This window comes from Sodiomyces alkalinus (assembly GCF_003711515.1).
Source record: "Sodiomyces alkalinus F11 unplaced genomic scaffold SODALscaffold_2, whole genome shotgun sequence".
Lineage (NCBI taxonomy): Eukaryota > Fungi > Ascomycota > Sordariomycetes > Glomerellales > Plectosphaerellaceae > Sodiomyces > Sodiomyces alkalinus.
Window position 1 is genome coordinate 3,854,926 of NW_021167080.1, and position 65,165 is coordinate 3,920,090.

Consider the following 65,165-nt stretch of genomic DNA (forward strand, 5'->3'; position numbering starts at 1 on the left):
AAACTAATCGGCTTCCCCCTTTTCCGATACCTTAAACCTTATTTTAATTCTTTCGATAATCCTAAAGCCGTTTATAGCACTATCTCTATAAAATAATATAAGAATATTATCTACAAAAAAGATAACGAATACGTCTTAAGCCTTAGTATAGAATAGGCACGGTTCTTCCTTACTAGCTTTTATCCCTAAGTCTATTAGGGTAGCCGCGACGGTCTAGAACTATAGTCTAGGCGAGTCGCGTAGTCTATATAGTACTTTATCGAGCTTTAAGTATTTATCGGGCTACTTAAATCTATTGGGAAGTTTATATATAACGGGCGTTCCTGTTTTACTCCTTTAAGCGTTAATAAAGGCGTTAATAATATTAAGTTACTTAATCTCTAGATTAAACTAAGTAGCTAAGGCTATAGTAAGACGAAAAGATTATATAGCGAGCGTTACTATATAGGTTCCCTTAATTATTAAGCTCTCCTATAGGTCCCCTCGAATATATAAGCGTGCCTTATATTATTCGAGATATCCGTCTTAGTCGAACTTATAGGTGAAAACCCACTTTAACGGAAAAGACTTTAACTTCGCCTCTAAGCGCTTAATTTCCCTCTATATACACTTCTTAATTAGCTTATTCACCTTTTTCTACGCGGCTTCCTTAAACTGTTTATATATAGAGTGGTTAGTAAGCTCCCGCTAATACCTTAGTATAGCCTTTAGGTAGTCGCAATAAACCCTGTCGTCGATTAAGGACTTTAGTAACATTATAGTCTCTTTCTTAGTATTTAAATAGGTATTTATTTTAGTATCGGCTACTCCGAGGATTATTAAATTAAAGGTTAGAAGCCCTTTTAGCCCGTCCTAGCACTCTTTTTATTAATTAGATAAGAAAAAGGTATAAGTTAAAGGTATATCTAGCTCTGCTTAATATATCCGTGGATTAATCCGAATAGTCTTTCCTTAAGTACAGCGATTAGTAATTCTTATGCTAGCGCGCGTTATTTCTTTTACTAGTATGTTTTTTTTCCTTTAATAGGCGGTCACCTTAGGAGTTAGTCGGATAGGTGGTCTGGATCCAGATGCTATAGTACGGTTAGTATTATAGTGCGGATTAGAGGTAGCTAATCCCTATACCATCGCCTACGTACTCCTTTCTATAGTTAAAATCGTCGAAGTATCCGTATTAAGCTCTAGTATATATAATCCTAGCGTGTTAGTTACGGTATCTTCTTAGGTGGCCGCTCCGTTATCTTATTAGTTAGAAGAATTATTAATTAAGAGTTCCTCCGAAGATTACGGCTTTACGCTTATAACCTAAAGATTCCTACTCTAAGGATTAGGTGTTACGCGTGGGGTTTAAAGTCCTGTTATAGGCAGTTCGGGTATACTAGGTGCGTCTATATCTAATAGTAGCGAAGAAGCGTTTATTTATACCTTTACTACTCTTACCCCCGAGTTTAAACCCGTGGACTATACTTATTCTCTAGAAGGTATGCTATTAATTAATCTACCTAGAGGGTAGGCCTATAGGATAAAGTCGTTATCTTTATCTTCTTATATTTTATAAGTTATAAGCTAGTTCCTCGCCTCGGGCTCCGGGATCTATTCTGCTTTTTTAAGCTATGGTTTATAAAATAGGTGCTTATTAAACTGTATATTACGCGTTATCATAATCTTTTAAAGCTAGGAAATCTATACTTAATAGATATTATAGGTAACGTAACCTATAAGATACCTAATATATCCCTTTAGTTAAACCTTATATAGTTTCTTATTCCTCCTAGTCTCCTTATCCCTTACTATTAGATAGGCGCGGTAGCCGTAGGTATAGATACTACTCTAATTAGGGCGTAGGTTGGCTATATACTCTCTTATTAGAATCGGCGTATTCTTTCTAAACTATAAGTCGAGGATTTCTACTAGGGATTTCTATCCGTGTCGTTATAAGGGACTTATATTATATAATAACACTACCGATTTAGTGTTCTCGAGCTATTTATCTAGTGGAATTCCTGCTCTGTTAAGTATAGCATTAGACTTTATAATAATTAATTAACCGGCTTTTTCGCTCCCTCCGTTTGGTTTATAGGTGTATAGCGGTGTAATTTCTATCTCGATCCCTTAACTGCTCGCCTATAGCTAGGTTATTAAATCCCCTATTAGGTTAACGATCCAGGGCTTATTATTACTGCGTATCTTATAGATATATAATATAAACTGCCGATTAACCTATTATTCGAAGGCTTATAGCGTATTATAAACCGTAACGCTGTTTTTTAAAGCTAAAGGCAGTACGTAGATCTAGCCGCTATATTCGTCCTTTATTATAAGAAGATATCGTATACTGTTATAGCTTTTAGGTAGCTCTTAAAGATCCTAATAAATACATTAAAACGGTTATAGGGAGCGGTGTTCTAATGTGTGTCGAGATATAACTTAATATGCCTAGGTTTTAGAGTATATCTTATAGTCTATCTGCTTAGTTCCCTTAATTAATATATTCCTAGCGTTACGAACTAATACTCGTAGAGCGCTTAGTCTAAGATAGCCTGCTCTTAAGTGCTATAACTATTCTTCGTCGACTCGTGGATATAGAGGGTCGCGGGAAGGTCGGTAATATCGGTAAGCTCTTATTAGTCGATTAACTGCTATAACTAGTATATATTAATAGTTGTAATTAATCGAAATAATACTATATAGTATCGGTTAGAATAACGAATAAGAAGAAGAAGATAAAATTAGCTTATACTAAAGGATAGTTATATTAAAGCATCGAAGCAGCTTTAATAAGACTATACTCTTCTCCGCCGTTCTAAAGTGTAATAAGTAGTTATATCCCGAATACTAGATTCTAACCTTATATAATAGAGCTTCTGATATAATATTCGTGTAAAATCCCTTTATAATAACTATATCATTAAGCTCTAAGTTAGCTTTCGAAGCACCTAAAGGTCTATTAAGGATTCCTTTAAGAAGCCGTTTACCTTTATTAATAATCGGAAAGTCGGTTATACCGGATTCGATAGATCCCTTTATAGAAATAAAGAAACCTAGAATAAGCAGGTCGATTAAGTTAATAAGGTAAGTTACGCCGTAATTATTAAAAAGAGTACTTTATAAAAGCGGGTAAGGGCCTAGTCGGAGTATAGCGTAAATCCTAAAGACCTTTTCTATAGTATAGATAAGGGCGGGATCCAGGATAGTTATAATAACCTTCCTAGGATACCTATCTCCCTTACTGCTACCGCTCTCCAAGCTTTCCTATCCCTTTTTCGATAGTTTTTCGCGTAAGCTTTTCCACTTTAGGAGCTTAATCTCCTTCCGTATCTCCTTATATTACTTATTATTAATATAGGTATTAGATCTCTGCTTATATTTTCCGGTTAAAGCGTACTCTAGCTTATTATAGTGCTCCGGCTTCTAAGTATATTCGCGTTAATAGAGGTAATTAGTGCTTTTCTTTTTAGGCTTTTTTCCGCCTTTATTATTATCTAAGCGGTCTCCTAGGGTCGTGTAAACGCCGTAGCATATTCTGTCCGTAGTTAGAGTGTTTATAATAGCGTTAAACTCGTGGCCGTATATTAGAAAATCGGAAATCTTATCGCCGCGGACCTTTTTTATTATTAGCTTTTAGAGCTTAGTTTCTACCTAAATAGACATAAACTTCTATCTAACTACTATAAGGAAATTCCGAATAATAATAGGTCCTTTAATCTCGGCTACTTTTTACTAATATACGCGTCTAATAAGGGTATTCTACTCCATATACTATATAGCTATTTTAGTATTAGCTTGATAAGTATCATATAGATACTTTTCGTATACTTATCTTACCTTTTCCTTTATATAAATACTGCTTAGAGCGAAGCTACTCTTAAGTTCTTTTATTATATAGCGTAACGTAAAGTGTTTATTTTATTTTTCCTTATCGTAGCTAGGATATTTTTTAATAGCCTTTTCGATAGCCTATTAATAGGTAGAGGTCTTTATAGTAGTTTTAAGTAGTTAATTAGCCTTATCGAGCGCCTTAATAAGGTGACCGAGCTTTTAATTCTAGGCTATAGTCTACTAATTCTCAATTTCGGCAAGGCGTATAAGCTCCTACGTTAAGGGTATAATAGTATCATCGCCCTCACCTTAGGAATACTATTCGCGTAGTTAATCTAGGGATTTAGGTATAATATACTTAGGACGGTTATCTAGCTAATCCTTTTAGCTAGGATCGAGTAGTGCCTAGACTTTTATCCCTTACGTATACGACTAGATATAGAAGATTTAATTAGCCTATTACCCTGTAGATTTAAGGCGCGGGATACTAAGCGCTTTAGCCGTGATCTTAAGCTTATTCGATATAGTATCGAGTAAGGGTTTAGCAAATAAAGGTTATTATTAGGAGAGAGAGCGTAGGAGGGCTCTATAATACTATAGAAGTATATAAAAATAAACGTAGATAATAGATTAATAGGAAGTTACTAGTTACTATTATTACCCGAGCTTATAACTATTAAATTAACAGGAGCGTGCTTATAGGGAGCGTTAATTTAGAAATATATAATTATATTATATATAAAAGAGAAAGAAAAAGGGGTGGGTGTATATATCCTAAATATATCTGCCACCTTCTAAGCGAGGATAGTGGGGCACCTCTAACCAATAGGAGAGCACCATACCGGGGCTCACGTGATAGAATACAACATACAGTGCTGAATGCTGCAGCCATGACTTACATACTGTATATGAACATGATCACGTGAGCTTCGACACGGTTCCCGAGAGTAGAGGTACAGGTCGCCGGGGATGTCGTGTGCATGCCGTGGAAACCCAAACTTAAGAACCGGAGTATCCGCGAGTCAAAAGGGCCGAGAAAAATATCGACTACATGTCATTTTCCATTTGCCATATGCTGTAGACTATGGGCGCTCTGGGAGGTTTGTCTGTTTTCTTTACACCACAGGGCATTAATGCCTGTTGGCTTCCTCTATAATGTAATTATCGTGTGTACCAGCTCGTGAGTACATGCCATTAGGAGGAAGGTGATTATTGGTGGCTACTGGCCTCTACCTTAGCACAGTGTAGATACGACAAGCGCTTAGTGAGAATGGAGCGTAGCCAGTGTAAGGTGAGAAGTGACTGGAGGAAAAAGGAGACAACAAACGGGGTCCCTGTACTTCATACTTTGTAGAAGAAGCCGTTGAAGGAATGAGTAAGAAAGGCACGAATAGCAGGGGGGGAGGGAGGAGGACGCGCTTTAAAAGTTTCCTCCATGTTGGTCCCGCCCCAACGCAACGGCCAGGTCCTGGTCCCATCTGGATCCCACTCTGAACTTGACGTTGTCCTTAAACGTGCATCTTATTTGTGCTCTGAACCTTACTCTCTCTCTTTTCCCATCTGTATCTCTTTATCGTACCGTTTGCCCTAGTCGTCCTCCCATACTCTAAAGTTTTTCTTGACGACCCAGGTTGCTTTTAATCTGGCGCGTACTGTACGTGGAATCACTACACACTGTATTAGTATGTATTCGTACGTACTTCTCTTATACAGTCAAACCCCTTTTGGTCCTGTTTCCTGTGGCCCGTGCTCGGCCACCCTGTCGCCGCCCATCTCGATTGAACGGGCCACCTCTCTCCACTCTCCACCTCAACGTAACAACTACACTGTACATGTAGTACGACTGACTTTTTTCCCTTTCGCATCGATTCAGTCGTCGTCACTTCAGCTAAATTCTATTACCTATTCATTCGGCCTACCTCCCCCAGCTGTTCCGCGACATCCCTGCGATTCTGATCCATCTCGCACCTATAACAGCCGATTAGAATCGATTGACGACTCCTTTTTTTCCTTTTTTTCCCCCATTTGCTTCCCTGTCGATCCCCTCGAACTTCGACTGGTCGGAGGAGATAGCCGACGTCGACGCCGACGCCGACGCGTGCACAACTCTGCCCGTCTCTCTCCTTCCGTCTTTCCCTCGTCCCTCCTGCTCCTCGTCGCTCCGCTGCCTCGGCTTTTTCGACTATCGCCTTCCCTTACGTCGTCTATAGGAGACCTTGCCTGCACAAGTTCGACAACTCGTCTCGCAGCGTCAGGCCTTACGTCACCCAACCACCACGTTTCCTGATGACTGCCGTGGCCAATCCTCCCTCGTTTCCACAGCTCAACCGGTCGGCATGGAACGTCAGTAGCGGTCAGGACCTCAACTCGATGAACTCTGAAGACGTCCGAGGCATGTTTATGCCCCGGAAGCAGATGCAGCGCACCAACTCGTCTTCTTCCATATCTTCTACTTCGTCTGCTTCTTCTACCGCCACCGTCTCGACGAATAATTCAGCTCACTCCAATGGAACCCCCTCCTCAGCGAACTCGGACGTGAGTACCTGGTCCAACGCCGCCGCCAGGAAGCGTCCCCCGCTCAAAAGCCCTTGGCCCTCGGGCAAGTCTGACGTTCCTCCTCCCGAGCTTGGTCGCATGCCCCCCGGTCGCTCTCCCGCCAACGGCATCAACGGTGTCAACCACAACATCAATATGAATGGCATTGCCAACGGCAGTATCAACGGCGGTCCGATGCCCCCTGTCCAGGGCCAGCCGTCGATCATGTCCCAACAACAAATGAGCGGTCGCCCCATCGCCGAGCCCATGCCCGCTGGGCAACCTGTTCTCTACCTACTATCGCTGAACGGCACCTTCGAGCGCAAAACTATATCCGTCCCCTTTTACCCGGAGAGTCTGCGCATCGGCCGTCAAACAAACCAGAAGACGGTTCCTACACCTGCCAACGGATTTTTCGACAGTAAGGTGTTGTCAAGGCAGCACGCCGAGATCTGGGCGGATCGCATGGGCAAGATCTATATTCGGGACGTCAAGTCATCCAACGGCACCTTTGTGAACGGTAGTCGCTTATCCCAGGAGAATCGCGAATCCGAGCCGCATGAGTTGCAGAGCGGTGACCACCTGGAGCTCGGTATTGATATCGTTAACGAAGATCAGAAGACCGTTGTCCATCACAAAGTCGCTGCCAAGGTGGAGCATGCCGGCTTCATGAACGCCTCAAGCAGTATCCTAGACTTGAACTTTGGTGATCTGGATCCGGCCAACGGTACCGCCATGCTGGGTCCCCCACCGACCGGGCTGGCTCTTCGTGGCAGGCAAGGAAGTAATGCCACTCTGGCAGCCAACGGGCGTGGCTTGTCCGCTGCCGGCGTCCCTGGCTCGCAAATGGTCGGGGGCGCGGGTCGCGGAACATTCCAGTTAGCCTCTGTCACTTCCGACCATATTATCAAAAGACTCCAGGTTAGGCCTTCCTTCCTCGCCCACATTTATACTTCTATTCTGCCCTTCTTTCTTCGTTCCCTGTACGTCAAATTCATGCAACTGATGACACTGACACTGCCCTTTGCAGACCGAGATGCGAAATGCGAAGCTGCAATCCCAAGATCTGGGGCGGACCGGGCAGTTTATCGGTGCGTTACTGTCTAAGCACGACGTTAAGGATCTCGAGAAACCCGAAGCCCCCGAACCCCCTAAACCTCTTGTCAACGGCAACCCCATGTCGTTCCGCTCCGATCCCAAGGCCAGATTCTCCGATCCGCCGGCACCCCCGCCGCAACAGCCTCTGCCCGAGAAACCCGATGTACCTCCGCTGAAGCGAGCAACAACGGAACGACCCAAGTCGCAAACGAGTGGATCGCCCGTTCGGGCAGACAACATGAGTCAGATTTTACAGCTCACTGAAGCTCTGAGCACCACCAGGAGAGAACTCGACTCCCAGACCGCGCGCATGAGAGATTTGGAAGAGATGCTTCAGAAAGAACGCGAAGCGAGGGAACTCGCTGAAGACCTAGCAAGGAGACTCGAAGACACAGCTATCAGCAAGGTCGTGGACGGAGCGCCAGAGGCTGACGGCACGGACGGTCTCCTCCGGGAAGCTGCGTTTGAACCGCCTTGCGAGGCGCCCGAGTCTGTCGACGTTGAGATGATCGATGCCGATAGTGTTACGGTTACGGAAGAGGCTCCACCGCAAGTGGAAAGCGTGGAAAATGTTGCCTCGCAGTTCCAGGCCAAGATCGATGCCATGGTCTTGGAGATTTCCGACCTTCGGCAGCAGATGGAGGCATGGAAAGCACGATGCGAGACGGCCGAGGCGGAGAGGAATACGGACCGACAGTCGCTAGCCGACATGGTTCTCAAGATCCGGAAAGACGAGGAAGCGAGACAAGCTGCCGCGGAGGTGAAAGCCCGGTCACGCTCGTCCGCCGCCCGCCGTGGTGGCAACCGCAGTCGGAGTCGGAGTCTCGGCAGAAGTCCCAGTCCCAGAAAGAGCGTCGAAGAAAGCCGCACGACAGCTGGCGACCATGCGTCCTCGGAGGTCGAGGATGCCCAGAAACAAGATGAGGTCCCGGAAGACCCGTCAGACAAGCCCACCCTGTCTCGAGCCAACACCATCACTCCGAATTCGGTACTTGCGCCTGCACTTTCTCAACGACAAGTACTCATAGAAGGGATACCTTATGCCTCGATGCTGGGCGTTGTCTTACTCGGCGTCGGCCTAATGGCGTACATTAATGGTTGGGAAGCGCCTCGACCTCGTCAATAACCGGATACAGACCAGGGCTACCCTTCGCTCCCATTCGACTGCGGACTCGCACTTTTTTTTCCCTTTTAGCATAATTGAAGCGCTTTACATGATTCTTACGAAACGCACCAACGAGCGACAGCCATTCCTGTCCCAACCAACGACACGTCGACTTTTCATTTGTATTGATATATTTTCTTGCTCTGTACAACCCGGCTGACACGAGCATTTGGCATCGACTTTTACTTTTTCTTGTTCTTGGAGGATCGATAACCAGGCAGCGAACGGGAGAATCGGCGACCACCGGCATTTTCTTTTCTTTTTTTTTCTTTTTCTTCTTTTTTTTTTTTTTTCTTTTTCCCCCTTTGACAAGCTCTGAATATGGGTTCTCTGGTTACGTAATGGGAACGGGTGGGAATGTCCAGGGGGAGGGAGTCCTACACCGAGGGAGGAAATGGCTTAACAGTCTCGAGAACGTCAAGCCAAGTCACAGAGTCGTTTCGATTCCAGGAGCCGGGAAAAGCATGATCCCGCGCCGGAATCTTGCAGTTATCTTCCTATCTACTTTATCCTGGCTACCCTACCTACATACGCCCTCTCTTGCAGCTTGGTGCCCGCATGGATGCTGGGCCATGACATGAAGGATGGAGACTGGGGATGACATGGATATTATCTCGGTCTGCAGTGAATAGAAATACACGTTGTATTAAAGGGCAACGAACGGGATTCGCCATTCGCTTCTACGCGGGATGTCTGCTTCGTATGTACATGCTGCTCTGTTCCAAGGCGAGCAATGTGACTGAAGGTGACAGGTGTCCCATGAAATCCCTGCATTTACAATTTACAGCAAGCTAGGAAGTGGTTGGCGAAGGGCCTGCTTCCAACGATCACTGCGACCTGTGGTGTTTTTCCCATCTTCTTTTGATTTAATTTCATTTGTTTTAAAATAAAGGATTATGAATATTCATACATCGAGTTGGGCACTTGAACAAGTCAATCGGGTTGAAGATGACTAGCCTGTATATCTTTTTCGTTTTTTTTTTTCTCTTTCTCTTTTTCTTTTTCTTTTCTTTTTCTTCTTTTTTTCTTCCCTCCTTCTTCCTCCAGAACCTCTAGAGTCCAGTGGATGAGATCATTACGATCACGAGGAAATTACTTGAGTTCATACAACAAACAGATCAAATGTGTCCAGTAACAACGAGTCATCAAGACAGCATTTTTATTTACGATGAACAGGCTGGTCACTCCTTTCCAGAGTAGTCTAAACTCATCACGCACTTCTTCATCAACTCTTTCCTCGGCGTCATTGTCCGGGAACCTAGAACGCTCTTTTCTCAGCAGGATCCGAAGTGAAAGAAATGTGCCACTTGCCACTGGCGTGGAGGAAACGATGAACGCATCTAATATTCAGACAGGGAATAGGGACATTGCTGAAGACAATGCCGAAGACGATACTGAAGACATGATTCCCAGATATAACGGAACACAAACATCTCTTTGCATTATCACGACCATCCACCATCAACACACGGGAACATGGACCACTCCAGTTACCCACCCTTCTCGGTTGCACGAAGCCGACTTTCATGGTACGCTACGGAGCTACAGACAATATTGGGACATGGTGAGACGAAGCGTAAAAGACCACCAACCCAAAACTCTCAGCGAAATTATATTCCCACCACCCAAGATGTTGTTCATATCTTGTTTACATGTCTGGTACTAGTCCAAGGAACGGATTTTTTCTTTTTTTTTTTCGCTCCCTAATCTCCTACAGTCCCCTTACTGCGTCATTCTGACAGAGCGTTGCTCAAAGGTCAAGGATGGACGCGTTGCAACCGGGAAGACGAGGTCGAGGCGCCGCGGCTAGGAGACATGGTTCAGTAGACTGGGTGGGAGTCTATAAACCGGGGCCTCGGTGTTCTGGCCTCGATGGGGGGACTTGCGATGGAAGTGAGACTCAGAGCTTAACGCTTGACCTTCTCCGAGAGGGAACAGCCATCGACCCGTCTTATCGTGCTCGCGGGGACGAAGGAGGAGGAGAAAGATAAACATGCACCACTCAAAACGGGGAAGACCGACAACCAAGAGACCACCATCACGCACTTTCCATAAGGTACTGAAAGAAGTGGCAAAGATCATAGATCATTGACTGCCGAGGCACAGATATATCATATGACAGGGACTCCTGTCGAGATTACGGAAGGTGCAGACAAGACGAATAAAGCCACGGACGTCAATATATGACTACTTCCATATCATCCTTGAGCTCATGGGACGCCACGAAGTAAACAAGTAAACATGATTGATGATGTACTTAGAGTGCTTCTACTCATCTGCCGAGATGTCGTGTACATCGAGGTGATTCCAATGGCTTGAGATATGCCCTACTTCATTCAAGATAGTATCGAGATAGACTTGAAGTGTTTTCGTGAGCATCAGAAACGGATTGGGGTTAGCGACGACGTTAGTCGTCTCTGGCGTACAAAGTATGGAGTACTTCGTAAGCACTTGGTACGTGAGGCGGTTTTGGCTGTGGGGCAGGTCGCGCTATGGTATCAGCTACAACCGTAGCAGACCACTTTCTCCATACAGAAACTCACAATATCGCACTTTCCATGCTGAGCCAGGCTAATAACCGGAATGGCTGTTATTTTTTGTTTGTGGCTTGATTATGGCTACTAATACGTAACGGATATGCTGGGACGAATATGAGATGCGTTGGATAGAACGCAAGGTACCTATGGGGGGCGTTATTTTGAACTCCCCCATGACGCAGATCAGCGGGAACGTGCATTAGCTCCCGTCTTTAGCCAGACGACCCCCCTTTGGCGACACAGTCCGCAAGGCATATCACGAGTCCATGTCATTATCCTTTCATTGCCTTCGTAAAGTTTGCCAACTAAACTCTTCTGCTTTAGGGGTCCAATCCAATCGATTTTCTCTTTGTTTGGTTTTTTCTTCTTCTTCTTTTTGGCAAAAGCGGGAACCGGGAAGTGACTTGCTGTTTCCCAATCGGTGTCACGTCAAGCTTCAAACATCGTAAGCAGGCAAAGACCTAATGTTGTTCCAAAAGGCCGGCCAGAGACATGTCAACACAAGCTAAAAGGATGCCACCAGGCCAGACACAGAATATGGGCTTTTCATACAACTGACCTCGTACTGTGCCTCTTCCGCCGTTCATGTGTGGGAGCATCCCACGAATCATGATCTTCATACAAAAGCCTCAAACATAATAGTTGGTAGACTAGGCCAGAGGATCAGACTCTGTTCGAGATATCAGGTCCATAATGTTAAGTTTCTACCATAGAAGGAATGATATGCCAGACCTATCGAGGTCGTGCCGAGACCTCAATCTCACGTCGAGGAGACTCGCCACCATCAGAGTCAAAACCGAAGCCACGGATATCCCAACCCAGTTTCCAAGGACTAATAAATACCGAGTTCACATCGCAACTTCCCTATCTATCTATCTACTGCTAAGAAGCATTATACAACCTGCCACATACGCCATCACGCGGTAACGGCTTGCGTATTGCGGCTTGCCCTTGAAAGCAAGTCGTCAGGAATCATGTAATTCATATCGACTATCCCGCCTTTTCAGTAGTCAATGACAGAGGTGGCATAATTGAAGGACATTACTGATTACTACTACACGTATATACTTCAGCACTGCGTCATGTCAAGAGGATGCAGACGCCCTACAAGTTTCAACGCCCTGGCGACAATAGATATAAAGCTTCTTTGATCGTCTTCTGGGTTGCCAAGAGAGTTCTCACCCCGAGGACCATCCGGGTTTGCTTTATTGCCATGTATGGCCTAAGCAGACACCTCCACAACCTAAGATCTATTATACTAAGATCCATACTTCTAACTTTCGAATTGACTTCTGTACTCGTACTGCCCACAAGGGTCCGCGAGATTGCGAGTCCCTATAACCTTAATCGTCCATGTTGTCAAGGTGATGAGAGCAGGTTCGTCCGGAGGAGACAAGGAAACAATCTGGATATCATGTCTAAAAGACTCAGTCTCTCGGCCCAAGTGCTTCGCACTTCTCCTTTTCTTTTCTCCTCTTCATTGTTTTTCGTTCTTGCTCGCAGAGATTATATCAAAAGCACAGCTATTTTCGATCAACAGCATCTTCATAGCAATGGACTCGTCTAAAGCTATGTCGTGTAAGTACTCATTTCCCATTTTTGTCGTTTTTGTCCCTGTCTTGCAGCTGTCCTGCCCCTCGTCCTTGTCGTCGTCGTCGTTCTCGTCGTCGTCGTTGCCCTCGTCCATCATCGCCAGAATTTCCTTCAGTCTCCTCTTACCCCTGGCTTGCATCAAGACACTATATCCTTCTACTCTTCCATTTTCCATCATTACTTCCCAAGCTTCCCTGGCACCTTGTTCATGATTCCCTCCCGGTCATCCTCTACACGTCTCTACTCGGGATCATGACAGCCATCACAACGTTTTGTTTGGCTATCATCAAGCGATGTTATCCCTTACCGAAACACTCTCTTATCATACCCATTGCATTCTCTTTTTTCGAGCTCATTTCACATTGCCCTGTCACTCTTCATTATTGAAAACATGTCCCGGTCGTTTTGTTTTCTCTTATTGCCTTATTCTCCTCACGTTAGCACGACCTTACCCAACCCACGGTAGTTTTGCCTATCATGCCTTTCCCACCATCCTTTTCATATTACCCCGTTCCCGGTCGTCCTTTTCCCGTCGTCCTTTTGCCGTCGTAGCTCTTCCATCATGCCCATCCATACATTGACCTATTCCTGACATGGCCTCTTCCCACGGATTCCGGTTCGCAGCGAACCCTAGCCGCGGTGGCTTCACAGAAGGACCGTCTTGCTCTGCGCCAGCAAGCGGCCATCGAGAAGCACTACGCCCGGTTGGGCAAGGCTCAACCAACCTCATCGTCGTCTCGCCCTCGGGTGGGACGTAAAACTCCGACAACGACTCGCACCCTCCCGCCTGGCGCAACGCGTCGCGCAAGGGACGACAAGAAGCCGGTTAGAGAGCCGCCCTCTGCGGATCCGAAACCTTCTTCCTCGGCGAAGTGCTTGAAGCACCAGCCAAAGGAGGTCGGTGAAGCTGGAAAGACCACCAAGCTCTCGGCGCCATCTTCACGCCCGGTCAAGTCTTCGACCACTTCCAAGTCGCCGGTTACCACCGACAAGGAAGCCTCCGCCAGCAAGCGGTCGACAGACAAGGCGTCGAAGGACAATCACCGCCGCCACCACAACCAGCCGCCCCCCCGTCGTCCTCAGCCTCCTCCTGCGCCGCCGCGCATCGTCGTCTCCGACTGGGATCGCGAGCAGGGTAATACTACCCCGCCGCCCGATTACAGTCTGTGGGACCAGGAGGGCGAGATCGAAGTGAACGGCCATCTCACCGCCTGGTTCGCGACTCTCTCGATGGAAGAGAGACCCGGCCGGCGGATGTTCACACCCACGGCGACGCCGGCCTCGTCCGTTTGCGAAATGGACTTCAACAACTCCGGCTCGGCATCTTCCTCGGACCGTGCTCACGGCGCCCAGACGGCCACCGGTACCTCGCCATCATCCTCTTCTCCGGAAGAGGCACCGAGGACTGGCCTTCGTGGGTGGAGGCCTTGGCCGACCCAGATTCCGGTGCCCGTTTTCGTCAAAGGGCTCGGCAGCCGATATACCGGTCGTGAACACCGGTTTTCCCTCGTCAAGTGGGTCTGGTTCGATTGAGGAGCATATCCGAGATGTCACCGTTCCTCCTCTTAGAAGTCCTCCATGAGGCACCCTCCGCATGTCATCCTTTTCCTCTTAGAAGTCCTCCATGAGGCACCTCCGCATGTCATCCTTTTCCTCTTAGAAGTCCTCAATGAGGCACCGAAGCGTCCTCCCCCAAGGAGGCCCCGAGCAAAAGTCCTCCAGATCGACTGGCAGGCGTCAAGAAAAGTCCTTCACCGATGCGAGGCCCCGAAATTCAAGTCCTCTAGACCGACTAGGGGCGTCAAGGAAAAAGTCCTCCACCGACGCGAGGCCCCGAGCAAAAGTCCTCTCGGCCGACTAGAGGCGTCAAGGAAAGTCCTCCACCGATGCGAGGCCTCGAGCGGAAGTCCTCCAGATCGACTGGCAGGCGTCAAGGAAAGCCCTCTACCGAAGCAGGCCCTCGGGACGTCAAGGCAAGCCCTCTACCGAAGAGGCCATTTCGGGAAAAGTCCTCTAGACCGACTAGAGGCGTCAAGGAAAGCCCTCCTTCGTCGATCGAAAGGAGGCCCTCGGGATTCGGAAAGACCTCCCGTGTACAAATCGGGAGGCAACTTTAACTTGGAAGTCCTCTTCGGAGGCACCGTAACCAGCAGCAATTCGACGTGGTTCGCGTCCCCTTTTCCTCTTCCCATTTCTCTCTCTCTGTCTTCACCTTCACAGACTGACATGTTCTTCCAGTCGACTAGCCGGTTTACCCGAGTCAGGACCTGGGCCAGCAGGTTCCCTAGATGCAAGGCACCCGTGCAGATCGACACTTTCGTTTGCTCCGTCGTCGTCCGATCCTTTCTGCTGCTGCAGGTGGTCTCGTTGGTTTTCTGGGAAAACACCTAAAAAAAATTGAAAATGGGAAATTCACAAAAAAACTTGAAAATTAAAAAAAGAAAAGAAAAAAGGGCGGAAAATTGGAAATTACAAAAAAAATGCTTTTCTGCGTTGGCTTTTCTGTATATCTTTATCTCGGAGTTTGGATTTTGCGGTCTGTTGTTTGGAGTTTGGGTCTGTTCTTTTTCTGCATATTTCTTTTCTTTTCTTTTTTGGGAGGTGGGAGGGTTTCTGTATTTCTTATGTGTTTGGTCTTTTGTTCTTGGTTTTCTTTCTCTTTTTCTTCCTCGGGCTTTCGGGTCGGGTCGGGTTCTTGTTCTTGTTTTTGTTCTTGTCTTGTTCGTGGGGTCGTCTTGTAATCGCAGGGCGAGAAGGCGACGGGCCGGGATCGGATGACGACGGGGCCTTTCCCTGAGGGCCGCTATTTATCAGGAGATGCGGAGGAGATGGGCAGTGCTTCTGATGATCCCGATCATGAGCGCTCAGAGGCAGTTCGGAGACTGTATCGAAACGGTAGGTTATGGTTTTTTGCTGACGTTTTATAGGGCGCTCGTCTTGGGGTTGGCCTTCTCGTGGCGACAGGTGTCTGTACCTTGTTTATCAAGGGAAGCCAACAAACCCCCCGATTTTTTCTTCTTTTTTTTCTTTTTCTTTTTCGTGTTGTAAGGCCCATTGGGTGGAGAGTGTCTGGAGAGAGTGAGTTTGGAGGAGAATAGGAAGGAAGATGGGCTTTAATATCGTGCAAGGGATATGCTGGGTTTTTGTAGCCTCATCTTGTCCACGCATGCGACAATCCGAAAGTGGATGGCCTAGTTTGGCCCCGAGTTGTTTGTGGGTGCAAGCCAGGCATTGAATTCAGTTGAAAGCTGCCTTTAGTCAATGCAAACATTTGTATATAAAAAAGAAATCTTCTCCAGAAACCCCAACAAGGCACACCGGGAAATGACTATTAGTAAGAGTTTCTTTTATTTAATGCTTTTCTTCAATAGTCAGTCCGTTTGTATATGCGGACGCCAACACAACACAGCCTTGGTATCACACCATGCCTTGACGGAAAGAACTAAACCCCTTTGTCCGATCAGAAGAAATAACAGAATCCGATGCGTTGATACCCCCACCGCTCATGAAGAAAGCCCTTGGTCCTATGCCACCTTTTCGTGCCTGCAATGTAATACCGAAAAGACTAGAGAGAAGGAAAACGATAAAAGGAAAAAATAAAGAAAACAAAAGGAGAAAATAGCATCATCAAGGGGGGGACCCCCAGACCATACCCCTTGAACATCGATTGCCGTCTCGTCTCCCTAACTTGGAGGAACATGACGCGCCTCGCAATGAAGAGATGCATGATGAAATGACCAATGCCGTCCGTCAAGTCCAGTGCCTGGGCGACTGTGAAAAGAGCTGGTAGCTGGTGTCTATACCTTGACATCTGTCTCAAGCCGGAAAGGGAGTTTGCTGCTTTTGATGAGATCCCTTGAATGCATCTGCCATCCTGTTCCGTTCCGCTGGTCTTGACATTTTCTTTCCAGAGAGCGCAGAAAAAAAGAAAAAGGGGCGTCCAGCCAGAAGCCAGTTCTCGAATGAGGTCGCCTGTTCGCCTGTAAATGATCTCAAAGGAACCCGCGTGAATGCTTCCGATACCATCAAGCCCCCCCTTCACGACATCCTCATCATCCTCATAATCATACAAGGCCCCACACGACAAACATTGCTGCTGCGTGCAGATGAGGCCTAACTCCCACCTCCATCCCCATTTCTCCTACCTCGAGCTCGACTGGGGAAAAACATAAACAAGCTTCTGTCCAAACATCCATGAACATCTTCTAGGAGTTGTGTCCTCCAACTTTTACAACCCTAGCAGCTATCCAAGAACACCCTCCATGCCATTTCCCTGAATGTTTAGGACAGGAATGATGCGTCAAGCAACCCGCAGAAGCCATGGCCGTAGCACTAAAGAAGAACACGCCCCGAGACATAGGGAAGTAATAAAAAATAAAAGGAAAAAAAGGAAAAGGAAAAGACGTGTCGATCATGCTGGGCTCAACCGCCCTTTCGGTCTGCTTCGTGTCGCGGAGGTTGTTCGCTTGGTAGGAATCCGGCTGCTCCGTTCCTGCCATCACCACCACCTTTTCTGCGGCCCTTCGTCGCCTTTTGCCACACGCCTTCGGCGTTAAAGCTCTCGCTTTTGGCTCCACGAACGTGTCCATTTTCCCTTGAAGCGTTTGTCTTGGGACGAGATCCCGGCCCCTGAGGGGGAGTGTGAGGATGCTGGGACGTGTGACCCGCTTGCGAGTGTGCCGTACCCGTGTTCCCCCCTCCCGCTTTTGCGTGACGCGAGTGTGATGATGGCTGGGCCTGCAGAGTCTGAGCTGCCCTGTGGTCTTTTGCAGCCGACTCACTGCCATGTCCACGAGGATGCTCCGGCCCTGCATATTCGGTCTGCGTGTCCACATTCGGGCAATACGAGCTGCCTGCCAGCTTATCGTTCTTGACCGAAGACTCCCCACCTCTTCTTACAGCGGTGGGGGAGGGAGACCTCGCCTCGTTGATGGGAGACAGGTGTGCCGACTCCGTGCCTGAGAAATGCCCGGCCACTCGGTTATCTCGGATCGCAAGGTCGAGAGGCGCTATCACTCCGTTCTGCGGTTGCCTAGACAGAGCTCTCTGCCGAGCCATGGCCGACTGCCCAGCATAAGCCCAGTCAGACTGGAACAGACTCTGGTTGGCTAGATACGGGTCCATACTCATCAAGGCAATCCGGTCTCTGAACGAAGCCTCCTCCATCGCCGGAGGCAACGCGGCCGCCGGCCGCATCGATGGAGACACTTGCGCGCCTGCTGCCGCCATGTTCGTACTCCCGTTGACAATGACTGGCACAGAGGGCTGCGCCGGGGTCGGTTCCACTGTCGATGCCGTTGTCTGGTTTTCCATTGGTCCGGAGCGAGTCGCGTGAGCGGCCTGTTCTTCGGGGTGCGGGGAGCTGTCGGCGACGGGGAAACTGGCCTCCTCCGAGAGCCCCGAGGGCTGCGGCGCTTGGGGTGGGAGAGAACTTGTTCGCAACGTGGATGAACCGGTACCGTTCACCACCAGCGGCCTCGCTGCCGTCCGAGAGCTGCTCACCGGGAACGGAGACGGGGTGGCCGGACTTGACGAGTTGCCGATAGAGAAAGATCGAGAGTGACCGAGTGGTGAGGGCGAGCGGGATGCCTTTCGGATGCGCCGATCCAACAGCGCCTGGGGCAGTTGCTCTGTCGACAGCCGACGCCGTTGTCCCTGGCCAGACTGCGTGAGATCACCAAAGGCAATACCATTGGAAGCAACTTGTGCCCTTTTTTCGGGGCTCGCAATCTCCGGCGTGTAATAGCCCACATATGGGCCCTCTTCAGACGCTGGGGAATCGCTCGACGGCTGCGCCGGGCCGGCATCGTAGTCGACATCTTCAGGCATGAAGCTGGGGATGGAGACACCGTTCATATATCTAGGGCCCATAGTCCCGTTGGTCGAAGGAGCCGATCCGGAGAAGGGCTGGCCGTGCTGGCCTGCTGATATGGTCCGTGACGCAGGCTGAGACTGCGATCTAAGCGAGCTCCCTGCTACCGACGTGCCCGACTCCGCGGATACACCCGATCTCTGCATGCTCCGACGATATTCCGGGACTGCCGCGGATGCCGTAGTAGCTGGGGACGACGGGTAGGTGTAACCAGATGTGGGGAAGAACGGGTATGCGAAGGGGTATATGCTGTACCAATCGGGCCCGGCCAACGGAGCGCTAAGAGGCGTGCCGTTCTCAAGCGAATTGGTCCTCGATCGCCCAGACGCACCTTGCTGCTGTGTCTGCGGTTGTGCCTGTGGCGGTGGCTGCTGCTGCTGCTGCTGCTTCTGCTGCGGTTGTTGCGATGAGGAACTGGCCTGCATCCGTTGCTGTTGCTGGGCCTGCAGCTGAGCCGTCATTTGTGCTTGGATCTGCTGGATTACCTGCGACTGATTATAGAGCTGTAGCCCGATGGTACCGTCCTGCTGTTGAGCCTGCTGCTGCTGCTGCTGCTGCTGCTGTGACTGGGCTATCATGGCGGCGCTCATGATGGTATACGGGAACGGAGCAGCGGAGGGCGGCTGTTGGGCGTACCAAGCCAGATCCTGCGGTGTCAGTGTAACCGGCGGCAAGTACATCGAGTTCGTATCGTACGCAACGCTCGAGGACGCGCGCCTGTTCAAGCTCCCGTTCCGGTAGGTGTTGGAATGACGTCCGCGGTTGCTCCCGCGGCCCCCTCGTCCCGACTGTTGTTGAGACGAGCTGCGAATCATGACGGGCCGTGGTGCGTTCGGTGGCCGTATGAAGGGTGGTGGGGGTTCTTCTTTCGGGAAGACATATTGCTCGCAGCATTCCGCCAGTTTTGCCTCCGAGATGAGGTCGAAAGCCCTCCGGAGCTCGAGGTGAAGTCCCCGAAAGGAGTACTCATCTGCGGTATTACCAAGATTCCGTCCGGTATTGAAGGGTTCTTCAATGCACAGATTGTGCATCCATTTCTTCTCCGCCCTGGGCAGAATCCGGCCTAGCCGCACCGACAGAACGTACTTGTCGTAGTCGAACTCGTGGGCATAGTACCGGAAGAACTGAAATAAGAGTTCGCCCAGCGTGGAGGTATTCTGGCCAGTGCATTCCTTCAATTTTTCAACGTCATCGGCAAAAGAGCTCTCTGTTCCCTCCTTGTTTCGAAGTCGCTTGTCTTTGACTTGGTGAAGCGCCGGAACGACGGGTGGGTCTCGTAGCTGCAGGAAGGCGATGATCAAGCAGATCCAGGTATACGAGCTCAAGGTGCTACCGAAAGCTGTTGAGGTTGGAGACATTTGGATCAGCATCAGGCTTGTTTAAAATTTCCCCCACCATCAGTGTGCACAAAGGCGACTTACCGGCGTCATTGAGGATCCGTTTTCTTGTCCAGTACTTGATGATCATTGCCAACGGCCGCACCCGAGGATCGATTTCGACATAGGTTCGCACCATGCGGGTGTTCTCGAGGGCCAGAGTGTTATTGACGTTCATATCGCAGGCGAGGCCCAACTCTGGATCCCAGATCTTGACGATGGGAACCTTTGCCGCCGAAATACAGACGACCTTTTTCATCCCCTCTGCAAGGATACAAGAAGAAAGTCAGCGCTAAGTTCGTCCAAAAACATCGGATGAAGGGCTATATTAGGGAGGGTGTGCTGACTCCTATGAAGCAGTTCGGCAATTATACAAACTCCTTCCAAGACTTTCCATGGCGTCGTGATGCAGATATCCACTGTGGCGGTAAAAGAAAGAAAATGTCAGCCTCTCCAACTCTTTGTTTTTTGGGGGGGAGGGTCATGGCATAAAGAGTGAACAGAATGGGAGACGAACCATCCGAGTCGTCGGAACACAAGAGATTTCCCGACGAACCGAAAAGGTGGACGCGAATTTCATTCCCAGGCCATTCGTCGTTGAAGATCTTCTCCAGCTTAGCAACAAGTTTCCGCCGGTTCTCCTCAACCCGTGGGGTCGGGAGTAACCTGTCATAGAGCTCGCGCATATCTGTGGTCAGTTTCCTCTCGTCATCTTCCGACAGCTTGGCCTTGATCTTCTCCGGATCCACCCTCTCCACCATGCCAGTCCCTATATTGTAGGGCATCCGCCTCCTAAAATTGCCCTGCGCCGTTTCGAACTGGCATCCCGATGTTGGCAGGGGCCGCAACGACGGCAGCGCACTGTTCGTCTCCGAGTAGGCAGATCGAGGCGAATGGTTGTTGTGATTGGTCGGCGACGGCTCTCTCGACCCGTAGGTGAAATTTCTAGCGCGCTGAGGAGGGGTAGACGGTACCGAGCTGGAGTGAGGCTGGGGGGCCTGCTTGCGGCCACCGCGCGGCCGGGAGGGTAGCTGATGTGGTACCTCCCCTTGGTGCTGGTGGTTCTGGTGAGAATGGGCTTGTTTCTGCGAAGGCATCTTGGACGGCGAATTTTCTTTGCCTGCTATGACAGCTCGGTCGCCTTTTTCCTTGGTATTCGTAACCTTATTCCCATGGCCTTTCTCGACGCCCTTGATGGTGTTGTTGTTATTGTTGTGGTGCTCTTTATTTGTCACCTTGGAGGAGGCCCGTGGTCGGGACGACGGCGGATTGTGAGAGGAGGTCGCGAGGGCAGCGGAAGGGGAAAGCGGGTATGATTGCTGCAATCCGCCTCCTCGCCCAGGGGAAATCAAATTGGTGTAGTGGAGAAGTTGCGCTTGGTAAAGGGATGCTTGCTGCGGAAACAAGAAGGGCCAGAAGTCAACGTGGGTTGAAGCCGGGCTACTGACAGCGTCGGGAAACGCTGCAGAGGAGTTCGGGAGGGGAATCGACCACGACGAAGCCGGGTGCGCCGTCGACGCTGTCGTCAGGGGGTTTGTCGGTGTGGCGATGGCAGGGGAGGTCTTTGGCGAAGACTGAGCCCAAGGGCCTGGTGCGTGATAATTATGTGCCTGGTCTGCCGTGGTCCCTTGGCTTGCCATGGAGCGACCCTAGCTCAGCTTATGAGCGGGCCCAAGCTCGACGCCGGTGAAGAGGCAAATTGTCTATTGTAAGAGGAGAGGTTTCGGATGCAGCGAAGGCCGATGGGAAGACTTTCGAGATCGGCCAAGTCGTCCTGAACCGCAGCAAGTGCCTCGTCGAGGACGAAAGGCAGATGAGACAGAAACGACAGAGCCGAAAATGAGGATATTTACGAACCGTAAAGTCGCCACTTCTCAACCGTAATGACAGACGAGGTCGTCGAATGGTATGAAGCTGATTTTATCTTCTCGTGCGAAGTGCCACCACACCCGCGAAGAGCAAGCGAGATAGAGCCGAGTAGGCTAGGCTTGAGTCAGGCCGTCGACGGAACAGCTAAAGCGAGAGGGCCTCGATGGTCAAGATGGGGGAGCCTCGATTGGCTTGGGGTTGTCTTTCGTGGCAGCAGATATCCGTCCAGCGAATTCGGTCGATGAAGGGGTGTACGTTTTTTCTCTATAGGTGTCTTGGTCGGTCGACGGCGAGTTGAATGTTGCGGAAAAGAGAAGCGGCGGGACGGTCGGTTGTAGAGCGGAAAGGGGAGGCAAGTGGAGAAAGGGTTAGATCGGAGGACATTGGCCCCCCGGGAGGGACTAGACTGGAACAGGGGGGAGGGCCACGAAGATGTGGACCGTGGACCGTGACCGCGAAATCTATGACGACCGGGGTTGAATTGAGAGGAACGGATCTCGACGTGGCTTCGGACGCCAGACGACGCAAACGAAACGAGCGTCGGGGTTCGCTGACAACAGGATTGTAGAGAATACCAGTGATGTTGATGTGTATGCAAATCCAGGAGTAAGGAGGAGGAGTTTCAAGCCAAAGCGCGCGGCTTCACCCAGTCAACAACTCCAGCGACAGTAGTCGAGACAAGGACAGACTCAAGCAGAGAGGCAGTGGCAGCCGCACAAAAATTACGGGTATAGCATATGCGCGCTTGTGATAGGCAGGGGAAAGAAGAAGGAAGTGATAGAAGAAAAAAAGAGTGGGTGGAGACGTGTAAGGGAGTACAGTTGTATACCAGACAACGAAGGGAAAGAAGGGGGGAGCAGATTATGCCAAGTATATAAAGGCTAAGGCAGTTGCTATACGCAGATAGAAGGAAAGAGAGACAAGAGCGGTTCAAGGGCAAGTGTTGAATGGTGGGAGGGGATCGTCAAGAATGCTAAATAGGCAAGATCGTGATGTTCGTGCAGGCAAAATGCAGGTGAATGCGTGTGTTAAGGCACACAATGGTCCACAGTTTTGTTAGAACAAGTGAGAGGGAACAGAAAGATTATAGACAGGGAACAAAATGTATCGGGGTATGTCTCCTTTTCGGTTCCCAAGTTTGGCTCTCGAGATGAGTGCAGCGATCTAGTTCGTGGTGGTTAAAGGCTTCGTAGGTAGAAAAGAAGATGATGGAAGAAAGAAAAAAAAAAAAAGGCACCCACGAAGCAATAAGGTACAAGGTACGAAGTACACGAGGTGCTACTAACCGTTTCCTGGTTATTGGAGGGACAGGAACGATGGAGAATGGTGGATGGTGGGATAGAATAGGGAGGTACTAATGGACAATGGGGGCTAACCTGTGTGTAGGTACCTTATGTTTTGTGGTGTGGATGATGTTTCTGCGTGTAGGTTGTACGGAGTACTTTGTACTCCCATATATGTGGGCAAATGTGTGGTCATGACAGCACAACACGGAGTCTTTTCATACCTTCCTTAAGGTACCTTACCTAAGGTAGGCAGTAGGTAATATGTATGTCATACCACCTCAGTAAGTACTCCGTGACTAAACATACCTAAGTAAAGGACCTGAATTGAGCAAAATGCTCGTCTAATTACCCCTGTAGGTTATTAGGAATAGACTAATTAGCACCCGGACTAATAGGTAGATAAGTGGTTTAGGCCCTGTTCGATATCGCTTATAATCTAGCGGAAAGCTACTAAGATATAAGGGAAATATATAAAAATACTAAGCTAATAATAAAAGAACCCCTTTCATATAGTATTTTTAGTATAACTGAATGTTTTATATATTCCTCTATTATACAAGTTTTATACTAAGCAGGGGTGTCTCTTAGTATTTTTTATCTATAAGACTCTACCTAGTATTCTACGGAATTAGATTAATATTCTCCTAAGGAATATTTTACTTATTATATAAAAGGTTATATTAAGGGCATAGGCTAGCGTTAAAATAGCGTCTTAGCTACGTTTATATATTTTATAAAAACTTTAGTAGTTTTCCGCTAGCTTATAAGCGATATCGAACAGGCCTTATTAGCCGGAGGGGGAAAGGGTCTATTCACCAAGCATAAAAATAGCCAGACATCTTGAAGACATAGACCCTTGCCCTTGGATCAAACATCGCTTTATTTCGGTACAAAGTCAAGGCACTCTGACATGGCACAGAACCATGGAATCATTTGCTCAGGACTACCTTATATAATTAGGTACTCCGCGTCCGTACTTTGGGTATCTACCACCCGTAGTAGTGCTTACATAAGGCAGCCAAATCGGCCTGCCCGTTTTGTTCCCGCAGCATCCTCCATCCCGCCATCCAACCACATCCACATCTATCAAAATCAAACAGCCACGTATACGAAGTACACCTCTTACAAGATTAGAAACGTTAGCGCGTATACAACGCAATATGACTGGCTAGGGATAACAGGAGACCACTGCGAGCGTGAGTACTTCCAGAGACATATAAACTCTTAGTATTTCCAAGTCCCTATATCTACACCAAACGCTATTCTCGCCACCATCACTATATCACTTCACCGCTATCACCACCATCACCACTATCACCACCATAATCGCTATCACCGCTATCACCGCTATCACTAACCTATATCTTCGTAATATATCTCAGTAACCCGATACAGGCCAGCAGAAATCGTATAAATCAAAGCTCTAAGGTCTCCTAGTAATAGCCTCCCTCTCTAAGCAGCGTGCGTAGCTCCCCCTACTAATGCACTCGAAAGGTGGTAATAGCTTCAATTACCAGGTACCTGCGTCCTGATCGTCATAGGCCTTTGTACCTGCCTATACAAAATAGGTGGGAAAATACAGATCGGAGTACAATCTAATAAGCGATCGAGATAGGGAGCAAAGTCTCGAGCTAACGCTTCTAACCTGGCAGAGGTATACTTACATACGAAAATTACCTCCCGGTCCTCCACAATATCCCTCCTACATAAGACGGGACGAGGACCCCTTTTTTCGGAATCGTAAGCACCGGGTGGAACTACATATGCGAAAGCAAAAATAACGGAAAACAAGAGGGTGGGGGAAAAAAGACGCCATAACTCTACTTTTCGTATAGTAAAAAGCGTGGTTTTGCTTTTTACCCAGTGTATTAAGGCCTTTTGGTGCTGCATCTCAATGACGAAGACTACCTTAATTAGCAGTGCGCCACTTTGATTCATCCGCCAATAAGGTAAGGTACCTGAGTTATGAACTACCTTAAGGTACCGTTACGATTGTTTCAGTCGATACTCCGTAGTTAATCCGTACTGAGTACCCCATACAAGATCCAGTTACGAGGCACCCGTGGCATTGTAATTAGTACCTAGGTAATTAAGGTAAGGTACTCGATACACTCTTCATGAGGTACCTAGGACAGAGTATCGAGAAATTTCCGTGATCATGAAGGACATTACCTTAGTACCTTACCTTATTAATGGACTGGTGTGTGGACCTCAGAAGTCCCAACGTGATTTGCCTCACCCCAGCACCACCACTCTTCCTTCAACTTCCCATCTCCATTTATTAGGCAGGTCCATCCCGAAACAGGCTGAAATGCCTCGTTCGAGGTAGCCCGGCGGCTACTGTTTAATTACTTACTCGATACACGTACTTTCCTTCTTCCTATTCATCCTACTTTCCCCGCCCCCGGGTTCTTGGCTTCTCGAAGTCGACTCCCAAGTGCCAGGGGTCTTGCCTTGCCGACGTCAAGTCCATGTCGACATCCTAAAAGGACATGGACGACATGCACGTACCCGATGCGACTCGACTTGAATAATCAAGCATCACCTTGGGAGTTTGAATTCCAAGTCATCAAGGGTGCTTTCACCGAGTAGTCCCGGAATTTCCCCAGCCATCTCCCTCATGGTCCTCCCATGATGTTTGCTTCGGCTCTCTACTCTCATATATGCTTCCCTTGCTTCTCTCTTTTCGGGTATCAGCTCCGAGCACATGCTAGACCACTGGTGTCCTGACTGGCAAGCCACCTCAGTTTACAATAGGGCCACCATTCTTGTCAATGGGATCGTCCCCCATTATGAGGCCGATCCGGCTTGCCCAGTACTTCGTACGAAGTAGTTTTCACCGAGCTTGTCGTCTGAGGTTAAGACGCAGGCGAATGGCCTCCCAACCGCAAAGGGAATGGACAAATGCAAGGGGGCTGGTCTTAGTGTTGATCAACCGCCGCAAACCCTTTCTCAACTCCGTTCGACTCGAGAAACCCGTTTGTCTTACTTGGTAAGAAAGGTGGCAGTAGCTAACAGGCAGTTCGACGCAAGTCCGATACTACTCCGTACCTACCGGCATACCTAAGGTAGGTAGCGAAGCGTTGCCGGCAAGTCAAAACCGGCCTCCGCGTCTGCCGGCAAGTCTGCCAGCCCGACCTCCGAGGCAGGATAGATCGGAGGAGTGGCGTACAGAAAGCGGATCCGCGGGGCTGGAATGGGATCGACGAGGCCTTCCCGCCCTTCAGCAGCCCCCGTCTCCCGCTCCAACCTTAACTTAACACTAGGAATCCCGCCACGAACCTCCGCCTTTAGCAATGCAAAGCACCCAAAACAGATCGATCAGAACAAGCAACAGAGCGGGAGGCCGCGCATTTGAGGCTTCACGATCTCACTTGATATTGGGACCGGTGGAACTCTTCAACGACGCACATTACGAGGCTGGGCAGCGTACGCTGTCAGCAGAAATACGTTTAATCGAGGCTATTGGCGCCCCTGAGTCTCACTTCGGCCGTCGGAACCAACGTATCTTCGATTTTCTTTGGGAAGCGATCTCATTGCTATGCTCTGCAGTGCCATTGTGCTTTAATTATGTAGGCGCTGTTGTGTCGACGGGATTTTCTTCCCATGCACCAACCAGGAGTGACGGAGACAGGTCGTCCGCGCCGTTCCGCAATGTCGGGCCAGTGCGCCGCGCCATCGTCCGTCCGTTCCTGTGTTCGATTCCAATACGAAGATTCGTACAGAGTATGTACGGAGTAATTACCCCAGGTCGGCTTCACCCATATCGCCAATGACACCTTCCCCGACGTTCATCTCATCTCACGCACAGGAACTTGCCCCGTCGCCAATGTACATGTAATTATATTCAAAGGCTTCTTCCAGGCTGTTCGGGCGTTGGCCCTCTGGTGGAAGAACGACCCCCGTCGAAGTTCCAACGCCAATGAACGTGTCGACGACGAGACATTACAGAGTACTGAACCAAGTAGCCCGCCCAACCCTCTGGACAAGAGCAAGGCTGTTAATTATCAACCAGTCGTACGGGTACCACTAGGTTGAACCTCGGAGGCCACAGCATCAAATGGAGTATCAGACCGCATTCGCCAAAATTCACGGTATGTACCAACACAACCCACCCTGGGGACTCAGCCAATCGGGTATCAAACGTTGTGATCCCATCCCATCCCCCGCGAGGATGGCTCCGCGCCGCTTTTAGGGGGACCCGTCCCCCCTAAAAGCGCCATGTCTTCGCCCATCATGATGACTGTTTGTGCCAGGGCTCCATGTGATGACCTGTTTGCCGTCTTGGTTCGTTCCTCGCAGTGTAATTGGACAACGTGCGACGTTCGTTAGGCCCAGGAATGGGCTTACATCGTATTTCATTGCGTCTAGGAACTCGGTCCGTCTGTAGTGGAACAGGAGAACCGGACCATCCTCGTTTCTTTCCCCCTTTGCATGGTGTGCACGTTGGCGGGCAATGATCAAGAAAGTGCAGGACAGCGGACAGGGACGGTGTGTTCGTGGCGTCAGGGGTTCGGGGGCTTCCAAGGCGTTCAGTTCGATAAAGGGATGACAAAGATGTTTACTAAAAGCCATCGCAGAAGATGAGACTTGGCAGCGAAGCGGCTTTGCCAGCGGGATGGTGTCAATATTGCACGTGAAGCTGGCCCGATTTTACTTGGAGTTCTTTGTCGTCTTCGTCCTTTTCTTCACTTGTAGCAGGGCAGATAGGTGCATCAAAGCCTGGCGATAGGACCGCGAAAGAGTCCCCGTCCTAGCCCAAGAATCATCCCCAATAAGCGACCCATCCCGTGACATGGAATAAAACAGGTAGGCCAGTTCCAGCTTCGGCCCAAAAAGACTCCCTTCCTCCGCTGACTAGCGTGATCTATGAACCCGAGTACTGGGAAACCAGATCAACCTAGAACCTGGAAGCTCGCTTCGAGAAGCATTCAAAGGAAGAGGGGGCAGGGATGTGTGATGGTGTGAGGATGGTGAGGGACAGTGGCCCAGCTGACCGAAGCTAGGAGTTAGAAGCTAGGAGTTAGGAGCTTGGAGCTAGAAGCCAGCAAGGCGACCGGCCAGCTAGTCCGAGACATTGCATGCATCCTGGTCCAAAGATGGAGACGAAGGAGCAGGGAAAAAGAAACGAGGAACGAGGGTAAATTCAAACAGCCTCACAGTACCAACCCCAACAGGTTAGGTGATTCGACTACCTGCAGAGAGTAGCTGGCAGGAAGTCGTCGTTCTTGTTAGTGTTGTTGTCATCAACTCCCAACCCGACTTCACCAAACGCAAATCTAGAAAGAAATCCAGCAATGTTTCGGATGCGTCGCGAAAGACTAAGAGTAAGAGATGAGAAGGGCGTTATTATTACCAGATCGAGTGCAAGGAGCCCAAACCAAACCACATGGCGAGTGAAGGGCCGGAGATTCTCCAAGAGACAACCCCATCTACTAAAACCCCAAGACCATACAAGCTCCCCCCGAGGACGCGCATTACATTCCATGAAAGACAAGAAATAGAAAAGAATTATCGCCCAACAAAGAAAAAAAGACCAACCCCTCGCGCCGATGACCCCTCCCCACCATTGTTTTTTGTAGATTTATTTCGCATCCATGTCCCGAAAACACCACCTTGCGCACAATGGGCGATGCTTCGTCATGTAAACCGTTGGTCTCCGTTGCAAACCCCGTCCCCAACCTGATCTGATAACAAGAAAGCGAAAGGGGGGGGGGGAGGGCGAGAAAGAAGCAAGAAAACCCCTCAAGAACCTGACACCAAGCAAACCCGTTTCGTGCAAACTTGGCGTGAGAGCTGGCTGTCCTTCGGAGGCATGTTAGCTTTCCACGCCAGAGGCTCCGGTTTCCTCTGCTCCCCACGCCCCTCGCCCTTTTGTTTTTTCCTTTCCCAACAAACGGCCGGCCCGGTGACCAACAAACAAAGAGAGCAACATCGCCAAGCTGACCCCAGAAACCCCAGTCCAGTCCATTCAACACGAGCCCAGAAGATGGTGGTATCCTGAATCGCAACCGTTGACACAACAGAACCCCACGCCTTCCACCCCAAAGAAAAAGCCCCATTTTTTGAGCGAGATGCATCCGTTCCTTTCCCCCCGATGAGAGACATGTTCCGACTCCAAAGCTTGCAGAATGCGATTCCCTTCCGTCGTAAGAAAAAGAAAAAAAAAAGAAAGGAAAAAGTAACACCTTCGCCCCGATACCCGAGCAGAACCTCGGGGGTTTTTTTTCTTCAAACTTTCCCTCGGTATCCATATATATCGGAGGTGTCTGCAACCGCGACCAAGGAAATGCCATGTGACAACAAAAGACCCCAGACCGCCGGTATCACGCCAATGGTTGACAATACCCTTCCTTTCCCTGTCGTACGCCAGATCCAGAACTTGGACGACAGCTCATCAGTACCCCATGCGCCTTTCCCTCTCTTTACGCGATGAAACAGAACGCGGGTACAAGCCCGGATGCATCAGTATTAACACCCCGTAGCAGCTCGATATCCGTTACTGTCGTTTTTCTTCTTTCATATCAATTCTTTCCGAGCTAACCCCACACACTGGCGGAGGTTGCGCTGCTCAAGCCCGATGCCTGAGGGCCCCAGACATCATTACCGCGGCCCCAGCCGCCAGGTGACGCCAGCGGGGTGGTAGACCTCTTGGAGGCTCCCGAGGAAGCCGCTCCAGGCGTACCAGAAGGCCGGGTGCCAATCGGGGCAACGGTGGCGTTATGCTGCGGGGCTTTGGAGCCGGCCGGCACGTCTTGCCTAGGGGGGGACCCGCTGGGCGAGGAGGAGCTGGAGGTGCGAGCCGCGGCCTGGCTGACCGCCGATTCAAAAGCCGTTTTGTTGGCAGCGTTCGGCTGAGGACTGGACGTGCTGCCGGTCCGGGATCCCTGTTCCATGCCTGAGCCGGGCATAGAGCCAGTCACGGTCTCAGGCCCAGAAACGGACGCGTTGGCGTCCTGATGAGCCGGGGCGGGGCCACCGCGGTGATCCTGGTTCATGGGGGACTGGTTGCGCAGGTTGGCGGCGTCGTTGGGGGGAGGCAGGCCGCTGCGGAAAGGACCAGACCCTTCGAAGGCCATCGGCGAAGCCCCACGAAGGCTAGAGGGGCCGCTACGGGCGAGGGAACCAGTGCGGACAATGCCGGTTTCATCGACATAACCTCCCTTCTCGGCAAACAGGCCCTCTCCGTACAACGCGCTGCGTTGACGGGCAATAAGTTCACGGGTCTCCTCTTCGGACATATGCTTGTTCCCGTAGTTCATGTCGGAAAGGACAGCTACACGAAGAGGAGAGTTAGCATGTCTGTCCCATGTCAAGTTGAAGAAGCAACTGCGAGATTACGAAGACAGGGGGGTGGAATCAAATCCCCCGTGGAAGAAAAGGGGGGGAAAACATATTGTCGACAGCCGCCGATACCGGTAGGGAAGAGGTCAATCCTGCTCCCCAAGGGATTCAATCAAAATCCCTCGGCCACAATTATCTATTTTTTTTTGGGTTGGGCGATTTGCCATCTGAATGCGTTGTGCGCATGCACTATACAGTTGAGGGAGGCCTACTTCTTTGATACTGCTGCTCCGTGTGGAGGTTGCGCAGCTCTCGCTCCCTTTGAGCCGCCATCCTCCTCTTGGCCTGCATCATCTGCTCTGCCTCGCTGGAGCCGCGGGAGGGCTGGTGACGTTGAGAAGCGTAGAAGTTTTGAAGGTTCGCGTTGGGATGGGCGCGGGGGTCTTCGAACTGGTTGATCGAGTGCGGTCGGGAACCGGGGCCGACGGGCATACGACCGTCTGTACGGGGAGCAAAACACCCTGTCAGCTGGTGCAATTTTTTTCCGCGGAACTGCCCGCTCTACGCGGGGGTCGACTTACTATAGTCCAGCGACTTCCTGCCGGGGCCGGGGCCGGGGCCCATTCGGGGCCCGGGCGAAGAGTACTCACGCCGAGGGGGAAGTCCAAAAGACTTGCCGCTCTTGGCTAGGGTTTCATAGGCACGGTCAACCTCTGTAGGTCTAGCAGTTAGTGTCCGAGCCACATCTACGGTATGTTTGTCAGCTGTTTGTTTGTGTCTAGCGCCGCGCGACTGGGCCGACGCGGCAAAGGGGTCGCACTCCGGCTCGCAAAGCGCAAATGCGCGGTCCAAATTCAATCCAACATACCCTCGAACTGATAAAAGAAGGCGAAGTCATCCTGGGGGGTCGGTCCGCTAGATCCTGTTCGAGGCAACGGCAAGGTCAGTGCTTTGCCCCCGAGGAATATATGTTTCTGTCTCGCCCAGACTGCCGCCATCGATTATGGGCCCGACTCACCACCGCGCACAGGTGTCTGGTGATCCCAGTTGTTTTGTCCCGGGGTAGGGCTGGACCACTGTGCGTTGTTCTCGTAATAGGACATTATTGAATGCTGTCAAATCGATGTGCAGGGTTTTCAAGAGACGGTTCGGTTCGCGTCAGGACGATGACTGAGAGCGTCGGGTGAGATTCGAGGTTTTAAAGGTTCCTCTAGAGAAGCGAGTCAGCGAGGAGAGGTTCGGTGGACGGTGGATGGCCCAGAACAAGAGAGCGGTGCAAAGGCGGAAGGAAGTTTGGCTCGAAGAAGTCGAGAAGAGCGTCCCGCGCCTGCATATCGGACGCGATACGACCGGGATTGCCGTGAAGCTCGAGATGTTGAGAATTGAGGATAATAACGCACCGGAAGTCGACAAGAACTTTGTTCGAATTCAACTGGCTTTCTTTCTTTTTTTTTTCTTTCTTTTTTTCGAGTAAAGGTCACGACGGGGTATCACAAAGCGTCGCGTGTCGTGACCTAAGACGTGGAATATGCGGACCAAGGGGACCAGTCGTAAATGGAAACAGACGAGTGGTGCGCTGAAAATCCGGTCAACCTGCACCAAGCTGTTGCCCTGTAGCCGATCTGACGAGCCGCCTCTTTTCAACTAGTCGCAGGCTACTTTCAACTTCTCTCCTTGCTCGACAGTGAGAGATCGGGAGATTCCAACGCAGATTCGGAAGAGAAGCGGGTACGGTAATAGGAGATGGTAGGAAGGGAGGGGGGAGAAAAAGGGGGGATACGGAAAAAGGAGGGCGAAGAGGCAATGGCAGGCCGGAGACGTGGTGTTTGTTCGGGCCGGGAGCAAGGCGACGAGATTGGGGGGAACGTGGAAGATTAAGGCCAGAAGGGAAAAAAAAAAAAAAAAAAAAAACCGGAGGCACCCAGCGGGAAAGGAGAAGGGGGGAACGGCGCGGATACTGGGTCGCCTAGGGGGCCCCCCAGGTGTCTTGGTAGCGACAAGGGGGTGTGTATCCAGGTGAAGGAAGAAGTGGAGGGTGACTTCCTCCTTCGCCTTCGAGGTATGGGCACTGTACTTGGTACATGGGACAGTGTTGGAGAAACTCGGCAAACACATCAGGGCCAAGACCCTTCTTAACCAGACAACGATGTACCCGGGAAGTCACGACGAAAGCACTTCGAGATGGGACGAGACTGAAGAGGACCGAGGACTCTGTTAAGGTAATTATTAGGTAGGTAAAGCTTTATATTCCAGGTTCGTATATGATGCCCTCGAATAAGGCACGGAGAGTTCGACCCGAGTACGATGAGAGTGCGATGTATGTATGACCATACACGTCCTAATAATAAATGACCCAACAGAGGAAAAAAAGATGGTGAGGTACCTTATGTACAATCTACATATAAAACCGAATGAAGTGGAGAAACAAGCTGGTTGGATATTTCAATTTGTTACCTTACAGAAGTCGTGGGGGTTAAAATAAGGGAAGGAAAAATGACGATGTGCTGCTCGTTCAGATGACCAAGCCTTTCAGACTGGACGGTCCTATCCGTAGATTACTACTCGATAGGGCTTGAATATAAGGAGCGATTTGTCTTTGAGCGATGTCCATGATGACTCTCCCCAAGGTAGTCGACAACGCCAGGTGTCTGAGTCGTTCGCACCAGACGGGCCGTGCGCTTCACCTCGCGAGTTCCTACGTTTTGGGGGACGAGGCAAAAGGGGGAGAAACATGGTATTCCGATGTCGTGTTTTATGAAGATGTAACCAATTTGGATGGGTCAGAAGGGGGGAATCTGCCAAAAAAAAAAAATTCTCTCCCTCACATATCGCCTCTGAGGCATCAAAATCGGGTATATGTACTCGTGCGTCCCAAAGGTACGACATCAGCTGCTTGGGTCGCGAATGACGGTGGTATCAAGGACATGGAACGGGACCATTCGGAGGTATGGACAGTACGAAGAAGATAATATGGTGGGGAAGAGATGTGATGGTGTTCTCTTCTCTGTCCGTATTCGTCGGCTGAAAGGACTTGGAGGGGGGGGGGGGGGGGGGGGGGGGGGGGGGGGGGGGGGGGGGGGGAGCGGCGATTAATGTGTGAGACGATGAGAGATGCTTCATGTGTGTCACCTTGTCCTTTTCACGTACCGGTACCTACCTTAGGTACTCATATGGCAAAGTACTGGACGTGATACAAAAGGGACAAAAACGGACGGAAACACGTACAGAAGAAGTCGAGGAGAGCTCGCGGAATTGGACAAACGTTCAACGGAGACGATGGTAAAGTTGACAACCGCTCAACGGGGACGGGAAGGCCAACTAATAAGGTAGCTGTTTATTAACGATCTTGGGGCTTGATGTAATGATGTAACGGGCCGCCACAATGGCTTGTCCAAAAGTGGGTGTAATCGAGCCCGGGAAACGGGATGGTCTACAAAGGTATAATAAAGGAGTACGAAGTACGGCTATCCGTTGTTTCTCGAACAGTAAAGTAATTTGACACGACCAGGAAGCTTTACCACGCATCGCCAGCAGCAACAGTAGGTACTCGGGACTCCGTCGTACGTCGTGCTGCGAGGTCTCTAATATAGGTAGGTACCGAGCGGTATACATGCATAACGAACTACTTCGGACGTACCTACTTCATACCTACAATGTACATACAGTCACGTAGCGGAACCCATCAGGGCGGGTACTGCCTATTTACAACGTAGTGTAGAATCATTTCGTAGAAGTCGGCCTGGTAGACCCTTTCCGGGAATAGGGCGAATTTCTCGAAGGGAGATGAGATTGGACTAAAGTCGTGGGTTCAAGGCACCTTAGCGGGGCGGCCAGAGTCCCACGCGCCAGATAAAATTGAGATGCGTATCCGCACTGTGTCCTAGGTAACGTCTTAGGCCTTTCACCGTATTTTTATAGACAACGCCCTTATTCCGGACCAGCAGGCTTTCTTCCACCTCTTCCGCTGCCGCCCCAAATGCTCTAGCAAGAGGCCAAGGACAGAAACTATGCATAACCTGCTTAAAACGCTCGAAGCACGTGTCCGGAGATATCGGGAATATTCGACTAAGTGGGGGGCACCGTTGAATTACATAGTAAAGGACTTCCTCGTGCTATCCTTGTTCTCCTTACTCCCGTCCTCCCCCGTGGTCTCCACTCAGGAAGTCGCCAAGAAGAGAGCGCGGTGATAGCTCCTTTTCTAGCCCGCGCCGCACAGTGCGCGCTTTGATACCTGGTCGCACTAACGCTTGATCAGACACTAGCAAAGTACAGTAAACGGGGCTCTCGACACAGTATACCTTACAGTTTAAGATTCATCCCGGGTACTTCGTATATACAACGTAAGTCAATTTCCTGTCGCCAGCAATCTCAACAATTATCTCCGGCCCCTTTTCACCCGAAAGATACCCCTTGCCTACGAAATAACCACTGCCTATCCGTACTTCGTCCAAGATTACGTCCAAGATTCATGTCATCACCAGCAGGCTTCGAGAAGGTATGGAGACAAGATCGTTTATGCCTCCGAAAGAGACAAAGGTCAACCGTTTAACCGTCCGTCAACGCTGTCTGTGGATGAACCCCTTCTTTAAGCTCGGACGACTTCACTTCCCCACTCTTGTCCCAGTTGAACATGGACACAATGGGTATTGTACCTTTACCCTACCTACCTTATTTCAGTGCAGTCAGTGTACCTAGTGTACGTGTTGTACGAAGTACTTCGACCATTGCACCCTGAGCATGTTGTTACGAAGTACAAATACGCTTATTAGCTAAGGTATTGTATTCCGTATTCCGCACCATGTGATGGGGAAATATCCCGACAGGATTAGCAAGCTCGGGCACCCGAGGACGAACCGAATCGCCTGACGCCAAGCCAGGTATCCAGTTTATTGCCCTCCGGACATTAATCACGAAGTACCTTACCCTACCTTAACTTATTTATGGTACGAGGAGCGATACTTTATCAGGTAACCCAAATATTATATCGAGCAACCACCCAACCCGACGTTTCATGGCTTATTTCCTCAATGAAGTGACTGAGCGCATCGAGTATGGAGCACCACGAAGTAGGTAGCTACGGGAGTTCTTCCTGTCGTCGCCACCGGGACTAACTGCCTTGTGGCGTCCCGTGGCCCAAGTTGCTGGCGCCACCTCCCATTCGGTGACTGGTCGACGCATTTATTTCGACTTGACTTGCCCCCAATCCCACACATCAACAAAGCCTCTTGACATCACATCGCCTCCTTACCTCCAGCAGTGTCCTAAACAGGCAGCCCGGTAACGCAACAAATACCAGCAGGGCAGCTCTTATGCCACTGAAGCTGCGTAGCACTCACACAACTCACACACCTGCCGAGTTGGCGCCTAGCTCTCACTGGTCACGCCGAAGACCTGACATGGGGAGATGACGCTGTGTGGCGCGCTGCACATGCGCCTGAGGCCTGAGGCGGTGGTTTATAGGTACGTTGTAAGATACTTTCTGCTCCAAATCCAATGTTGGGAACCTGGAAGTAATTTAATTACATCTCGAGATGTGCTGGTTACCTTTCTTTTGCTTACCCCGGATAATTTTCGACTCTATTCCAGGTTGTTTTCTGCCTTGTCATGTCGCGCAGAACAACCCCCACTACCTAGTACCTAGACCTAGGTATGGACGGACGAATATGGAAGTACTTTTTGTTTCAACCTGTACGTACGAGCCGCAGAACACTGTGCCATGGAGTTACACACAGCGATGGTGCATAAGTACGCTGTAGAAACGTCCAAAAACACAGAGTACCTACCTAGGTAATAAGGTGCCTAGGTACGTAAGGTAGGTACCTACAGTACATCTCGTACTCGTACATAAGGTATCTAGGTACTACTGGACACGCGAATACGGACAGTTAGAAGAACGTCCCAAATCCTTAGCTTTAAGCAGTCGATCGAAGCTAACATATCAAAGACTCTATTCTCTATGGTTCCCTATTAGTCCGTGTTGCGATGTTGTCCTGTCACGCATGGTTCGGCGTTGTCGGGTAGTCGAATATATCCTCACAACAGCTAGAAAAGGAAATGTCATTGTCCTGACATCTTGAGAAGTAGAAAATGGCCCGCGTCGGACACATCCAAAGATACCGATTGTCCTTTTCTCCCAACCTTCACGACATCACCTAGACAACCAATCCCGCCACCTTCCACCTTCCACCCCCCTCTCCCACCCTACACTGCGATGGAGACCACAGGCCAAAGCCCAACAGCACTTGAAAAGCCTCCTGTCATCCAGCCGAGAGCCTCAAACCCTTCCACGACGTCCACAACATGACCCCCGTCGGGTAAAAAAAACAAACCGACAAGCAGTTCTTCCCCGTCAGGGTCTCCCTCCGACTTGCCCCCCCCCCCCCGGCTATTGCTGCCGTTACTGCTGCTGCGCCACAGCAGGCACGCTCCCCCCCTCAAGATCCTCCTCCGCGAGAGCCTGCTGCTTACGAGCAGCCTGGATAGCCTTAAGCTTCGCGGTGCCAAACCCAGCCACGCCGGCCTCCTGGTTCTCGCCCAGCCACGGCTTCTTCGACTCGCCCAGCACGCCGCCGGCGAGGAAATAGACGGCAAGGCCCAGCAGGATGAGGACGAAGGCGACCGGGTAGAGGAAGTGCACGGCGTAGCCGAACACATGGATCCCGATCACGACGCCCCAGAAATTGGCCGTCAGGAGCGAGATGTTGTAGAACGCCGCCGACGCGAGCCGCAGCACCAGCGGCACCACCGAGTAGAACAGGCTGAGGCACAGCGTGAAGCCGACGAGGTAGCCCACCACGGGCCCCGTCCAGACGGCCTGCTGGATCGACGCGCGGTCGAAGATGGCCGCCTGCACCGCGAGGATGCAGCTGCCCCACAGCGCCATGAACGAGAGCACCTCCGGCACGGGCCGCTTCGACACGAGGAACTCCTCGAACGTGTTGGTCAGCCCGTAGCAGGTGGCACCCAGGAGCGCGAAGAGGTCGCCCCGGAGCCGGTCGGCCGCCGCGTTCCCGCTGGCCCCCGTGATGTGGTCCGACGCGATCAGGAGGCCCATGCCGCCGCAGCAGACCAGGATGCCGACGATCTGGAAGGGCCGGTAGCGCACGCGGAGCAGGAGGAACGAGAGGATCACCACCACCACGATGGCCCAGAAGTTGATGAGCTGCGCCGAGAGGATGTTGGTGTACCGGTAGGCCAGCACGGTGAAGTAGTTGCCCTGCACGTCGAGGAAGGAGAGGATGAAGTACTTCCACCCGTCGCGGACGAGGGCGCGCACCCACGCGCGGGGGCCGAGCCGGTACAGCGCGATGGGCCACCAGATGATTAGGAGGAGGATGTAGGTGAAGATGCTCTGGAAGGCCGGGATGTTGGTCCCGTTCTCGGCCAGGAAGGAGGAGAAGGTGTTGGTGGAGGTGATGCAGAGGGCGAGGACCTGGCCCAGCACCAGGACGATGTAGAAGTCCACGGTGGTGAAGTAGGACCACCAGTTGGCCTTCTTCACCTCCAGCGCCTGGAAACCCCGGTTCACAAGCTCCGACTCCGATGACGACTGCTGCTGCTGCTGCGTTTCCCCTGGCTCGGTGGGTTGATCTCGGTTCCGGTCCTGCTCCTGCTCCTGGCCTGGCCTATTCTCGGAGATCACGGAGCCCCGGCGGCCCTGCGTGTTTGTCGGGTCCGAGTCCGAGTCGCCGTCCGGGACGAGGGCCGGATGAACAAGAGTGGTGGTCGCGTCCTCGGCAAGGCTCTTGGAGTCGCCCAAGGGAGGAGCCGCGTCATGGCTGATGTCGTTATTCGGTTTGACGGTCATGTTTTAGGTTCCGTTGTCTCGGAGTTGTCGAACTGTGACCTCGAGTGAGACGATTGTTACCGTCCGTTCTAGTCGTATAACTGCCTTATGTTTCTATCCTTGATCCGAGGAAACTTGAAGAATCCCTCATACAATAGACAGTCCCGACAATCAACTGGCAGTGGGTAAGTTAGCCATGAAGCTCCCCAAGGGAGCACATCTATCCATACCCTTAATGATCTGCGTGAAACCAACGTATTCTCTGTAAGAGGGCGCTTCTGACGTCTCTATTTCCACTTTGACAATGCTTGAAAGTTCCAAATTCGAAAAGCACCGCCGCAGAGAAGAAATAAGAAATGCGTAAAATAAAAAGCTTTAAAAATAGGTGAAGTAAGTCTTTCTTCCGTCCCCCCAGAAAGCAAGCGCAAAGACTTGAAAGTCGCTTGCCGGTCGTCCTTATCCCCCGCGACGCAGGCGCATGGATCTATGCGCCCGCGAGTATGTAGAAGTGCAGATGCCTCCAAGGATGCAACGCGACATAGACAAGGCGCTATGCGGCGCAAGCTATCGTGAGATGGTCAAGTTGAGAGAAGCGTCCGAGCAAAAGCTTGCGCGAAAGAGCGACCCGCTGAGTCGAGAGCTAACAGGCTGGTGATTTTGCTGTCGAAGAACCGGTTCAAGTTGAGATGTATCCTAGGCGACTGACTGACGATGACGCCCAAAAGACGTGAGAGAAAGAATATTGACGGATAGCAGTAAACCGAGATTAGAGGAGTTGTAGGTCGAAAGGCTCGGCAGGTGAGAGAGGGGGAAAAGCGAAAAGCGAAAAAAGGTCGTCTCCAAAATCTCGGTCGTGGCGTGGGGGTTACGAAGCATTAGCGCGTCTTCCCAGTGGGCTACAGCGGGCGAGGAACCCCTGGAAACAGTCCCAAAGCCGGCGGATCCCGACACGCTAAGAACCAGTTTATATAAGGTACTGTATCCGTAATCCCTTATGCAGATCTCTAGCGCCAACCAGCCAATAATAACCGGTGTTTGTTCTCGTCACAATCATGCCCGCTGCGGAAACTCGCTGTACACGTAAATTCATCCTTTCTCCGCTAAAACCCAATCAACCGCCTCCGCCTTATACTACTACGGGTATCTTGGTATCAAGTATCCCCCATGTATCCCCCATCTATGTGTACATACGTGTGTGTGCAGACGCTATTAATATTGCCTGTCCTCATATTCCAAGTCATGCTGAGACCAGTGGTAACGATGCCTCTCCGAATCAAAGGGGGACAACTAATCAAAAAGAAGGCACAAATAAGAAACAGAACACTGAAGCCCCTGGCTTCGTTGCGACGCCATCGTAGTCTCATATAAAGCCCGCTCGGAACTCATCAGGCATTCCTGTGGGCGCCCGAAGCCCGTGGTGAGGTGGCAGAGCTTGTTGCACTGGCGAGCCCGCATCCTTGCGCCTTGCCTCTCGCCCATAAGGCGGTGTCCGCGCCCGCTCCGTCAGGTATCCATCTTCCGACCATTGAGGTGGCGCAGCCCAATGGCTCTTCCCACTCCCACCGGGGAACCCCCCGAGCCCTGGGCTCGCAAAAGGAGTCCCGGCAAAGAGGCCGGGTGACCCGGGCACGCTGCCGCTAGGAGTGCCTGTGCCCGTCCCCGTGCCCGTGCCTGTACCCGTGCCCGTGCCTGTGCCGCTGCCCCCCACGCCTCCCGCGCCAGCGACGTCGGCCCCGGCAGCGCCGACGCCATTTTCGGGAAGGGGCCAGTTTGGAGTCGACCGGCCCGGACTCGCTTTCGCAACCGCTGGGGCCCGGCCAGTGTCGGCAGCCAGAGGTGTCGGGGCCCGCCGGGGGGAAGAGAAGACATTTCGATCATCCCAAACCGGGAAATGGTACGGTGGCCCTTGATGGGACGGCGACGGCTGTTCCTCAGACGCATGCGGTCGTGGCGGCGCCGAAGGAGGCACTGTATTGAGCCGTGGTGGTGGCGGCGCGCGTCGCTTGCCCGGCGACAACCCACGACTGCGCTCTCCGAATCCGCGCTCCCCGTCCGATGGCGGCGCGGCACCGATAGTGGGTCGCCGACGGCCCTGCATATTAAAGTCTTGAGGCCCTTTGGAAGGGTGGCTCGGGTCAATGTTGGGATGCGGTTCAGGGGCGGCACGTGCCAGAGGCGGCGGATTGACATCCACCGCCGAGACAGCAGACACGTCGTCAGAGACACCTTCGGAAAATTCGGCAGGTCGTCGAGGACGCCAGTCGGCACCTGGCGTCGGGGTTCCCCCGCGCGGCGGGTTATGGTATGCCTCTGTCAACGACGGTGGCGTCGGACTCGGCGAAGGTACCAAGGGGGAACCACGGTGTGGTCGGCTGTCGAGGAGTGCCGGGGACGGCCTTCGCGTCGCGGGTGATCCGTGCATGGGACCACGAACCCCGTGAGGTGGGGATGATATTGACGGTGATCCCGCGGACCTTTCAGGTCGCATATCCCGACTCTCCAGAGCTGGGGCGTGACCAGGTGACCCCGGAGGTACATAAGCGCGGAATTCGCGATTCTTCGCCGTCGTTGTAGGACTTGGCAATCCCTGGGGTACATATGGACGGAACTCGTGGCGGTTGTCAAGCGCTGGCGGTGGCGGACGGCGAGCATTTCTAAGTGGAGGACTTCCATTGCTACTTGGGTTTGCCCACTGCTGCGTACCCCCGCCGTGGTGGCTGCCGGGTTTTTTAACATCCAACGATAAACTTCGTCTGCGCGGGGCGTTCAATGTGAGCGTGTCACGTTTCGCGGCAACGTTCTGGATAACAGCTCCGCCCGCCCCCTCCCACTCCTCACTTGTTCGGGGTGCGGAGCCGGTCGGTGACGGCAACGACGACGTCGGCGCCTTAGATGTAGTTCCGCGAAGTGGCTGGTTTGCACCTGCCGTGAAATGTGTTGGTCCGCTCGCTGGCTTGGCGTCCATGTCGAACCTCATCGTGGATCCCATCGGCGGCCTATCTACCGGCACATTATCCATGGATAATGGGGGAGAAGGATAGGCGGCCACCGGCTCCCGAGAGTCGTTTTGCTCGCTTCGTCGGGCAAGCTGAGGGTTCTCCTCGTCGTATGACGCTGGATGTGAATCCTGGTCCGGTTTGCGTGGCCTCAGAGGTTCGGGCACCAGAGGATCCATGTCGGGCACATGTGGCTGAGTCGCCTCCAGTTGCTGAGAAGCAGTGCCGAGTGGCTTGAGGTCGAACTTGAACTGGCTCAGCGGACTAGCGGGGACTTGGGGAGGCGCCGGATCCAGACGCAACGGTGTCGGTGCGGGTCTGGCGCCGGTGGCGGTCGACGGCCGAGACGGAGCTGGAGTGTAACCGCGGCAGAAGTGGACGTCTAATGGATTCACCCACTGTTTCCTTGACGAGCTAGAACCAGCCGACCCGGGCCTATCCATATCGGGGGCGCCAGGTATGCGGGTGAGATGAGGCGGCTGCAGGGGACCCGACGTGCTGTTGTTCCAGCGAGAGTGCATATTATTGTCCGAGGCAAAATGTCTCAAGTTTCTCAAAGATGCGTTGCCGAGGCTGGGCTGCGTGGCGTGCAGTATGAGAGCAGGACCGGCAGTGAGGTCAACCATGCTGGTGCTGGAGGACGCGGCTGGATTCATGTAAGGGGCCCGGGGGCGAGCGGAGCGAAGAGAGGCGGCTGTATCGGGGCGAGGGATGGAGAAAGGGTCGTCGAGGAGGTTGTGCTTGTTGAGAGTCGTCCCAAAGTACAAGCTGTCATTGCGGGTGTTCTGTTCGTTCTTCTTCCCCTGCGTGGGGTTTTCTCCGGCCGCGGCGGCTTTCCTGTGTGGACAAAGCCGCAAGGTCAGTTGGTGATCACGAGTTACGGAAGAGGAGCCTGCGGCGAGAATGCGAAGGGCAGATCAGGAGGCCATACTTCTTCTTATCACCCCCTAGCTTCAAGCCAAAAAAGGACACCATAGCGGCAGAATTTGGCCGGGGAATTCGGCACGGGTTTGATTTCGAATGCGATGCGCATAAACCCCGTGGTGAAGCTCAGTTACGCCGGGCGGGCTCACGAAGGGCGAAGGAAGATGCCTCTTCCTGGGGCGAATGCGAAAGTGAAGAGCCGATCCGACCTCTCCTGACAAGAAGCAGAGGTATCGGGCCGCGTGTGGAGAACGCTGTGGAGATACGGCAGAACTCGCGTGAGAGGTAGACAGAGACAAAGACCGATAGACAGTCCAACAAGAGAAGAGAAGACGGGACCAGCACAGGGGCTTTTCAGGCCGCGAGGCCCATGTCTCTGTCTCTCGTGTATCGCGTGGGTGGTCGATTCTTCTGAGTGTCGGTCGAGTCGTCCGGGGGAGGGCGGAAGAAAAAGAAGAAGCTAGAAAGGAAAGAAAAGAAGGAAAAGACGAGAAAAAAATAGAATGAAAAATAGAAGGAAAAAAGCTTGAGCAAGACCAAGTAAGAAGTAATGGATTGCTGGTAATGGAACTCCTGAAGGGTAGATCCAGGGGACTTCCTCAGACTAGTCTTCCTCGAAAAGTATGGTGGGAAAGTTGCACGTTGCTGAGTTCTTGGGCGCCGTATCCGTACAGTGGTATGGCGTCGTTGACGGTGCCGTTCCGTCCCCTCGGGCCTTAGGCTCCTCTTAAGGTCCTGCGACTCGGTCGAGTTCCAGGTCTTCTCTGTGCCAAGCAACAAGCAGCGGGTCAAAACAGTGAGACGCTCTGTTTTGGCCAGCCCTGAGGCGAGACAAACCAAACAGAAGATAAAATAAATAAATAAACGGTGAAGAGGCGGCGTTTGTTTGGTCTGAAATCACGGGATTCGATTTCTCGAAAGGGGATAGTGGGCAGATCAAGAGTAGAGCAGGGTGGAATATGTTAAGACTGGTCGATCGTAGCTTGTCGGTAATGCTGTTCGTTTGCTGGAGGAGGTATTCGAAGTAGATAAACGAAGAGACCCCCCAACACGCATCAGGGTGCGAGTTGAAAAGACTGGATAAAGGAGGGATAGATTGGTAAAAACAGAAGGTGGTTGTAGATAAACTGATATTAAAGCCTGTGGCTAAGCTGATAGTTGGTGTGGGGCGAAGTGGGGCGGTATATTAACCTGATAGTTGCTGTGGGGTATGGCCTATACGGGTTATATAATATGCGTGTGTGCCTTAAATAAGTATTAGGCGTTAATAGAGGGGTAAATAGAGAGGGGTAATATAGCGAAGATAGTAATAAATAGATAGAATAAGAGGAAACGATTAAGAAACGATTCGGAAATAGTTCTAGAGGATATTAAAATCTATTCGATATAGAGTATAATCCGCTATTCGACGATCGTGGTGAGCTTTAGGAGTTAGAGGATCTTCCTAAACTAAATATTCAGGAAGATAAATTTTATAATAATAGATTTCTTAAGAATAAGAATCTACGACTATATCTCTATAGACTTAATCCTAATCGACGACCTAGTAATATTAATATCTAAAGGTATTAGATTCCGGAGGTATATATATTCTTTATTATCCTTTAAAGATATAATTACTTACCTTAGTTAGATTCGCCCCGAAACTAATAATAAACTATTTCTTATCTCTATATCTACTTATAGTAATAGTAGACTTACGCTAGACTCTTAATTTATAGAAGTCTATAAGATCCTATATATAATTAGGATACCCGAGTTTCCTTAAACATTAGAAAACGGCTTAGCTACTTTTATCTTAATAGATACTTTAAGTAACGATAAAAAAAAGGCACCTTAGAAAGTCGTAAGTTATTTTTATTCTTTTTATATATAGTCTTATTTTCTACTAATATACTCTTTTTTAGGTTTAGTATAATATTACCCGGAAATATCTAGGTTTTTTAACTACGAGCGTAGTACTTAAAGATACTCCGGTTTACCGCTATATATATACGTGTTAAGGCGGTAAAGCTTATAAATATCTCCCACGATAAGAATTTTTTACTATTCCGTGGTAACTCCGTAACTATTAAGGAGAATTATTAGGCGAAGAGAGGAAGTAAAAGAATTTACTATACGGAAAAGGGCGTTTAAGTAAGTAAAACGTATTAGGATATTTTAAGCTTAATACTAATATCGTTTTAAATAGGCTCGGGTATTAAAGGGAAGATTTAATCGAAAGATTATATATAGCGATTAGGAAGATATATATATTCTACGCGTAGATGCTAGCAGACTATATATAAGTATTATCTTTAGATACCTTATTTTATCTAAACGCGTTCTTAATTAATTATAGTAACTTACGAACTTTAAATAATATTTTATAGTATATTAGTCTTAGATAATCGCCGATATAACGCGTCGCTATATTAATACCGTGATTCTAATAAGTTTCTATTCTTATATAGACCTTATCCGATATACTTTTAATTCTACTATACACGGAATTCTCGCTAATCCGGATAAGACTTATTACTTTTTCGTGTCGAATCGTAGAAAACGAAAAATATATAGTAAGTCGATTCGGAAACGATTAGGAAATAATTAGGAAACGATTCGGAAATATTCAGAAATATTCAGAAATATTCAGAAATATTTAGAAACGATTAGGAAACGATTCGCGTAATATCTGCTAATATCTCTATATAAATAAAGTTTATATCTTAGGCATTAGCGATATCTAACGATAAACCTATAATGTAGAACTTAGATTTTTTATTCTTTACGATTTTAAGATAACTCTATAGGTTATTATAATATCGTATAGAGTATACGCTTACCCTTTAACACTACCTTTAAAAGCCCCCCCCTTTATAGTAAAAGATATTTTTAGAGTGCTCGCGAAGATTAATAACCCGAACCTAAAATTAAATATCTTTTTAAAGTCGAGCGAACTAAAAGAGTTTATCGCCGAATATAAAGGGAAAACTATTTTAGATATTTATACTAGTCTTACGAATTCCGACTATCTTCGATATATTCTTCGAAAGTAGTAGATTATCCTTTTCCCTTAAGGTAGTCGAAGTCTTACTTTAGGTCTTAAGTAGATAAAAGAAGCAAATAAATATAAATATATAAGTGAATAACTAGTTATATCTATATATAGTTTCTAATATTATACTTTAGTATATCCAGCACTTATTCAAGACCTAATATAACTATATAGTAATCTGCTTCTTTAAGGAATAAGCGAAAATATAGACTTTCCCGGATATAAAATCTTTTTTCGTCGATACTAACTATAAGTATATTAATAGTATAGAGTAGAAGGAAATTATTTAGGTATAGTATAGCTATAATTCGGAAAGAGGTTTATCACCGAATCGTTTCCGAATCGTTTCTAATAATATCTAGTACTCCTTTTAGTAAGGTGCTATATAAACTCGGAGATAGTAGATATGTATCTCTATATATTTTATTAGGTATTCCGGATCCTTAAAGATAAGTATAATATATAAGTTAAACAGAAATATCTACACGGTATTAGTCTTCTTAGGGTGACCTTAGACTAAGCCTTATTAGCGATTTAAGGCTTTAATAGATACCTATAGTAAACGTTCCGCCTAACCGAAACTTAGGAAGACTAGGTATCTCGCTATATACGACTCTATATAATCTATTTCCGGAGAGGTATTAAGAGTATTCTAGGTAGTGATTAAGTAAGAGGTAAAGGCTTAGCCTATTATTTCTTAATAACTCTTTTAGAATACTAGACTTAAGAGGACTATAATAACCTTTATAATAAGATTACCCGTGAGTTTAGTCCAGAAATATTTCGGAAACGATTCGGAAACGATTCGAAAAACTTATTTATCCTTTAAAGATAATACCTTAGTTCTATAATTAGGCGATATATAAGCGTCTCCTATATATTACTATAGGATTCTATTAAGTAGCTTCGAATATTCTACTAAAGGATTAGGTATTAATTACTAATAACACTAATATAGTCGAGGTTATATATTAAGCCTTATATAAATAGACTAGACGATATATTTATATCCTTAAGGTTATCTAAGGGTAAGTTTTTTAGTAAGTATTATAAATCTATTCGCTAACCTTTATATATATAAGAAGTACGACTAGATACTACTTATAATAGATTATAATACTTATTCCCTTTAAGTGCTTAGTTTATAGCGAGATACTAGAATAAGCGGCCGGTTTAATACTATACTTAGTCGGAGAAGTAAGTTCTATTCCTTTATAAATAATAAAAGAAAAGACACTAACCTTCCGCGGCTTTAGAGAGAAAACGTTCTTAGGTAGATAGGGAAAGTAAAGATACTAATCGTAGTTAATTATAAAGCCGTGCTATAATAGGAAGCCGATCTATTTTAAGATTAGCTCTAGATCCTCCTAAGGACTTTAGGATCTTTAGTAGTAATAGCGGAGATTCGGATTCTCGAAATTCCTTAGTAAGGAGTATAAGGAGTATATTATTAAGCGGTATTCCTCCTAGACGCTCTCGAAGTTAGCGCCTAAATATACTAAATCTCTATTAGTAAGCTACTTAAGGTTAAGTTTATGCTTTATAAACCTTATTATTAATTAAAGAGTAAACGCTTACTCTTAAGGAATATCGGCGCGAAATAGATCGAAAGGATCGTGAATCGGAAGCGCGGATTATAAGGGAAAGTGAAAAAGCCGATTAGCGTTTCTAACTAAAGATAGCCAGGATTAAGCTAGAGAGAAAGCGGTTATATTATTTAGATTAGTAGAAATAAGTAGCGTAAGTGATATTAAGGAATACTTTAGTTATTAGAATCGTACTTTATTATTAATATAGTAAAATAATACTAAAAAGCTATTTTATGGTAAAAACAAAAACTCCTTATATACTAAATAAGTATTATATAGCTATAAAAAAAAGCTAGTAGCCCGGAAACGTTTCCTATATACTTATTTACTCCTTATCGTTAGGAGTAGAAATACGGGTTATCGTAACCCGATAGTTATAAGGGAGGGGGGGGCGGGAGTCGTGAACTCTATAGAATAGATTATTAATAAATAAGATATAATTTTTGGATAAGCTACGAATATACCGGAGACTTCTTCGCTATCGGCTATATTCTTATACCGATATTTAGCCTTGACCGAGTAAAAATAGTTATAGGAAAGGGGGGGGGTAATCTAGGAAATATTTCCCGTTAGTCTACGATACTATAATAAGAAGTAAAGGTAATATACTACGGCCGATAAAGTTCTATTCTATATAAGCCTAGTAACGGGTCTTAGGACCCTAACTAAAAGTATCTTACTTTATACGAAGTATAGCTACCTAGGAAAGAAAATAGATTAGTAATAGTCCCTGAATTAATTCTGAATCGTTTCTTATATTTCCGTTATCGTCCTTCGGCTTCCGGAGGAATAAATCTTTTATAATAGCTTTAGCTTTACGAGGAGTATTAAGAGGTGTGTTAACACTATAGGCTAAATCGTATATAGCCTAGTAATATTCTACGGCTTAAAGGTTATCACGAGAGCGTAAGGACCTAGAGGCGTTAGGAGCTATTTAGATATAATAGGTGTAGAGGATATACTTCTTTAACGCGCTGATAAAGGAGAATTTCGACCGCTAAGTAGAAATAACTCGTTAGAATTAAGTAACTAATTTATAAAGATAGATTAACTTATATCAAAGTATATCTTATCGTTTACCTCGAGGAAATAGTAGTATATCTCGCCTAATGCTATAAGAACCCTGCTAGCCTTCTAAGAGTATTAGTAATATATAAAGTAATATATTATATCCTAAACTTATATTATCGGTATCGTATTCAGGGAGCTTATCGAGATATTAGCCGCTATCTTCTTTAGCGGTATACTACTAGAACGTATATATCTTACGATAGTTTAAGGGTATATTATTAAAACACTTAATATTAACCTTAGAAAAATAAAAGAGTAGTTAGTTTATACTAGAGAAATAGTTCGGAAACGTTTTAGAAACGTTTCCGAATCGTTTCTAGTAATAATCTAAAAACGTACCTAATAGGTGTTAATACTTTAAAGGAGATAATATAAAAGAATTAAAATATAGTAGTGAATAAAGATAGTGATACTTAAAAAACACACTTTATAAAAAACTAAAGTGGTGATACTATAGGAAAATAATAAAGTGGTGCTGCCTAGGAAAAAGAGGGGAAAACACGTTAATGTGTTACTGTCGCACGTCAAAAGGCACTTCAATGATTAACTTAGTAGAGCAGAAATCTCGTGTGTGTATATCGTGTCAAGTTATATCTAGGAGAGTCTCTTATACCCTTAATTTAGGTGGTGAAGACTCTATTATAGGTACTATATTATTTAGATCCTATCCGGTCTTTTCCGGTATCTACCCTTATTATATCCTAATATCTAAAGTCCCCGATATTCGGAGCCCTTAGTTATAGAGTGGATCCCCCCTGGATCCCCTATAGACTATATCGTGGTCCTGCCCATATAACACACCCCCTTAGTTAAGGTGGGTCTTCCCAGGTCAACTGACTAATTAGAGGCTTCGGTTTAAACTAAACGCCCTTAACGTTTCTATCATAAAATTAACAGTTAAGGGAAAACGCCCTCGTAAAAGGGATCTAAATCCGCTCTATTTAACCGTTTAATTTAATTCTATCTTAATTAGTTCCTCTATCCTGATTAGCCGGATCTAATTAATTAGATCTATATCCATCGGATCTGCCACGCCATCGGGGGCCTTTGTTATAGCCGCTTTAGCGCGTTTAATCTCTTCGTGTAGTCGTTTAGACTACTCGATACGACCCTTTTAATTAGTTAAATTAAGCTATTGCTATAGTCTTTTAATCCCCGCCTCTGGTAGTGCTTTCGTTAATCCGTCCGCGATTATCTCCTTCGTGTTAACGTACATAACCTTAAAGAGACCTTATTATACTAACTAGCGCGCCTACTAGTTATATATATCGATATATCGTAGCCTTATCCGCAGGCGTTATGCCTTCTTACTAACGAGGTTAATAGTCTATTAATTATCGTAGTATAGCTATAGCTATTATTAGTCTAGCCGAAGCTCTAAATCCCTTAATATCCGGCTAACGAATAACGTCTCTTTAGCGGCCTCTATAAGAGCGAGTAGTTCCGATTCTATTAACGACGTCATAACCGTCGGTTATTTACCCGCTTTTTAGTTAATAATACCGCCAAAAAGCTTTATCGTATATCCTTACGGACTCTTACGGTCTAGATTATCACTAAAGGACGCGTCGCTTACTATTAGGAAGAGCCTATCCCCGCCGAATTCCAGGTAGTAGTATCTTATATAGTATAGGAATAGCAGTACTTATTAAGCCCTTTTAAGGTGGTTAGAGGAGGGGTTAACGTTATATTAGGAAAGCTTCGAGTAGGCGAACGCGATATCGGGTCTTATCATGATAGCGGCATATAGGATAGAACCGATTATTCCCTAATACTAATAGACCTCGGGAATCGACGCGCGGGTACCGTCTCGGGGTATTACCGGCTCCGTAGATAATAGGACCTTTAGTGGTTTTCGGCAGAGTATATCTACGCAGTATTTAACCGCGATCTTCTCTACGTAGGAGGACTATAATAGCTATAACCTACGGGTGGCTCTATCCCTTAGGACCTTAATTCCTAGGAACTAACGGATTTCTTCGCCTCCTAATAACCTATAGCTTCGCTTAAAGGCAGCCTTAAGGTTATCGGCGTCCGTCTTACGGTCTCTATAGTATATAAGTCCAATATCGTTAACGTAGAAAAATAGGATTAAACCATCGCGGATTATAATATAGGAGTTATTAGGGACGGCTATAAAGCCTATCCTCTATAGCGTACCGCTGAATTCCTCTTATTATAGTAGTAGCGATACCCTTAAATCGAAGAGGGCTTTCCGTAGCAGCAGGACCTTACCTAGTACTTCGTAGCCTTACGGTATCTTTATAAACACCTCTTCTTTAAGTCTAGCGTTAATAAACGCGTTAATGGTATCGAACTGCCTTATCTCTAGGTTAAATCGGGCGGCGATCGCTATTAGTATACGGAAGGACCGCGAGGCTAGCGTTACGGCGTAGTTATCTTTAGTCTCTAACCGTTTTTATTAATCCCCTCGGATTATAAGGCATACCTTATACTTAAGGAGGGTGCCCTCCTTATTAAATTTATAGGTGTATACCTATCTATAGGCGAGGACTTATTACTTATTAGCCCAATTACCACTTACCTCCTGCTAGTAGCCTATCTATCGGTGCCCCTTAAGGTATTCCCCCTCGGCCTATAACCACCGCTCCTATAATGGATAAAGGCGTATATCGCGGTAGTAGTTTAGTAGAGGCGGGAGATCCTTATAGATTATATACGATAGCGATAGCGGCTAGGAGATATAAGGGGAATCTATAGCACCGATATCGTTTTCGTTAATAGTTTGCTTCCTTATACGTGTAGAGTTATAAGTCCTACTAGCGTTAAAAAACGCCTTCTAGGCGTTATCGTTCTAGACCTTCTCGGTCGTGTATAGACTTACGATAGTTCTCGCGATAGATAGGCGCGCGGCCGATAGGAGTATAGCCGACGGGCATCCCCTAAGGGCACCTATAGCTATCCGTTACTGGTTATCGTGTTCTTCTACCTTAGCGCCCCTAACCACCGCTAACACTATAAGGAACGCGCGCGCGGGATCTTTAGGGGATATTAAAGGCGTGGGAAACGGTTTAAACCTCGTAATAGTAAACTGTGAAGTGTCCGTAGTAATAGCGGTGGCCTCTCCCGTAGTAATAGCGGTAGCGTCGGAGTTACGAGATTCTAAATCTATAGCCTAGTTATTAGGCTATAGATTTAGAACCTTATCTATAGTAATAGTAGTAGCCTCTTTTATAGTAATAGCAATAGCCTTGCCTTTATCCATAGTAATAACGGTAGCGTCGCCTTTACCCGTAGTAATAGCGGTAGTATAGTCTTCTCCTATAGTAATAGCAGTATCCGTAGTAATAGCGGTGCCCGTAGTAATAGCGGTGTAGTCTATAGTAATAGTAGTGGCCTCTCTTATAGTAATAGCGACGGCCTTACTTTTATCTATAGTAATAGCGGTAGCGTAAAAGTCTTCCGACTTAAGATCTAATACGTCTATAGTTATACCCCTTAATAGCAGCTATTCATGGTCGTGGTATAGGTAATATGGATAGATTATAGGCGTTCCCTAATTTCCTTAGCGGAAGCTATAGCTTATAGTGTTTTAATTCTACCGTTAAATATCTTATCTTCGTTAAAGACTTCGTCTCTCGTGGTAATAATATCTATTAGGTATAGCAGCTAAATACAGAAGCTATTCGAGGATTAGTATCCGATATAATAGCCGATCTATACCTTCGGTTCTAGCCTTTATAGACGGTTCCTTTTAGCTTAGGTATCGCGCGTTTTTATAAAGGCTTTATAGCCGTAAGCTCGTAGGTGCATAAGGTTAGGTTAACGGCCGCGTAGGCCTTCGTATAGTGTCTTCTAGTCGTTAATATATCGTGGTGTTCTATTATATAAATACATAGCAGTCTTAAAGATCTTAGACTAGATAGATATAGGCAGATTAGCTCTAATCCTTATAGCCCTCGCCCTTCTCTTAACGATACCTTTAGTCCGTTCTGCCACGCCGTTCTAATCCTATAAATATAGTGCCGACGGCTAGCCTTCTACCCCCTTAGCAGCGAGGAAAGCAACGACTTCTGGGTGCTAAAATATCTTAGAATTAGCCCGTAGAACGCGTAGCCTAATGTCGAATTAGGTCTTAAGCAGGGTAAAAACGTCCTTTAGAGCGTGCAGGATAGAGTCTTAGTCTCTTTTCTATACGTAGTAATCCTACATATAACCTATATACACGTCTATAACGAATATAATAGACTTATACTATCCGCCCGCTAACTACTCCGCCTCTTCTAGATCGTGAAAATTAATAGCTAGGGCCTCTCCGGGCTTTAACGGGTAAAGAGATAGTATCCGCCGGATCTATATAGGTATTTACAACTATCCACACGTGTTATAGTCCGTTATACGTGGTCCCTTTATTCTTACCCCCTAAATAGCGTTAACGATCTTTATAAGAGTATCGGTACTATAATAGCCGAGGCGTTTATACTACCGTTATACCGTGGTTTTCTGCGGTTACCGCGGTTATCGTGATCTTCTATACGGGTTATCGCGGGGGTGCCTTACCGAGACCGCGAACGCGGTAGCGGCCGTGGCTTCCACGCACTCGATTATATACTAGCCGTGGATATTTAGTAGCTTATAAATAGGCTAGTTATCGGCGGAGCTAATAATAGTATTTTTTATAGTATCCTAGCGGTAACCTTATAGGCGTAGCTAGCGTTCCGAGATGATATTAATAACGAATTCCTGATAGTATACGACGTTACGGAGGCGTAATAGCCTCTTTATACCCGTTAGGGATTACACACGTAGCTTAACGTCTCCGTATCCGAGGATAAGAGCCTTATAAGTACCCACCTAAAGTGTTAATAAATTAACTGTGGGTAATCTAACGGCCGTAAAACGGCCTCGATTATTAAAAATATAGATTAACGATCCTAAGTCTAGGATCGCGTAGTATAATAGCGCTCTGGCTTAGTTAATAGAAAGGGATATCCCCTATTCTTATTATAATCTTAATAGTATCGTCGTACGATAACACGCTACCCCTTAGGTTAGGGGGGCTCTTAGTCTCCCCGTCGCGGTAACGGATAGGTCTTTATAAACTATAGTAGGCGGCGGTAGTATAGGTGTTTTCGTATATCTTATAGGGCCTCCTTATTACGGGAGGGATAGCCTTTAAGGACGTATCACTATAAGGACGCTTTTTATTATCTTTATTATTAGTAGTAATAGTATCCTTAGTATCGGGGAGGTTCTTAAGGGTATTAAAGGTGCCTCTCCTAACTCTAGGCTTTATAGCGGAGGATTATAGGCTCTTTATATTACTAAGAACCGCCCTTAGAGCCTTTACGAAGTCGTTAATCGTTAGTTCGTTTTCCGTAATCTTATCGTAGTTATTTACTAGGTAGTTATTACTCTATTCCTAGGTAATAGGTCTAATAGCTTTTAACGCGTTTTCTGCTTAACGGTCCGCGCTTAATAGCTCTAAAACGCCTATATATTTATAGTGTATTATCGCTATTTTCCAGCTTATTACCCAGGCGTCTATATCCTTAGGTATAGCCTTTATAGGCGTAGTGTATTATCGGTATAGGACTAGGGCTTCCTTATAGAGGTCTATAGGTATCGGTCCTGCGTGCGCGTGTAGGAGAGTAATCCAGGCCCGCGGGTTATTTACGGTGTTATCCTATAGCTAGGCGAGGAGGTTATATAACGTGGTATATATAGTCCCTTCGATATAGGAGCGTGCCTTATTAAACTCTTTCTGCTACACGTTGTAGTCTACCTTTTCCTCGCGGTATATACGGCGATCTTATAGGTAGCGCGTACGCCCCTTTTTAGAGAGGTCGTTAATAGACGTGGGCGTCCTAGTCGTTAGTTTTTTCGTTATAGCCGTAGCCTTCCGGCGAGCGGCCGTCTTCCTCTTACCGGCGGCCGTGGCCGCTATAATAGCGGCCGTAACGGTGGCGTCTATAGTATCCGTGGCCTTATCGCCCTTTAGCGTAATAGTGGAAGACGGAGTAGCCGTGACGGTAGTAGCCGTGGCCTCCTCCGTATTAGGGTCCATGGCGAGGGCTTTATATTTACGAATATTAGGGGGTATAGGTATAGAGAGGAGATAGGCGTTAGCCTCCTTATCGCTTAGCTTTAGATTAAGGTAGTTATCCTAGTAGGAGGCCGATTTACCGCGTACGGCGCGCTCCTAAACTACCTAATCCCTTTAGTTAATAAGGGTAATAGCGGCCGCCTTTTATTCGGCGTTAGATACGTTAAAAGATATCCTTATTAGATTATCGTTTATCGGTTAATTAATTAATAAGTAGGTTAATTAGTCTCTTAATTACTCTAATTAGGTTGATAGTAGTTATTTAAGAGTGCTTATATAGACGTGATTACTTCTTTATAGTAGAATAGGGGTAGCCTTATTAATATCTATCGTTTAGGCGTTATAAACCGGGCTTATAACTATCGCACGTTAAAAGGCACTTTAATAATTAACTTAGTAGAGTAGAAATCTCGTGTATATATATCGTGTTAAGTTATATCTAGGAGAGTCTTTTATACCCTTAATTTAGGTGGTGAAGACTCTATTATAGGTACTATATCATTTAGATCCTATCCGGTCTTTTCCAGTATCCACCCTTATTATATCCTGATACCTAAAGTCCCCGATATCCGGAGCCCTTAGTCATGGAGTGGATCCCCCCTAGATCCCCTATGGACCATATCGTGGTCCTGCCCATACGATAGTTACGACACGACTCGTAAAGGAAGGAGAAATATTTCCCTAGCTTAACTAATTAGAAAGCAGACCTATAGTAAGCCTTAGCTTAACTTTTCCTAGCCACCCCCTATACTAACTATTAGCTTAGCCACAGGCTTTAATATCAGTTTACCTGTAGTCTTAACAGGAGCGTCGGCTTGTGACAGAATAAGACACGACCTCTCGACCTCTTCTCTCTGATCGTCGGTGAGGGAGGGATGGAATTGAATTGTGGAGACACGATGAGCGGAAGAAGACACCGATGACACCACAGTGATATCCTATTCCGCACTATTGAATGGATATAGTGTCAGTGCATCGCGACTGCAGATTTTTGTGGATTCGTGCGACAGTCACCGCATGCATTAATTTCCTCGAGCCCCGCGATCTGGCTCTTCGCGGAAAGGGAGGAAAGAGCAAGGGAGGGGAGGGAGCATGGAAACAGGGGGTTCAAAAGTCAGGTATCGTCAGGGGTCAAAAAGATTACAACGTGTATGTACACTAGAAAAGGAGAAGGTGGATCAGGTACGAAGTCCATTGTCACCGATTTGATTGGGAAGGAAACATCCGCATAGGTAGGTAGCTTGTGGCATGATGTAAGTTGGACGCATATTTGGCGAGAGGAGAGTCCCGCTCACACAAGGTACCCAACAGTGCATTCAGTACCCGGAAATATATTCGTAAAGGTACTTTCCTAGTAATAAGGCAGCTATCGGTGCACGCCTAGCAAAACCAAGTAAATCATCTGTATAACGTAACTTGCGATTTGGATTAGGGAACAGAAATGGTTTGTTCCCGGGGTAGGAAGTGGCAGCTGTCTCGGTTCGGAACCAGGGGCTATCCGTAGGGATGTCTTGGCATTCAGGTACGGAACTCTATTAATGTCACAGACGGTGACCGGGGCGGCTTCCGAAATTCGCTTAATTCATGTACACCAACTTACTTACCTAAGGTAAGGTACCTTAGTACCTTATACCCAACTAGCCTCAACGATTCCGCGACGCCCACGTCACATCGTCACTCGACCTCACACTTTGGACCCCCTCCGAGCTAAGGTACCTGAAACGAGACATCGAGGGGATTCTTTCCTTTTTTTCCCCATTCGTGTGCGATATATCGCCAGTCGCCAACACACGCAACATATTCAAACGATATCGACAGATTTACACCTGGATGGTTACGAGTTAAGGATATTAAAGAAAAAGAAAAAAAAACCTGAACGAAAAGAAAAGACGAAAATCCCCCTACCATATCCGTTCGTCCCACAAATCTCTGAGAGACTGGTATCGTAAAGAAAATGATAAACAAAAAGTGAAAGACGTGGAGTACAACGTAGTTGACAGTATACCTTATGATTCGAGTCCATGCCTGTAAAAGCAAACCATGATGCGCCTACGAGGTTCCAAGTAAACCATGCCAGTTGCAAGTCCAACAATATTATCCCAAACCTTCCCAGATTACTACCTTACATCGCGGCCCTTTCCCCCCTCAACAATCACCATCCCAGTTCTTCCTGATCCATTCTCCGACCTTGTACGTCAACGTCTCGTGGTCCCACTGCTCTACATCCGCGTCGCTGTAATCGCCGCCGCTAAACTTGAGCGCCGGGATGATCCACGGCTGGGTAAAGTCGATGAACACAAGGTCGACCTTATCGGGGCGGCCGTCCTCTTCCGGGAACCCCACCTCGGCCTGCACGCAGTTCGGGACCGCATACATCTTGATCGGCGAGCGCTCCGTGTCATCGCCATCGGTACCCATGTCGTCCTCGGTTGTGTAGCCCGCCAACAACTGCGGCGTCGGTACTGACATCGCTGTCTCTGCTTCGACTCCTCCTAGAGGCCGCTGGGCGGATTCGGGCCCTTTGAGCTCGAAAAAGCTGCCCTCGTCGCTGCCATCCTCGTCGTCAGTGGCCACAAAGTACTTCTTGGACGCCATGGCTTCCGGCACGTTCAGGAACTGTGTGTCCAGAGAGGCCTGGAACACGGGGCCGGCCCGGTTGATCAGAGGGAGAACCTTCTTGGCCACTTGGTAAGGGACGTCCGGGATGTAGCGGAACTTGCTCGTGAAAGGAAACACGAGGTACGTGTTGTCCTTGGTGAACGGGCCCTTGAAGATATCAAACCGCAGAGCCCCGGTGTTGGTGATGATGAGGCGCGGCTTGTCTTTCCTGTCTTGCCTCACCACCACGTCGGGTAGAACCTCGTTCTCGATCCAGGTATACATGCTCCCCTCGCCGGGGTACTTGGCTCGGCTCACCCAGAGATCCCGCGGCGCACACCCCAGCTTGTAGTCGAGGCCGAGGCTCACCCTGGCCCGATCAATCATCTCGCTCACCCCCTGACCCCGCGGCGTGGGGAAAGTCGATTCGTTCAACCCGGTGTGGTGGTAGAGGCCGTACAAGTTGTTGTCGATGTACCTGCGCGAGAAGGAAACGGACCCCCTCACCCCAGCGACCTCGTCATCCTCCGTCCTCTTTCCGATCCCGTCGACAGACGCCCACCCGATCGTCTCCATGTAACGGCCGCTCGCGATCCCGTACGACTTGTCGTCGAAGCGCCGCGCGTCCCGCACGTGGACGTGTCCGCCGAAGAAGAGAATCGGCGCGAACCAGTGCTGCTTGCGGATGGCTTCGAAGATGGCCCTGGATTCCGGCATGCGCAGGCCCACATGACCCGTCACGACGAACACGTCCGGCTTCTCCTCGCGGAGCACCTTCTGGAACCACTCCTCTCGGATCGTATCCTCCACCCGCTGGACGACCGTGTTGTTGGCGTTCTTGTCAAAGTTGAAAAGGAAGCCGAACGTCACGATCTCCAACCCTAGATTCTTCGTCCTGAACTTGCGATATCGCTGCGCCATCGGCACCAAGACGCCCGTGTTGTCGTCCAGGTAATCGAGGTTCGACGCGATGTAGTTCTCCTTGAAGTTCGGAACCGTGGTGTTGTGCTCGCGGTCGGCGGCGTCGGCCTTGTACAGCTCGTGGTTGCCCGAGCAGAGGACGTCGATGGTCTGCTCGCGGAAGATGTCATAGGTGAACAGGCCCTTAGGGCTCGAAGCATCGTAGAGACCGTTTCCCTCGACGCGGTCACCCGTGTCGATCACGATCAGGTCCACGCCTTTCTCGTCAGCCTTCCTGCGCATGTGCTCGGCGAATGATACGTAATCGCCCCAGTCCGCCGAATACTGCGGCTCTTGTAGATGGCCTCCGAGCCAGCCGTGCGAGTCGGTGGTGTGGAGGAAGTTGAGCTGGCCCCAGGAAAGCTCGCGCATCGGGGCGGCAACCGGCTGTGCAGCACCAGGCTGAGCGGCTCGAGCCAAGCGCCATAGGGCGCTGAACAGCAGTGTTGTAATTAACATCGTTGCGGCTGGTTGGGAAGAGATCCCACCAGGATGTTGCTCTTCTGTTGCTGTTACTGTTGCTATTTCTCTAGCTGTATGGTCGTTTGTTCTTTGTTCTCGTGTTCGTCCTCGTTGTGGTCGATGTTGTTGTTCCCTCCAGGCACTTTAATGTGCCTCGATCCTCAATCCGAAGGAACCCCAGCAGGCTGCAGGTACAGTTCAAGCTACTAAAGGTTCTACGTGTACAGTGTATTAATAAGAGACGGACGGGTCCCGTGGTCTGCCTCCAGATAAGCCATCAAGGTTGTACCTCATGCAGGTTGGGTACGTACCTACCTTAAACACGGTCTGGTGATCGTTATCCGCACGGCCCTGTCCCGCCTGAGCGAACAGGTCGGACTCTCTTCCGATTAACAGTCCGGATTTTCGATTGCATCGACCACCAAAACCCCGAGAGCCAGTGGCTAGCCGAATCGCAGGGGGACGACTCGTCAAGAAGAGTAGCACCATATGTCTCTTCATGTGAGGCTCTCGCGCCTAAACCTACGGCTCGGGGCCGCCCCTGGCCATGCGCAGAAAATAATCAGAACCCAAATCCGATGCCACCATCACTATGAGCTCAACCACTTCGTGCAGCGAGGCAAGTCGCATCGACCTATCTCCTCTCCCTCCCTTTCAACGCTGACTTCCCTTTTTGCTAAGCAGCTCCCGCGGAAACTACAGCGGTTGGTAGCAAACCCGGCACCACCAGCTTCAGGCTAGCCGTCAAGGACAATTTCGCGACAAAAGACCTCCCGACGACCTGCGCATCTTCCATCCTCGCCGGTTACTCCAGTCCCTTCGAGGCCACCATCGTGCGCCAGCTACGCGACCGGGGTGCAGTTGTGGTGGGGAAGACCAACATGGACGAGTTTGGAATGGGCTCGCATTCGACTCATTCGTCCCACGGCCCGGTGTTGAACCCCCTCTCGGAGGTGCCACCAACCTCGGCAGGAGGCAGCTCGGGCGGTAGTGCCGTCGCCGTGCGGGTCGGGGACGCCGACATCGCCCTGGGCACCGACACAGGCGGCTCGATCCGTCTGCCTGCGGCGTACTGCGGCGTCGTGGGCTACAAGCCCTCCTACGGCATGTTGTCGAGATGGGGCGTCGTGCCATATGCCAACTCTCTCGACACGGTTGGGCTGTTTGCTCGCGATGCGACTGCCATTGAGAACCTGGTGTTCGGGACGAAGCTGGACGAGGAACATGATCCCAACGACCCGACGTCGCTTTCCACTAACTTCCGCACATCCCATCGAACACGACAACAACAACAACAACAACAACAACAACAGGAGAAGGGCCCGATCAGGGTTGGTGTGCCACTGGAATACAACATCGAGGAGCTGGACCCTCTTATTCGCACGGCTTGGTCCGATGCAGCCAATGTTCTTTCAGACGCCGGGGTCGAGATTGTGCCGGTCTCGCTCCCCTCGACAAGACAGGCCCTGGCCGCCTACTACGTCATCGCCCCCGCAGAGGCATCCTCCAACCTAGCAAAGTACGACGGCGTGCGGTACGGCGTGCGGGGGGAGGAGAGCGACGCGGCGGGCGAAGTCCTCTACTCAAAGACGCGGGGCGACGGTTTCGGAGACGAAGTCAAGAGGCGCATCCTCCTCGGCTCTTACAGCCTCAGTTCAGAGGCGATGGACAACTACTTCATCCAAGCTCAGAAGGTGCGGAGACTGGTGCAGCGGGACTTTGACCGCGTCTTCCGCATCGAAAACCCGCTTTACGACGCGCAACAGTTTGACCTCAGCGACATGTCGGACAACGTCCGGCTGGAGGACAAGCTCGGGCCATCACAGGTCGACTTTCTCCTTTGTCCGACGGCCCCCACCTTTGCGCCCCGGATGCAAGACCTCGAAACGCAGACGCCGGTGGAGGTGTATATGAACGATGTCTTTACCGTGCCGGCGAGCTTAGCCGGCCTTCCTGCCGTTAGCATTCCCGTCACCATCCGGTCACCGGCCCCGGATGCGGATGAGAGCCGGAAGGTGGCGGGTCTCCAACTGATAGGCCAGTATTGGGATGACAGGAGACTATTAAATATGGCGGCTGATCTGTCAAGCCGGCTGGCCACCTCCTCATGATAGGACGCGCCGCAGAGCACATTTCAGCGGGCGGGGGCTGGGTTTGAGCTGTGTCTTGTCCATCCGCGATAGGAAAGTAAACCATAGATAGCCCCCTTGAGGGGTTCCAAGTTCATCGGGACGCTTGATGGGATATCCAGAAATCCGATTGTATAAATTCATGTACCATACCCATGTATCCTGTTGAAAGGAGAAGAAATATAGCCTTGTACAGTTTGGCATCATTTGGACTGCGCCATGTGGGGGATTTATGGACTCATGTTCAGGGACGGCTGAAAGCTGGCATCGTCCGTATTACGTTGGACTCAAATAGCCCCGTCATGATTTTGACCTGTCGGGCGTTTCCCCCCGTTCCCTTCGACCGGGAGACCTACTCCTTGAGCGGCTGCGCCTGTCTACATCCATTCGATCCTCGCCCCCATCCCCATCTCGCCCACCATCTATCTCCCCCTCTGACCTTTCATCGTCCCCGTTCGCCTGCCGCGCCTCTTCTTCCGCCTGGTCCCTCTCGTCCTCCTCTTCCAGCAACTCGTCTATATCTCCGAGAGGGCTTTCCCGCTCCTCCAGCTCCCCGAGGTCCACCAGGTCCGTCCGCCGCGGGAGCTCCCGAAAGCTCGTAGCGCACACGCGCGTCTTGGTCAACAGATCGTCCACAAACTCGTCCATATACGTCAGGCTCGTGCCCTGCCTCGTTTTCCGCCGGAGTTTCCGCCTGTCGGCGAGGTACGGCTCGAGCAGGCGATACACGTCGGCGGGCCGGCGGGTCATGCGGATGTAGAAGCACGCCAGGGCGCGCAGGTACTTGAACCGCTCGCCACCGTGGCCGAGGTAGACCTCGAGGACGTCGTCGGCGGGGGCGAGCTGGAGGAGCTTGAAGGCGAGGCAGAGGAACGGGGTGGGTTTCTGGGCGGCGCCGTAGGTGCCGCCGATGAAGTGGACGTCGTTGACCACGCGGTCGACGATGCCGGCCTCGTTGAGGGCGAAGCACTGGTATTGGTAGAACTGCGAGTCGACGATCCGCCCGATCACGGCTTTCTCCATGATCTTGGCTGGGTTCTCGCCGTTCGGCGCCAGCTCGCTGGCTGTGCCGCGCTCATCGAGGAACCGGCTCTCGTTGGCGTAGACCGTGCGGCCGCTCTTCATGGCTGCGGTCGGTGGTTCGGCAGGATGCGAAGGAATTAAATTTCGTGATTGTGGAGCTGAGAAATCGGGATCGTGGGGATCGTGGTAATTCGGTGAAGTCAATGGCGTCGAGTTGGATGCCAAATGCGATGCTAAAGTATTAGAAAGGCATTGGCTGCGATGGCAGTCGCAAAAAAAAGTACAGAGGTGTGACGTGACGCTGGTTGGGAAAAGCTTATCGATAAGCCCCGTTGCTCGGTGAACGAAGTAAACAACCCACCACGTCGATGCAACCCCTTCATTTTGTCTTATATAGGAGAATCATCTCGACCGCGGCGACTATTGAAACTTGAAGAACAGTTCCAAGGGAATCCCATTGTTGCAGAAATCCCTAACACCGGGTAGAAAGTTCCCTCGTCGAATACAGACATAGGATCGCATTCAAATTTTCAACCTTTGCCATGCTTTTCACAGCATCACAGGTCGCCGGCCTTCTTACCACCGGAATCAGTAGGATCAGAACCCCGCTCCCACTCTGACATTCCTCGACATCCCAATTCCATCAACTTTACTGATCAATACTTCCGTCTCGTCAAAATAGTTCTCTCTTGCACGTCAGCTCTCTTCCTGAGCGGTTACGTCCTCCAACAACGAACATTCAACCAGCTCCGCACCGCCATAAAACAGCAGTCCAGCCGCCCTTCGCCAAAGCCATATCTCCCAGACCGCTTTCGTTCGACGACCACAGAACTTGAAGATGGAACCATTGTCGTTCTCGACACGGGAGAGGACACCGGCCCCCTGGCAGATATCAGGACACAGTCAAAGAAGCGCCAGCACGGCCAAGAGGAGCAAAGGGAAACTGTGATTGAAATAAAACCTTCTGTTCCTGAAGAAAAGCCCTTGGACAAGCTCATACAAAAGGTTTTCGAGGAGGGAACGGCGTCGCGGGACGAGGTGGCTGAGGCACTGAGACTCGCCCAGCAGCATGCCGAAGCTGAGCTGGCCGCTCAGTCAGAACGGGAACGTAACCTGCGGTTGCAGACTGCGCGGAACCAACTCCATCCGGACCCCGGGGCCGAGACTCAGAAGCCTATCAGCCGGGCGGAGAGGAGAAGGCTTATCAAGGAGGAGATTCGGCGTCTTTCGTACGATGATGAACCGGTCTATTACCAGCGGCGACTGTATTGATGTTTTCGTGGTGACAGAACTGGAAGTGCGAAAATGGCTAACATAACCGGGCTACGGGCTCTGGCTACCTTATTGTATGATTGGGATGGATCTGGCGCTATTTTATCCATATTTATACCGCATGAGAAGGAGGGTGGCGTTATGCTTTTTCACAGGGACGGCCGCATGAATGACTGGTACATGTATATAGGAATTTGGAATACACTTTGCAATGAATGGATAGGTTACATCTTTGAGACACTAATGTATCTACTGCTCCCCGGGCTCTGCAAATATGAAAGATTAGGGGTTTAAGCTGCATGGAGTTCCATCAAGATATTCATAGAGGATCGAATGTCTCCTGACTTGCAAAGACTACGTCTGGCTAGGTACCTATAGAGAGAAACCATGTTGACGTAAGATAGAGGCTACATATGATAGTAGTACAGACTAAGTGTTAGGTCACTGCCTTAAGGAAAGGCAGTCCAAGTATCCAGATTTTTTTGCTGAAAGTCCACGATGTTTGTGGACGTTTCCCTACCCACATAAGGGACAGAGAAGTGCAAAGTTTGATCACCTGAGACTACCTACCTAACTGGTATAGAGGCCATCGTAGATTGACTACTCTAACACAAGAACACTGGGCTCGGTGCCGGAAGCTCCAAAGAAAGGAAGAGAAGGCAGGTCCATACGACTGGTGAACAGGAAGGGAAGTACCCCCTACCCGAAGTAGATGTCGATACCCTTATGGGCAACCCCATGACAAGTTCAATTAATCTTACTAGCCATAGCTGGCTCAATGGTAGCGGTTTGGGCCTTCCAGGTCTGATCCGCCGCGGTGTCTACCTATATTCCTAAGTTCGGAGCTCCGTGTCCGAATCGTGGTTCTAGCAAAAATGCCCTTTCTGTTCTGCACAGTGTAAGGGGTTTTTCGTAGTCCTCAGCTGGGTGAGAGCTGTGGACGAGCTTTTTTGCTAGTTGGTCGTTTCTACATTCTCGCCTCCTTTGTTTTTCAATTTCTTTTTGACACCTTCTTCCTCCCTTTCTAATCTCGAACCAACCTACATGGCGTTGTTCCGAGATCTTCATTTTGCACATCTGAGCTGCGACGTCACCAAACCAGTAGATGATGTTGTACTGGACCTCGTTCGAAGTGTCTAGTTGGGAAATGAGTCTCATGATGGTATTTCGGCCACAGTTGTTGTGGCTGGGAGCCCGCAAGTTGATATTGGAATTTAACAGCCTCGAGTGAACGGCTCAAAAGAATACCCATCCGTGTATAGAGTAACTAAGCAACCCCCGGCAGCAACATGCTGGCCACCAACGCAATACATTTCCTCCAATACAGTCGCCGAACGCCAACCCACGCACGTGCATCTTCACCATCGTCATAAGTCATCGCACAGCCAACTCTACAATCTCGAGTCCTGCGGCCGCTTGCCCAGACTAAGAATGTCGTTTAGCCGCATCGTTAAAAGCCTCCTGTTGCATCCTCTCCAGTTCCTCCATCGATATGGTGCTGTTAGCAAACTTGTTGGACTTCTTCTCCCTGCCCTGTAGACGCAGAAACACGAGACGTTAGCCGATCCGTTTTTCACGGGGGAGGGCGGGGAAAGGCGCCAGAGGATGGGGGCATCCAAAGACGAGACAACGCACCTTCTGAACCTCCTTGTGTTCAGCAGCTGCCTCGAGTACCGCAGGAACGTAGTCGGAGAAACCAAGCTGCTCAAGAGCCTTAGTGATGTGATCGCATGCTATGGTTTTCTTGGCTTCCTTCTCGGAGATCTCGTTGGCCTCGGAGGAGATGAGGGTGATAAATTCGACACAACACTCGATGAGAAGATCTCGGGCCTCTTTGGAGAACGAGATTCCTCCGGAGGGGGGCAGAATCTCCGACACGATTTTTTGGACCGTCGCTATGACATGACAAGCGTTAGTTTGCTGTGCGTGGGCATGGCACCGCAACACCGTCTCCCAAAAGCGGTTAAGGGGTTCGGGGAATGCTTTGCTCGGATGACATGGGATGTCTAGTACGTACCCTTGGGGAGCGAGAGCTCATCATTAACTAAGAAAACACCATTAGCGTATGATCAGATCCAAATGGTGACAGAACTCGAGCGTTATACTCCGGCGCTTCCGGCGGCGGCGCGTGACCTGAAGTCCCACATCGTCATGTAGGACATGCAAGTGCGGCATGTTGATAGGCAAGATTGAATATGAGTAGAGGAGGAGATGAAAGATGAGAATGCAGCCAAGCCTGGAACTTGTCTCGTTCGAGAGAAGGGAGATAACCGCGGCTTTTGTGGACAAGAGGGCGGAAGCTTAAATGCTACCTTAGGTAGGCTTGAACGTTGAAAAGCCACAGCTAAGGTAAGAACAAGGGGTAAAGGACACTTGTACCTAGGTCGCTCGGGCGACTGCGATCCGGCCATGGTTTGTAGGAGGGGCGGATGGTTTGACGCGAATGGACACAGGACACAACACAACACAACACAACAGAAGGAAGAAGCACTTACCCCCAAACTCGTGATCTGACATGGTCACAGTTAATGTTCTATGCGACAAAAGATGTTTGCCGTATGTGATTGAAGTAGATAGCCAGGTGATCAGGGGGTTGATGGCGTTGGCGCAAGTCGCCTGTGATTATCCTCCAAGCAATCGCCGAAGATGAATGAGAGGTTGGTTTGATGCCTGCTCTCTCACGAAAATGCGTGATCTCGATGGATAAGACGGCAGGAAGTCGAGTGATCCACAGCGCTATGTTTTGAGTAAATGTCGTAAGCTTTAATGAGTCGAAACGAAAACGACAACCAAGAGTTGAGAAGCTATAGCATAATT

General features: G+C 49.1%; 18 protein-coding genes across 18 annotated transcripts in view; 9 read left to right on the forward strand and 9 right to left on the reverse strand.

Annotated features, from left to right (window-relative positions):
* Positions 1–5,655: 5,655 nt before the first annotated feature.
* Positions 5,656–8,858, forward strand: SODALDRAFT_291442 (hypothetical protein). Its single transcript, XM_028608665.1, has 2 exons — positions 5,656–7,275; positions 7,385–8,858. The coding sequence occupies exons 1-2, from the start codon at positions 6,106–6,108 to the stop codon at positions 8,576–8,578; spliced, it is 2,364 nt and encodes a 787-aa protein (XP_028468788.1). The 5' UTR covers positions 5,656–6,105; the 3' UTR covers positions 8,579–8,858.
* A 48-nt stretch (positions 8,859–8,906) lies between these two features.
* On the forward strand, positions 8,907–9,274 carry SODALDRAFT_330705 (hypothetical protein). The gene has a single exon (XM_028611267.1). The coding sequence runs from the start codon at positions 8,959–8,961 to the stop codon at positions 9,196–9,198; it is 240 nt and encodes a 79-aa protein (XP_028468789.1). The 5' UTR covers positions 8,907–8,958; the 3' UTR covers positions 9,199–9,274.
* A 673-nt stretch (positions 9,275–9,947) lies between these two features.
* SODALDRAFT_357006 (hypothetical protein) lies at positions 9,948–10,672 on the forward strand (the record flags this gene model as incomplete). Its single annotated transcript, XM_028613958.1, has 4 exons — positions 9,948–10,181; positions 10,223–10,271; positions 10,374–10,435; positions 10,547–10,672. The coding sequence occupies 4 exons, from the start codon at positions 9,948–9,950 to the stop codon at positions 10,670–10,672; spliced, it is 471 nt and encodes a 156-aa protein (XP_028468790.1).
* Positions 10,673–12,707: 2,035 nt separating this feature from the next.
* On the forward strand, positions 12,708–14,280 carry SODALDRAFT_322219 (hypothetical protein; the record flags this gene model as incomplete). The annotated part of the gene is made up of 3 exons (XM_028609698.1): positions 12,708–12,732; positions 12,780–12,835; positions 13,372–14,280. 3 exons carry the CDS (start codon positions 12,708–12,710, stop codon positions 14,278–14,280), a joined length of 990 nt encoding a protein of 329 aa, XP_028468791.1.
* On the forward strand, positions 14,138–15,369 carry SODALDRAFT_109178 (hypothetical protein). Its single transcript, XM_028606533.1, has one exon. The coding sequence runs from the start codon at positions 14,326–14,328 to the stop codon at positions 15,136–15,138; it is 813 nt and encodes a 270-aa protein (XP_028468792.1). The 5' UTR covers positions 14,138–14,325; the 3' UTR covers positions 15,139–15,369.
* Positions 15,370–16,070: 701 nt separating this feature from the next.
* SODALDRAFT_109243 (hypothetical protein) lies at positions 16,071–17,059 on the reverse strand. The gene is made up of 2 exons (XM_028606534.1): positions 16,893–17,059; positions 16,071–16,813 (listed from the first exon to the last, which is right to left on the reverse strand). Exons 1-2 carry the CDS (start codon positions 16,947–16,949, stop codon positions 16,313–16,315), a joined length of 558 nt encoding a protein of 185 aa, XP_028468793.1. The 5' UTR covers positions 16,950–17,059; the 3' UTR covers positions 16,071–16,312.
* A 110-nt stretch (positions 17,060–17,169) lies between these two features.
* SODALDRAFT_338518 (hypothetical protein) lies at positions 17,170–21,092 on the reverse strand (the record flags this gene model as incomplete). Its single annotated transcript, XM_028612784.1, has 4 exons — positions 17,170–19,958; positions 20,041–20,259; positions 20,343–20,414; positions 20,513–21,092. The coding sequence occupies 4 exons, from the start codon at positions 21,090–21,092 to the stop codon at positions 17,170–17,172; spliced, it is 3,660 nt and encodes a 1,219-aa protein (XP_028468794.1).
* A 916-nt stretch (positions 21,093–22,008) lies between these two features.
* SODALDRAFT_357011 (hypothetical protein) lies at positions 22,009–26,829 on the reverse strand (the record flags this gene model as incomplete). The annotated part of the gene is made up of 11 exons (XM_028613959.1): positions 22,009–22,055; positions 22,120–22,414; positions 22,511–22,552; positions 25,361–25,456; positions 25,544–25,598; positions 25,696–25,876; positions 25,991–26,065; positions 26,252–26,438; positions 26,525–26,570; positions 26,636–26,696; positions 26,763–26,829. The coding sequence occupies 11 exons, from the start codon at positions 26,827–26,829 to the stop codon at positions 22,009–22,011; spliced, it is 1,152 nt and encodes a 383-aa protein (XP_028468795.1).
* Positions 26,830–29,689: 2,860 nt separating this feature from the next.
* Positions 29,690–31,537, reverse strand: SODALDRAFT_270650 (hypothetical protein; the record flags this gene model as incomplete). The annotated part of the gene is made up of 4 exons (XM_028607723.1): positions 29,690–30,426; positions 30,707–30,934; positions 31,016–31,180; positions 31,453–31,537. 4 exons carry the CDS (start codon positions 31,535–31,537, stop codon positions 29,690–29,692), a joined length of 1,215 nt encoding a protein of 404 aa, XP_028468796.1.
* Positions 31,538–31,686: 149 nt separating this feature from the next.
* On the forward strand, positions 31,687–32,630 carry SODALDRAFT_357015 (hypothetical protein; the record flags this gene model as incomplete). The annotated part of the gene is made up of 6 exons (XM_028613960.1): positions 31,687–31,854; positions 31,954–32,047; positions 32,083–32,162; positions 32,245–32,300; positions 32,429–32,493; positions 32,575–32,630. 6 exons carry the CDS (start codon positions 31,687–31,689, stop codon positions 32,628–32,630), a joined length of 519 nt encoding a protein of 172 aa, XP_028468797.1.
* A 3,786-nt stretch (positions 32,631–36,416) lies between these two features.
* SODALDRAFT_357018 (hypothetical protein) lies at positions 36,417–36,738 on the forward strand (the record flags this gene model as incomplete). The annotated part of the gene is made up of 2 exons (XM_028613961.1): positions 36,417–36,451; positions 36,519–36,738. The coding sequence occupies 2 exons, from the start codon at positions 36,417–36,419 to the stop codon at positions 36,736–36,738; spliced, it is 255 nt and encodes an 84-aa protein (XP_028468798.1).
* Positions 36,739–36,831: 93 nt separating this feature from the next.
* On the reverse strand, positions 36,832–38,241 carry SODALDRAFT_338520 (solute carrier family 35 member F1; the record flags this gene model as incomplete). The annotated part of the gene is made up of 2 exons (XM_028612785.1): positions 36,832–38,049; positions 38,149–38,241. The coding sequence occupies 2 exons, from the start codon at positions 38,239–38,241 to the stop codon at positions 36,832–36,834; spliced, it is 1,311 nt and encodes a 436-aa protein (XP_028468799.1).
* A 1,339-nt stretch (positions 38,242–39,580) lies between these two features.
* Positions 39,581–42,191, reverse strand: SODALDRAFT_322223 (hypothetical protein; the record flags this gene model as incomplete). Its single annotated transcript, XM_028609699.1, has 2 exons — positions 39,581–42,053; positions 42,148–42,191. 2 exons carry the CDS (start codon positions 42,189–42,191, stop codon positions 39,581–39,583), a joined length of 2,517 nt encoding a protein of 838 aa, XP_028468800.1.
* A 13,539-nt stretch (positions 42,192–55,730) lies between these two features.
* SODALDRAFT_330711 (ser/Thr protein phosphatase family) lies at positions 55,731–58,049 on the reverse strand. The gene has a single exon (XM_028611268.1). The coding sequence runs from the start codon at positions 57,919–57,921 to the stop codon at positions 56,050–56,052; it is 1,872 nt and encodes a 623-aa protein (XP_028468801.1). The 5' UTR covers positions 57,922–58,049; the 3' UTR covers positions 55,731–56,049.
* Positions 58,050–58,345: 296 nt separating this feature from the next.
* SODALDRAFT_330712 (glutamyl-tRNA amidotransferase subunit A) lies at positions 58,346–60,370 on the forward strand. Its single transcript, XM_028611269.1, has 2 exons — positions 58,346–58,543; positions 58,609–60,370. The coding sequence occupies exons 1-2, from the start codon at positions 58,414–58,416 to the stop codon at positions 60,033–60,035; spliced, it is 1,557 nt and encodes a 518-aa protein (XP_028468802.1). The 5' UTR covers positions 58,346–58,413; the 3' UTR covers positions 60,036–60,370.
* SODALDRAFT_330713 (PRP38-domain-containing protein) lies at positions 60,221–61,305 on the reverse strand. Its single transcript, XM_028611270.1, has one exon. It carries the CDS (start codon positions 61,176–61,178, stop codon positions 60,354–60,356), a length of 825 nt encoding a protein of 274 aa, XP_028468803.1. The 5' UTR covers positions 61,179–61,305; the 3' UTR covers positions 60,221–60,353.
* A 186-nt stretch (positions 61,306–61,491) lies between these two features.
* On the forward strand, positions 61,492–62,612 carry SODALDRAFT_330714 (hypothetical protein). Its single transcript, XM_028611271.1, has 2 exons — positions 61,492–61,667; positions 61,759–62,612. Exons 1-2 carry the CDS (start codon positions 61,619–61,621, stop codon positions 62,346–62,348), a joined length of 639 nt encoding a protein of 212 aa, XP_028468804.1. The 5' UTR covers positions 61,492–61,618; the 3' UTR covers positions 62,349–62,612.
* Positions 62,613–63,487: 875 nt separating this feature from the next.
* Positions 63,488–65,165, reverse strand: part of SODALDRAFT_330715 (TATA-binding protein-associated phospho protein) — a 1,717-nt gene continuing 39 nt past the window's right edge. The window contains exons 1-4 of the mRNA XM_028611272.1: positions 64,844–65,165; positions 64,366–64,392; positions 63,984–64,243; positions 63,488–63,881 (exon numbers count right to left, since the gene is read on the reverse strand). The exon at positions 64,844–65,165 is cut by the window's right edge and continues 39 nt beyond it. Coding sequence (XP_028468805.1) covers positions 63,774–63,881; positions 63,984–64,243; positions 64,366–64,392; positions 64,844–64,865 — 417 coding nt within the window. The 5' untranslated portion in view covers positions 64,866–65,165 and the 3' untranslated portion in view covers positions 63,488–63,773. The remainder of the gene's footprint in view (positions 63,882–63,983; positions 64,244–64,365; positions 64,393–64,843) is intronic.

Excerpts from the sequence above, each read along its gene's own strand:
- SODALDRAFT_291442 (XM_028608665.1), top strand. The coding sequence starts at position 6,106 with ATGACTGCCGTGGCCAATCCTCCCTCGTTTCCACAGCTCAACCGGTCG. Across the intron at positions 7,276-7,384 it reads ATATTATCAAAAGACTCCAG|ACCGAGATGCGAAATGCGAA; the intron begins GTTAGGCCTTCC and ends TGCCCTTTGCAG.
- SODALDRAFT_330705 (XM_028611267.1), top strand. The coding sequence starts at position 8,959 with ATGGGAACGGGTGGGAATGTCCAGGGGGAGGGAGTCCTACACCGAGGG.
- SODALDRAFT_109178 (XM_028606533.1), top strand. The coding sequence starts at position 14,326 with ATGAGGCACCCTCCGCATGTCATCCTTTTCCTCTTAGAAGTCCTCCAT.
- SODALDRAFT_109243 (XM_028606534.1), bottom strand. The coding sequence starts at position 16,949 with ATGTTCATGGATGTTTGGACAGAAGCTTGTTTATGTTTTTCCCCAGTC. Across the intron at positions 16,814-16,892 it reads TTTCCCCAGTCGAGCTCGAG|GATTATGAGGATGATGAGGA; the intron begins GTAGGAGAAATG and ends GGGGCCTTGTAT.
- SODALDRAFT_330711 (XM_028611268.1), bottom strand. The coding sequence starts at position 57,921 with ATGTTAATTACAACACTGCTGTTCAGCGCCCTATGGCGCTTGGCTCGA.
- SODALDRAFT_330712 (XM_028611269.1), top strand. The coding sequence starts at position 58,414 with ATGTCTCTTCATGTGAGGCTCTCGCGCCTAAACCTACGGCTCGGGGCC. Across the intron at positions 58,544-58,608 it reads CAACCACTTCGTGCAGCGAG|CTCCCGCGGAAACTACAGCG; the intron begins GCAAGTCGCATC and ends TTTGCTAAGCAG.
- SODALDRAFT_330713 (XM_028611270.1), bottom strand. The coding sequence starts at position 61,178 with ATGAAGAGCGGCCGCACGGTCTACGCCAACGAGAGCCGGTTCCTCGAT.
- SODALDRAFT_330714 (XM_028611271.1), top strand. The coding sequence starts at position 61,619 with ATGCTTTTCACAGCATCACAGGTCGCCGGCCTTCTTACCACCGGAATC. Across the intron at positions 61,668-61,758 it reads CCTTCTTACCACCGGAATCA|TTCTCTCTTGCACGTCAGCT; the intron begins GTAGGATCAGAA and ends TCGTCAAAATAG.